Here is a 72,089-nt window from a genome sequence, read left to right on the forward strand (position 1 = left end):
AACACAGGTATATTTTCTCTTGTATAAACTTAGTTGTTTTTAAAATAGGAATATTCACTGAAAACGTTGAGAGAATATGCAAGGCAGAAATTTTACATGAACATCTAACTATTCCCTCCCCCCCCCCTTCCCCAGTTTTTTCTTTAATAGATAAAAGTGCAAAGTAACATCCATACAGGTCAAGGAAGTACAAAAATACATACAGCTTGTACAGCATAAAAGACATATTTTACAATATTGTGATATTTGTAAAATTTTGGACTTGCATGGACCTATCACAGTTCTAACATAAATTGCTATAAAAATCAAATAAAACATTGCTGTCAAAAGTTGAGATCCTGGAGATAAAATACATTTGAGTTGTAGAAACCTTTAAATTGACTCAAGTAAGGATGCAATATTGTCGTTTCCAAAAAATGATTTAGTCCTAAATTCAAGTTTTGTTTGCTATCAAGTATTAACTTGATTTTAACATCAATTTATCAAAATGTGCAAAATTTCCTGAATTGGTCCCCCCCCCCTGGAATATTCTTATACCTTCCAATGTGTGATCATTTATATGAAATTAAGCTATTTCCCGGGTCTTAAACTTCTCAAAAATTTTCTCCTACCTTTACTCCTGACTTAAGTTTTATGGAACTATCATTGATCATGTTTATTCTTCACTAATTCATTTATAAATTGAGTCTGATACCATATGATGGTAGTCGAGGGTGTTAAAACACTGTCTTTGCATAAATGTTTTTATTTTTTTTAATACGAATATGAATTTTCTATTTAAATTTATTTTATTTCATTAAAGGGATTGTCAGAAACTTCAAAGTCATTAATATTTGAATGAGTTTCTTCAACATTGTTGGCAACTATTAAAGGTCATGAAACTCACTGTATAAAAGCAATTTTGATCAAGATTCTATTTTCATTCAAAGGATTCCTTTAGGATTCCATTACAAAAAAAACAACAACATGTGACTATGATTATCAAAAGCTCTCATGCAGGAAAATTACAAGCAGTGTTAACCCATAACCATATTACAGCATCTTTTAGCTGTTTTTTTCACACAAGGACTTGTTGGATGACTTGTGGAGACCACTATTTTTTGAAATTCCCTGTTTTTCTCTTGGATGGAGTGTGGTCTCTATGTAACTGATCCCATATAATATCTTTCCACTTGCATACTAACATAATATATATCTGTTTAATCATTTTATCGAAGCGTTATGGCTTAAGTGATGTTATTGACTAAATTTTGACAAAACTAAAACACCCAAAAAATAAAATTGCTACTTACCAACTGACATCTTGAATTCAGGATAATTATGATCAAGCAATTGAGTGGTGGTTTATTTATAAGAAAAAGATGAAGCCATACTATGACTTAGCTTGTGGAATGTCATATGGCCTTCTTTTTAAGAAAACAACCCATGTGTAATCAAGGGGTACCCTTCAATTAACTAGACAATTACCAATACTGTTAAAACAACAACAAAATGTTGGTTGTTTTTAAAAAGCGAACTGAAATAACAAATACAGGATATGAAAGACAATTAACGAGCAATCACTGATCCTCATGACATTTTTAATACTGTATTATGGATTCGTTTGTTACCATTGCAATATTTACACACTCATAAAAAAATATAAATTGTTAACTGCTGCACTAAAACAACAATTAAATTCTTAATTAGGTTTATTTTGAATCTCATCAAACAATATAGGATAATATTTCGGAAGAACGAATGACATTTAACAAATGCATACATTAGTTCTTTTAATTAATATCTAAACTGGGAATATATACTGAATATATGTCTCTGTCTAAACTATTTATTTCTAAAGGGGAAAAATCAGAACACTTAAGTTAGATATGTTTCTAAATAATATGTTAACAGTACATTTTTTTCTTTTTTTACATTTAAAATTATTTTAAAAGACAATAGTGCACTCAGACTTAAAATATCACCTGGGTAATTTCTGATATGTGTACTTTTTGGGATTGTTTACTTATAAGTTCACTGCCAATACTGAGATACTGGAGACTGTTTTTTTTCCATTTAAATACTAAAATCAAAGCCAAAATTTACATGTATAGAATATAATTAAGTTGGATTCGGTGACACGATATAATCTTTAATTTCTACCTGGGACATATAATATAGTCCCAGTTTCTACATACAAGCTGGTATGACTACTCGTATACAAGACAAGTTATTAATACAGGTAAATGCGATATGACCCGGAAATATATAGACGGGCGGATCGTTTTTGATGTTTATTGCATAGTTACTGACTGTCAGCAAAATTTGATGATGAAAGGGTGTTTTGAATGTTATTCAAGACTAAAACAAATTTTAGCTGACTTAAGATTCTAATCCAAATTTATAATATCTGTATTTTTTGCTCGTACCACATGGCAATCTTTTTCTTCCGACCTCGGGCATGAATTTATTAACAAACCTGACAACCAATCAAAACGCTTGTTTCATATGCTTATTTTCGGACGCGAGTTTTGACTTAACGATAATTAATAATTCAACTTAAGTAAAAATTTTATTACTTAAGTAATAATTAAATACAATTAACGATGCGAAAGCACTTAAATTAATTTTAAGCAGCGTTAAATGCAATTTAAGTAACTTAACGGTAATAAAAATCAATTTTTGTTGTTCGGGCGCACTTAACGAGTTAAACTAAGTTTTTCTCTGCTTAATTCATTTTTCTCACATAAATAGAAAATAACTCTTCTTAACTACTTAATGCATTTAGTAGCGTTAATTCGAATTAAGTTACTTAAATTTAGTTTAAGTAGTGAAAAACTAAGTTTAAGTTACTTAAACTTAGTTTTTCTCTTTTTTGTGGTTCAGCTAGGCGTGCCATATAGAAAATAACTCTTCTTAACTACTTAATGCATTTAGTAGCGTTAATTCGAATTAAGTTACTTAAATTGAGTTTAAGTAGTGAAAAACTAAGTTTAAGTTACTTAAACTTAGTTTTTCTCTTTTTTGTGGTTCAGGCGTGCCATAAAAAGCCAGTCCTGTGACTTATCAGAATGCTGTTACGTAAAAATTGTTTGATCATTATTACTTCTGTTTATAATAACATCAATTGACAGTTTTATTATGTAATTAATTGTGTTTTTTTTCATATTACTACAAGGTTTATCTTAAATTTAACAGTATGACATGCAAAAGCAGATCTTGCGGACTCCCATGTATATACGCTACTCAGTATAGTAAACATTTTACAATGCTATTTTTACGTAACAATTTATTTTTACTAAGCACCGATTTGTCTTGTTTTTGTAACCTTGATATCATTATTTTTGCATGGCTTTTCTAGACAAATGTGAATTAATTTTCGTAGAATGTTGTACCGGTATGATGAAAATCGTACTGCAATACAATATGCAGGTTGCGATATATACCAAGATACCAGTATACTGTTGCAGCACTAGTAATTATATATAATGAAATGCACTTTAAGTTCCACTATACACATGCACATGTACACTATTATTAAGAGGACTTTAGTGAAGTTAAAATTTCATGAAAGTAGGTATTGTGTAGGCATAAGTTCAAATCCCACTAAAGGCATGTATGTTAAACAAAAAATAAAAACATCTTTTTTAGATAAATACCTTTTTAAAAACAAAGAATATGCATTGTCATGGGGAACTACTATTAATTTGCCCCTTTAAACATTTTGAATTTTCTGATATGATCATTCACTCAATTAATAAACTTTGATTTTGAGGAGCCTTAAATCTTCTTGTGCCAACTGATGTCTGCTGATTCTTTTCAAACCTTTTGAATCTGTATATATGAACATAGAACAATAGGACATTTATAAAGACGTATTTGTCACAGCTTAAATTGTTTTCAACAGACAGGGTCAAAGACGCTAAAGATAAATCAAAGACCAGAATGATAATAGACCAGTGTTGGTAGTGCTTTTGTTATTTAATTATGGCTATTACATTCAGTCAGATTAAAGAGATATGTTCCATTGTTTAAATATGCTTTGTAACTGAAGGATCTAAAAGCCCAAATTACAGCAATCATGTAAGAGGTCAACTTGTTATTATGTTGCAAAAAATATCACTGCTCAAGGGGAATTTTTTACAGTCAAACATTAGGCATTTTTTAAATATTAAGATTTTGAGATATTCTTTATAAATTTATAGGGTTGGAAGAAGGACATACTTTTTAAAACATTTATTAAATACTTAAGCAGTGTCTTTTCCGTTAAGAATCCAGTCCGGTATTTGGCCGCATTCTGAATGGAACAAGACCTTTGTTTGTGAAACACAATGCCCCCTACTGTGCTTTGAAGCCGCAAGGCAGCTATTTAAAAAAAAAGACCTTTGATCTTGAAAGATGCCTTTGACCTTTCACAACTCAAAATGTCTAGCTCCATGAGATACACATGCATGCCAAATTTCAAGTTGCTAACTTCAATATTGCAAAAGTTATGAACAACCTTAAAGTTTTGGGACAGACACACACATACAATGACAGACAGACAGACAGGCCAAAAACAATATACCCCCAATCATTTGATCCGGGTCATACAAAGTATACATTTTTCCCAAAAAGGGTACCTGAAAATTCCAAAATGACAGTTTCGAAAAAACATTTTTTGTATTTCAACATCTTGTTCATCTCCCATCCATCCATATAAGTCATTAGTACCTTAGTAAAATAATACTGAAAACACTTCTATCCCTAATTTGAAGCATTTTTTTTTTTTTATAGCTAAGCAATAAAAAAGATGTCATGTTCAAACAAAGAAATAACTTGACACAAATCAAAATCGATTTTGATTTTCGATCAAAAGTCACTAAACCATTCAACATACACCCCAGGGTCATGGTTTATTGAAGCATAGTTGACAGCCGCAAAACCATGTTCCATAATAAGCCGCAGGGTCATGATTTATTGAAACCTAGTAGACAGCCGCTAAACCATGTTATATACACGCCATAGTCTTGATTTATTAAAACATTGTAGACAGCCACTTAATCATGTTAAATACGCCCCAGGGCTAATGATTTGTTGATAAATATTAGACAGCTGCTAAACCATGTTACGTAAGCCCTAGGGTCATGATTTATTGAAACATGGAAGCCTCTAAATCATTATACATACGCCCCAGGGTCATGATTTATTGAAACATAGTAGACAGCCACTAAACCATGTTACATAATCTCTAGGGTCATGATTAAATAAAACATAGTAGACAGCCACTTAACCATGTTACATAAGCCTTAGGGTCATGATTTAATGATAAATAATAGACAGCTACAAAACCATGTTACAATACATTTAAACCTAGTGTAAAGTTAATATTCTAACTGCACAAATAGTTTTGGAATACCAACATTATTAAAGGCACCTCTCACAATGCAATAGTTTCCAGTGAAATAAACATAATTGTTTTGCATAACAACTGATGCCTTTCAATTTACATTTAATTATATTTGGTGAACTGAGGCTTTAAGAATCTACGCAATTAAATCATTTCATTTTGAAATGTTACTTTAAAAATGCACCGCTCCACGGATTGGCAAAAGGACATTTATATTTTCAATAGATCCCAAAAAAGAAACAAGAGATGTATTTGTCAGAAACACAATGCCCCCTATTGCATCGCTTTGAAGCCTTATATTTGATCTTTTACCTTGAAGGATGACCTTGTCCTTTGACCACTGAAAATGTGCAGCTGCATGAGATACACATGCATGTCAAATATCAAGTTGCTATCTTCAATATTGCAAAAGTTATCGCAAAACTTTAACCAAGGTTAACGTTTTGGGACAGACAGACAGACAGGCCAAAAACAATATACAGTCCAACCCCTACTTCCGGTCACCCCTCATCGCCGGGCGCCCCGTGTAGGCGGCTGGTGTGTGCCGCGACTGTCGATAAACACTATATAATGCACCCCTCTTAAGAGTTAAACCCGTTTCTCCTGCCAGCGGCCAGCTATTTTGCATCCCAAATGTTAAATTTCCCCCATATGAGTGGTCTCGCGCGAGTAAGTCAGTCATGTACATTGGCAAAATTACACCGACGCAGCGGCGATAAAATGGATACTTAATTCCAGTCTGCGGTTTAGGCTCTGTAGTACTGAAGCGTGTTGTGTGATAAACATTTTGACAGCCAGTTTGCAAATTGCAATTAATTAGCGGCGGATTATCAGGTTATCAGGTTAAAAGCAATATGCGACCGTTCGATCTTTTTGTTTCTGCATGTGCGAATATCACCTATTATCACTGGAAAAGAGATTATTAATTTATAATTTATTATTTGTAGTTGTTGAATCATACCTTTTCAAGCACACATTATGACAATTATCGACCAATTAAAAGTGTTAAAGAACAACGAAACTTTTAGCCGAAATCTGAACTGATCTACATGTTCTCTGTGCTACAAAGTTTTTATAAAAAATCAGTACACGCATGCTTTTCACGTGACATTGTACATTGGTTCATAATTTTCGCGCGCTTTTGTCGGGACAAAGGAAATATATGAGCACTTGTTTGATGCTAGAATTTGTAAACGTCTCGTTTACATAAAACAATCGGGAGTGTGTTTCGGATTACATATTATTACAGTATTCTTATTTGGGAATTAAACAAAGCATTAATATTTGTTTTTATATTTACAATTATTTTAATATATTAATTTTGATAATACCCTTTACGCGGCGAAAAAATGTTTTTATAATTTATGCATGAAAAGCACGATTGGCAGGAGGATTACACCCGGTTGCTAAAATCAGTCTCTTAAGTAACTGACCACGATTTTATCGTGGAGGAGATGACTGTCGGGACCAATTTGTGCGGTAGGTATTACAAAGCCATAAAACTGCAATTAACCAATTGAATTATCGATTGATAGTGACACGGGAGTTATTCACGCATAACTGATTCTCAACTGTTCCCATCTTAAGTGCATTGGGACCATTCAACGTGCATTGTGTAAACAATGAATCATGAGAATGATTCTTTTTCATTGACTTAAATGATTCTGATGATGATGATGATGATATTGATGATGATTAGAAAGATGAATAATATTTTTTTTAAATGAAAATTTTGTATTATAGCTGATTTTAGAAAGGAAGAAATACAATTATTTTAAGTCTATAAATTGTTTAGTATATGTACACATATTTACCATTTTGTTTATACAAAAAATGAACAGTTGGCCATGCACTCATCAACTCCAGACTCCCTATGATCCAATCCCCTCTTAAGAGGCCACCCCGCTTAAGCAGCCAATTTGGCCATTTCCCTTGAATGGCTGCTTAAGAGGGGTTGAACTAGTGTACCCCCAATCATTTGATCTGGGAGCATAATAAGTACAATACCCGGTATAGGGCTGTCACGATACGCCATGTGCGTACCGCGGTATATCGTGGTACGGCAACACTGTATCGCGGTACGTACCGCGATATTTTACAGAATATGTATCTGTGAAGAAAACAGCAGATAAAAAGTTTTACAAACTTTATTAAAATCAATAATCAGAAAACACTGGTATCATAGTATGACTAGAAACTGTAAAAGAAACTGTAATAAACTTGATAGAAGTAGTCATTGTTATTTTTATTCGCGTCTTTTTCTAAAATGTTGTTTACAATAGCTGTGACTACAATCTGTGTAAATCGAACGCTTCAAGGGCATGTTTAAAATGCGGAGTCAGCAGGCCCAGTATTGAAAATCCGTAGCGTTCTGACTCGTCCTCGACTTACTCATAATCTTAAGATAACATGATTCGGAAGTGCCATGCTTTGAACGATTGATATACTAAAAAAAGAAAATAAGAAATAGAGTAAACATCTTTTGGATAATTATGAACTTATTTGCAAAAGAAATCTGTCCCAAATTCCAAAAAAGGTACGGACCCATACATCGCCGTATTTTAAACGTGAAAGTTAAACATCTACCAGTGGAAGCGCTTGCTTGACCTGGAGATTAACGGATTATTTATTTAGCCCTTTTGAATCGCTTCTACATTTTACAAAACGATATCTATATCAAAATAATTATGTAATGTATTTATATCTGTGCTAATATAATAATATTTAAAAAAAACGGTGCGGCAACGCAGTACCGCGGTGCGATTTTTTTCACGACATGCACCGCGATATACCGATATACCGGTGAATCGTGATAGCCCTATTACCTGGTAATATTGAAAAGGATCAAACATGTTTGCATAAAACTCTAGTAACATTTTTTGATGCTAGTTTGGAAATGACATGTATCACATACTTTATATAAAACTACACAGAAGATGTATACGTGAGTAGTAGAGCTGTGAGCACATTGGGCAATGGTGATAATCATAGTTCAACCTATAAAGCTAAGACAAAATCTGGAATACAAAAGGTACAGGGTGTTCCCCTGAAGGAATAAGGTTTTAAAGCACACACTACTCCTTAGCCATTGTATCTTTGCGAAATTGTATTACATTTCCACACAATTCTTCACATTTTGATATTAACCAACATAAACTTTAACTCATGAAGTTATATCCAATTATCCTATATAATTACTACATCAAACAAAATGAAGTGTCATGATCCTAGGCAAAAGTGTTCTTGAGTTATCATCCGAAAATCATTTTACTATTTCGGGTCACCGTGACCTTGACCTTTGACCTTGTGACCTCAAAATCAATAGGGGTCATCTGCAAGTTATGATCAATCTACCTATGAAGTTTCATGATCCTAGGCGTATGCGTTCTCGAGTTATCATCCGAAAACCATTTTACTATTTCGGGTCACCGTGACCTTGACCTTCGACCTAGTGACCTCAAAATCAATAGGGGTCATCTGCGAGTTATGATCAATCTACCCATGAAGTTTCATGATCCTAGGCGTATGCGTTCTTGAGTTATCATTCAAAAACCATTTTACTATTTCGGGTCACCGTGACCTTGACCTTTGACCTAGTGACCTCAAAATCAATAGGGGTCATCTGCGAGTCATGATCAATGTACCTATGAAGTTTCATGATCCTAGGCCCAAGCGTTCTTGAGTTATCGTCTGACAACCACCTGGTGGACAGACCGACCGACAGACCGACTGACAGACCGACTGACAGACCGACCGACAGACCGACATGAGCAAAGCAATATACCACCTCTTCTTCGAAGGGGGGCATAATAAATTATTATTATTATTATTACCACAAATGACGCTAAAGGTGTTAACGAATTTCATCAACACAAACCAGTGGTTTTTCTTTCGTTCAAATTTGGTTCCAGTAGGGGGACCCATTCCAATTGAAAACAAGAGCACCGCTTTTAATTCAATTAATTTTTTGGGGGGATTCTAAGGTAGGATGGATGGCAGTCTTTCGAAAACAAAATAATTAAAAAAAAAAGTTGTGTTTTTTAACCATGTTTAAAAAAATATGTTTATTTTTTTGTGGGGTGAGAGGGGGGTATAGTGTGGTCATTTATTAGATGATCAGTCGTCGAAATTCGCACTAGTCCGACAGCAAAAAACTAGTTGTTTTTTTTTGGGCTTGTAGGAAATCCAATATTACAAGCCCGACGTGCTTGTACAATTCATTAAACAGAAAACGAGTTCCACTTTCATTTTCAATATTTGTAAACAAAGTTTTGAGCCCATTAAATCAACAGCCGCTTATGTTTTAACATGCTGGGCAATCAGCCGATAATTGGATTACTGCGCATAAAGCGCATGGTTTTGTGATTCCCGGATTACTATTATGTAAAATAAATGTTTTGCGTTGCGTTCGGGACACAAGAGAGTAATGGCCGAACAGTTGTCATTCAAGTACGTCGTTGAGGAATGCGAATCTGAGGTAACTGTGGTTGACGCATTTGTCAACTGGCTTTTTGTAGAATAACCTGGCACTTAATTGCTTATATATTTCAGGTGGTTCAGGTTTGCTCTCTCTTTCACATGGATATATGGGATAACTTTCTGCTAATTTTTTACCTAAACTTTATGAATATATTTATAATTGTGATTTGATTGAAATCCGTGTGTGAAATTAATTTCTTTTTATTTCAGGATCCGAAAGAGGCTGGCTCAGATGACGAGGAAGCTATCTTGGATGAGGATGAAATTAATAAGAGATTTGTATTGTATTCTAAAGATTGAATAAATGAATGCTTCTTTGGATGTTTTATGTTATGTTTATCTGCATTTTTAACAAAAATGTTTGGGCCAGTAAAATCTGACTCGGGCTTGTTCAAATTCCCATAGTTCTAGCCCGACTTGCTTGTAGATTTAAATCTCAATTTCAATGACTGGATGATCTTTAAAAAATAAAAATAAAATTGAAAAAAAAATACTTTTTTGGGGGGAGGGGGATTCTTGGTTGGGACGTGGTGGATGGTTTGGGTGGAGTCTATTGTGGTATGTCAGGTAAGTGTTGTTTTGTCAAAGTATCAATCAAATCTGATCATAAATAAAGAAGTTATGGCAATTTTAGCATAATTTAAAAATATGACATTGAGAGTAAAGGTCATTCAGAGGTTAAGATCAAATTCAACTTGCCAGGTACAGCCCCTGCGAAGATTTGTTCTAGAAATTGTAACGGTTCTGGAACTGTTCTAGAACATCAAGAACAGTTCTAGAATGTTCCATATTCGCGTTCTAGAACTTATGTTCTGGAATTGTTCCAGAACTGTTTTCTAGAATAATTCCAGACATTTGTGGAACAAGGCTTAGTTCTGAAACTGTTCCAATAATACACAAGAACATTTTTAGAACATTTCTAGAACAAAATAAGTTCAAGAAATTTCTAAAAATGTTCTAAACTGTAGTTCTAGAACACATTTAGAACTTTTTAAGAACCAGTAAGTTCTACAAACATTCTAATGGGGAATAAGAACACATAGAACAGGTCTAGAACCAAAGTCTACAATTGTCCTACAATTGTTCTACATATTTAAAATAAACTAGTTCAGACAATGATAATTTGACTTCTTTCAAATTATATTTCAAAACAATTTTCACATTGAAACTTTGCTTGCTGTGGTGTCTGCAAGATATTGCTGTCATATCATGAGATATATATATATATCATACACAAACAGAGGACTAATGTTAAGGAGGAGTGTTTGTTGATAGGTCTGGGATACTTTGTCTTATTTCTAATCCTAAAACATTATGTGGGTACTCACTAGAAACAATGTTACGAGGCACTCCTAATGAGTATCCAAACATAAGCTTTTATGGAGAACTGGAGAAAATTATCCCTGAAATACCAAAAAGTACTTCTCCTTTAAGTCCTTACAAAATCTTCTGCTACACACATACATATACATGTATATAACTGACTATAATTTGTCACCAAATTACACATTATTTAAAAAAAAAAATACTGTATCTGTTCGGAATTCTGCATACTTAGTGTCTTCTGAATTTGCATGTAATCTTGTGTCAATTAAAACACTAGGACTTCACAGAGTTCCTCAACATTCACCATCACAAGAATCTCAATGAACTAAACTGGAATTAGGTGACTAACTACAGGAGCTTCTGGTAACTGTAATAGGTGGATTTCATCCATCTTTTTCATAACATTATTCAGATATTTGTGTAGTTTATTTGTGTAGTCTGTCTCCAATAGTGCGTAGAATGTGGCACTGGAAGTGTTTCATCATCAAAATACAGTTTCTTCACACGCTTCAGTGGACCTGGAAAAAAGACATATGAATGTATATTTTGAAACAAATATAAACTCTTTAACTCATTTACAGGTTTATAATTACAGAAACTTAATTCACAAGCAAATGATTGTGGTTTACAAAAATCAACATGTTCAAACAAAATTAAATTCTGTACAGTATCAGGTTGTTTTGCTCCCAAGTAGTTTCCTTTCCCCTAGTTGTTTTGCCTCCCAAGTAGTTACCACGGCCATTCTACCTCATGTGTGAGCCACACTACCAAGTGTGAAACTACTTCTGGAAGGCAACATAATTTGGACAAAATAACACTTGTTTTTTTTGTTTTATGTAAACAAAGTGTTTTCTTCTGTAATGATGTTTTAGAAATATGCTTTTCTTAAAATTTCAGTAATTTACCTTATTCAGTGAGGCATTCCAGAATACATGGGTGTAAAGGTGACCAATGCCATTTTACTCTTGCATGTTATTAATGTTAATTTCACAAATTTTTAGATTATTTAATGTTTTGCCAAGTCTCGTCTTCTTGAAGTCATCGATAGATTAAAGTCTCATAATAAACTATTCCCGGGCCTCAAGAAGTTATTTTAGTGAGCATCACAGGTCTATAATCCCAGCCTGAAGTTGCGTGCAATGAGACTTTCAATGTAAACATTGAGCATTGTTAAATACTGAAATCACTTGCCTAACTTGCAGTGTAATCTTCAAAAAAATAAGCATTGGTGTTTATGTGGTTTAAAAAAATGATAACCAGTTATAAAACAGAAAAAAATGCGTCCATTTGCCTTATACTCGCCCTTCAGCAAATGGACCATTTATGAATTGTAATAACAGCTGTATTAAGAATAGTGTTCGAACCACAATACACGTTGACTTACTTAACCCGTGTTTCGATGTGTACAGTTAAGTCCGGTAATCTTGCGCGTCCGGTAATCTTGCGCACTTCGCATTTGCGAATCTCGCAGACGACGAATGGTTTTCTTTTAAGTGATGAAAGATGGAATTTCACATTTTAAAGAATTAACGGATTTAAAAGTTACGTATTCCATGCAAAATTAAATTCGATCATTACATTTATACACCGGTTGCGCCATCCCTATACATCGTAAACACTGGCCTTCTTACGAAAAATTCAAAATGAATCACAAATTCCCTGCAGTCTTTAGCGTTTTCATACTTTAAATAAAGAATTCATAAATCCAACGTGTAATTAAGCATTCCATTGCACAATATCCGATCAGTTATGGTATTTTTTGCCATGAAAATATATTGCATCAGACGACATAGTCATCATTTCCCGCCATTCTGTCAAACCAATTTGGTATGATCTCCGCATGCGTAATGGCCTAGTTTTGATATTTTCTGTACACTATGGAAGCATGATCGTGGTATCAAACCTGTTATGCATTTTTTTTCACGCATACCGGTACTTTTTTATTACATTGTTGTAATTGTCCACTATTATTAGTGATTATATATTTTTTGATTTGTAGTGAACAAAAACTGCACTAGAAATCCACATTTAATTTCAATGGTTTTGCAAACTGATTTTTTAAATATTTTTCTGGAATGTTTTTTTATCAATAATTGGACACCATATGTCTACAATTTTGCCTAAACGAGGTCATTATACAAAGTGCGCAAGATTACCGGACACTGTGATAGTTTGAAAATGAGGTGAGTCATGTTTGTTTTGAAATCAAATCGGACAATTCTTCACTGAATTAATCAGATATTTTTGTGTTAATAAGCACTTGAACTTATAATTTTCATAATAAATTTAGATATTATGTTGCCAATTTATAAAAGAACATGTTTTTAAACCAATTGACCCTTAACTGCGCAAGATTACCGGACAGCATCGTAAGAACTCTCTGTCTGGTTGATTATTCTTTATCACATATCAAGCACTGGTACTTACCATTTTCCGATACATGAAGATGGTTTTCCTTTCGATGTGTCATTTTACTTAACATGAAGATATGAATTTAGTAAGGAGGGATTAATTTTAAGTTGGAAAATTAAATTCCAAAGCTTATTTCAGCACCGCATCATACGGGTCTCTGAAAATCTACCCAGCCTAACCCCAAATGTAATGGATAATTTCATTGGCCAAAATTCACAAAATAGAGCTGACTGGTTTATTATTTTATTTACGTAGAATGTCAGCGGAGCAGCATTAACGAAAAACAGTCGGGTGCATATAAGCGCGCTTTTTTTAAATGGCAGACGTTCTTGTACTCCTATAAATATGAGGTCGATTTACAGATGAGGTTTCTCTTAAAGCAAGCAAAGCGACCGCCTAAGCATGCTTTCGAGGCAACTTAAGATAGGAAAAAAACTCAAGGTAGGTATTATTTTCAAGGCATGTTCACAGTTCAGTGACAGGCAGGCAGTCCAAAATTACAGGCTTTAATATTTATGAATGTGAGTTGGACACTTGAATGAGACTCAAGAAATTCAATTTTCCTCCATTGAATAAGTGTTATTTTAAGTATTTTTTTATCAGTTGGTCAACACTGCCTATAGATATATGATTTTTTCCCTGTTATAAATGAAACATGAACAAATTGTTCACAGTTATCCAATTTCACACTCACTCACTAGCCAGGGGTGAGTGAATTTTTTTGAAAAAAAAAATCTGATGAACAAACGTTCGATAACATTAGCTAATTGTTTGTATGGGTAACTACTCAGACTAGCCAGAATTTCCAAATGTGAAATTTGATGGACTAAAACAAAGTATTCATGATCGCATGACACAATGCTCAAGTTTGGTTTTCAACACATTTCATAAATGATTTTAGAGTTCAGTGATCAAACACCAACAGACCTCGTGATAAGTTGCCTGTAAAGAGGAGCATGATCCCATCAGATGCCTCCGAAGAGATTGACCTGACGAACAATGCTGCAAAGCAAAATCTCAGTAGTATGTTGGTTGTCTAATACTTTTTATTTTAATCCCTTAGAAATATATAAAATCCAGTATTTAATGCGTTCAAATCATAAAAACCTGCAACAGTGTCTTGAATATATTGCGTTCATATTTAAGTTGGTGCTGAATGTCAAATTGTGTTATCCATCACCAGTTTACTTACAAGGTTTGCTGTATTGAAGCATTCTCAATTTGAAAATACTAATGTTGTGATCAAATGTGTAATAATTTCTTTGAATACTTTGATAATAAGTACACTCAATATTGACTAAATAAAAAGACGTTATGTCTATATTTGTAATACTGTCCAGCTGGATCATTTAGACTTCTTGTTTAGTTTAAGATGTGACTACATTTGTTATCTAAATGATTTCAGAGCAAAGTGCTCAAACACCTACAGAGCCTCATGACAAGTTGCTTGTACACAGAAGAGCCTGATCCCATCAGATGCCTCCGAAGAGATTGAGAAGAACTGTTTACGGACATTTTCAGAACTGTTTTAGAACATTTGTTCCAGACTTATTTGAAGCAACCCTTCGAAACTGTTCTAAACATTTCTAGAATTGTTCTGGAACACACCGGCTAGAACTGTTCTGTAATCATACTGAAAATGTTCTAGAATTATTCTGGAACAGTTGTTGAACGTTAAATGAGAAAAAATTTCTAGAACAATTCTAGAACAGTTCTGGAAATTTATTCAAGAAAAATTCTGGAATAGTTCTAGAACGATAGTTCAAGAATTGTTCTAGAACAGTTGTTGAACGTTAAATGAGAAAAATTTCTAGAACAATTCTATAACAGTTCTGGAAATTTATTCAATAAAAATTCTGGAGTAGTTCTAGAACAATAGTTCAAGAATTGTTCTAGAACACACCTTCAGAACTGTTTCAGAACAAATTGTTCTAGAAATTATTCTCATTTAACGTTCAACAACTGTTCTAAATCGTTCTAGAGCATTTTAAGGATGATTCCAGAACACTTCTAGTCATTAGTTCCAGTACAGTTCTAGAAATGTTATAGAACAGTTCTAATAATCTTCGCAGGGGAGTACCCTCATGATAGTATGACAGTATTTGAAGTTTGAAACCAATAGCATTGATTCTGAAGAAGTAAAGTGGATGTAAACACAAAATTTAACCAAGTATTCAAAGTAACTAAGTCAAAAAAGGGCCATAATTCTGACAAATTGAAAATCCGAGTTATGCAACTTGTCCTGTAGAGTCCCCTTATGATAGTTAGCGAGTGTTCCAAGTCTGAAAGCAATAGCTATGATAGCTATAAAGTGGACCAAAACACAAAACGAAACAAAATTTTCAATTGTCTAAGTATAAAGGGGCCATAATTCTGTCAAAATGCCAGTCAGAGTAACATAACTTTGCCTTCACGGAGTCCCCTTATGATAGTTAGTAAGTGTTGCAAGTATGAAAGCAATAGCTTTGATACTTTAGGAATAAAGTTGACCTAAACACAAAAATTAATTAAATTTTCAATTTGCTAAGTATAAAAAGGGCACATAATTCTGTCAAAATGCACGCCAGAGTTATCTAACTTTGCCTGCCCAGTCCCCTCATGAAAGTAGGTAAGTGTACCAAGTTTGAATGCAATAGCATTGATACTGTATGAGAAAAGTGGACCTTAACACAAAACTTATTAATCACCAGACGCCGGCGCCGACGCTGACACCGACGCCAGGGTGATGACAATAGCTCTTTTTTTTAAATAGATGAGCTGAATTTTTTTTTTCCCAAATGAGATCTAAAAAATCCCAATTAAAGGTTTCCAAAAAATATGTTATTGTTTAATTAGTCTAAACATGTCATTATTCATCTCCAAATCCAGCTATATAAGTTGAACCTTAGTCAATATAATATTGAAATCACTTTTACTATCAATTATGAATATGAAGTATTTGTAAGTGTAAAATATAAATATCCCAATTTGAGTACAAAGACGCGATATTTCCCAATCCAAAGGGACCCGGCCCCTTTCCCAAAATTGTGAAATAAAACACTGCAAACATACGCCATTTTAAGAGTAAAAAGAACAGTGCATTATGGGACAGCTGTTTGATAGGGCAATGTTCAGATTTAATTGTAACAACCAATGGACGAGGGAGTTTAAATGAGATAGAATGCAATATAATACAACGCAATGTTTAAGTGCCTCATACTCAGTCATGCAAAAAACATGCTTCCTGGGGTTTTCTTAAAATCGCACGAAAATGAAAGTGGCTTGCTGTAAACAATTACCCTATGTTTGGATGGAACTAATCATATAGATTGCTTATTTAGTTTCTCTTTGTACGTGACGTTTTTAATTGCATTTTAGCAGACATTATTAAAATTCATAATTGTCTACAATAACAATGAAATGAAACATGTATCGTAAAACTTTTCAATGCTGTCAATGACTAAAAAGATCAATAGATCATACATAAAACACATGCTATTTTCACACCTGTATTGCAAAGAACAATTATCGGAGGTATCTAAAAAAATTTTTTTTTTTAATAAAACACATTTCGTTAAATAATGTAGTTTCCCTATGCAGCTCTATGTCTTGAACCCGAGTTAACATAATATTGACAACTTGACAACATTTAGTTATCAATTTTGAAGTAGTATGAAGACTTCACGATGTGAATTTTCCCAATTTCAGGGTTTTTCGCGCACAATTTTCCCAATTGGACTGGTACCGGTACTTTTCCCAATTGGGCCAAATAAATCGCTGAAGAAATACCAACTTTTAAATTTACATCACTCTTAGCACAGAATTGATAAATAACTAATGACCAGTAAAATTTAAGCATGAAAGTGTTATAAAATAATTAAGATTGTTCACTGTATAATCATGCTTATCAACAAAAATATAATGAAAAAACTTTCCACCTTTCCCTTATTATCAGAAAAGCCTGCTGAAAGAACTTGCCACCTTTCCCTTATTATCAGAAAAGCCTGCTGGAAGAACTTGCCACCTTTCTCCCAAAGGTTAAAAAAAACACTGATTTCAATCTCTGAGGCATTTTATGCAAACATGTTTAGTCAGTAATACAAGAAAAAAAGTTTATTTAGCTTGATTTCGATTTGCTTTATATTTTACAGCCAGCACCCGATTGTATAAACGCTGGTTAAAGTTACCGCTCAGTAACATTCAAACCTTGGTAAGTTTGCGGTTATAGTAACCTTCAAGGTAACTCGATTGTATAAACACGATATACCGCAAAGTAACCTAACCGCGCATAGTGGAATTTAACCACCGGTAACTTTAACCAAAACATTCCCACAATGCATTTTCTAATTACTTAATTTTCATGCGAAGTGTCACGCTTATAAACAGTGACATGTATTTTTTTTATCAAATTCATTTACAAATGAATTCATAATAAAATAAAGTGTAAATTTTAACTATGAGTTCATCAAAATGACCAGGGACAAATTGATAATGATGTTGGGATTTGCATCATTTAGCGGAATCCCTGGTGCTTCCAAACTGCAAGAAAGTGCTTGCAAAGACGTCTATTCTTCTAGTTGTTCTAGATGTAACATAAAATGTATACATGGTCGTCGTAACATGCTAGACTATTCTTCTAATTTGGCTTATGTTTACAATAAACTTACTTACTTTCTTGTACAATAAGGGAATTTACCATAGACAAATAAAACATTGTTTAAGTTTAAATATATCTTTGTATGCAGAAATCTGCAAAAGCGACCGAGTTCACCAATGGCTATTATTTGTGTCATGTTCTGTAAAAACTGGGCATAATGCATGTGCGTAAAGTGTTGTCCCAGATTAGCTTGTTAAGTTCGCACAGGCTAATCAGGGACGACACTTTCCACCAAAAATTGATTTTTGCTAAGAAGGGACTTCATTTTAACAAAAAATGTCATAAAAGCGGAAAGTGTCATCCCTGATTCAAAACAATTCAAGCATAATTATAAAGGCATAGAAATATCTAAAGTCTAAAGTAAACGTTGTGATTTTAGCGTAAATAGTGCCGGAGATATTAACACAGATCTATCAATATATAAAGATTGGAAACATCCATTCAGACCAATTTTTTCTATAGATCTTTGATATTAATTAGATAGATTTAAGGTCGATGTAGACAATTATATTGATATCTGCCTTTGTTTAAGCCTATATTATTTCTTATTAAATGTCGTACTTTCTATACTTTCAGGAGATATTCATTAAGAAACGTTGTAAGATTAAAGACTGAGGACGACTTCTTTTATTGAATAATACATATCTTTGTTTGTCTAAACAGTTACCATTTAGCTATTAATATTTCCCTTGTAAGTGTCATTTTAAATCTATAGCCGAAATGAAGTTTGTGATTCTAAAATTGTTCCGTAAATCTTTATTATATCGAAACTCTGTAAGATTTGAGGTAGAGATTTTTTTAAAATTAAAATTATGTATCTAGTTTAGTCTAAAACTAAAGTGGTTTTTAGCAATCTTTTATTTAAAAATCGCTCTCAAGCTTATACAAAAATATCAAGCCGGAAATGAATTATGTGATTTAAATGAACAAGTATCGGAGTTATTCGCTTGCCAAACTGTGTAAGATGTCAGGATATGTCATACTTTTTTTATTGAAAAGGACATATCAGCTTCTGTCTTCAACTTTCTTATATTATTATTTAAATAACGTTTTTCATGTAAAATCAAAGTTTATTGCCTGAAATATTATTAAATTTTCTTAATAACATCTTAATTCAAGATTGAAATGTTCAACATGAAAAATAATGAGCCTTAAATAAACTAAAATAGTTCCAATTGTGTTCTCTAGATTTCCAAAAGTATGTGTTTATTAAATTTTCGTAATACGGTCTCAATTAATGCTTAAAAAATATAAACACGAAAAAACAAGTGATTTATTTTTCTTTATATACGGATTATTAATGACATAAATCTCTTGGAAAAAAAACATCAGCGAAAAAGGCGGGAACGAATCCGCTTAATGGGAGGCACTGTTCCAAGTGCGGATTAAAAGGGTTTATGGGTTTGCCCGTGACACCACATGTCTGCACATGTGTAGATACCGTAATTAAGATAAGATATCACGCGTCACCTTTAAATAACATGTTAAATGACAATCAAGACCTTATTCATGCCAGGGACCTACACAAATAGGTCCATGTTCATGCTATGTTTTATTACTCTTAAAAGAATGCAGATGAACCTTATTTCTACTAATTACGTAATTTATATTTAAAACAAAACACACGAACTATTGTGTGGTTGTCAGATCGATAACAGAAACTCTTTAAATCCTCAAATATATTCAATATAAACGTTTCGCTCCCTTGTTTTGCGTAGGGACCTATACATAGGTCCATGTAAATTTCTTCAGTACCGTTTTGGAGGCGCGCAAGAGTATTCAGGGGCGGGTAATCCGGGAGGTATCGATTTCTGGGATTGTCTATTGCCTTATCAAAGACATTCCCACTTGTTAATCCCTTTGTCAATGCACCGCAGAGCACATAACAGGGCGGTAGACTTGCTAAGCATGTAAGAACACCCGACACTTCATCCAGATTTTTTCCGGATTTTCAGTTCAATTAGTATACAGCGCAATAACTGTTTATACAATGCCGTATCTAAAAGCACGGACTCTGCCACTTATCCGATCACAGCGAGAATACAGTAATAAGAATGTGTCCTAATTCAAACTACACTGTTATGCGCAATACAATTTCAACTGCTACCACAAGACATCGTCAGATACTACAGTGAAAACAATTTGTGCAGTGTAACCTTTTCTTTTGCTTTGCTCAAATCGACAATTCACAACTTCCGCCACAAACGATTTGTTATCAAGTTTATGTTTTGAGCATTTCTCAACAAAATACACGCAAATTGATGTCGATTGCAACAGGTATTGTGGTTGTAACAATGTATTAGGTTGAATTTGAACTCGATTTAATAGACATACGCGAGACATATTTTTTTTACATTAACAATGGGTTACAAAGAACTCCTAATCCTTGTTGCAAAACTTGATAAAAATCCGTCAATGGGTAAAGTAGATGTAGACTGAACATGTAAAATAGACTTTTCACAAGTTATGAGTCCAATGACTCCTGTTTTAAAATCATAGTGGCAGGTACATGTATGGTATGAAAGCACTTCAATGGATTTTAGATCTATTTCATATTGCCTCACACTACATTCACACAAAGAGATTTGCAGAGCAGTTATATCTTATTATTATATTACAATATACAGGTATTTACAGGTATTCACTGGGTAGGGTAATCTCATTGTAAGAGCTATTGAAGCATGGGTACTGAATAATCTTCAAGTCATAACTGGACCAGAGAACATTTTAAGGTATAATATTTTGATTATAATTATTCAAGTGTGTTATCAATTCAAAAGATCAAATAAGCAATGTCAGTGTACTGCCATTAGCAGGGATCATATTTTTTTCGGTTTTGTCGGTCCTAGACCGATTCGGGTCATGAAAGACCGATTGAAAATCCCAAAGAGTCGGTCCGATTCTGTTTGCTAAAATTCCCATGTCATGAAATCGATTACGCAGTGCACATGCTAGCATACCCTAATTACATTCTTATCTCGATTAGGTGTGATAAACCATTTACTGCAGTCTCTAAACCGGTCAGGACCAGTCTATTGCACCTCAGCCGACTAGTATCAGCGTGTGACCCCAAACAACGAAGATTCGTGCGGTTGTGTATCAGTCAAGCGTGAATAACCCAGTGTCAATATCAATCGATAAATTCACTGGCTTATACCTAGCACACTAATCTGTTCATAATGTGTGCTCGTCCACGATAAAATCGTGGACAGTTTTACTTCGGAGATTAAAACCTCGATGTTATCCTCGTGGAAATTGTGCATTTCATGCATGATACAGTCAGTAAACTTTCATATAAACAAAGAAGAAAATCGGATATTGTGCAATAATTGTGGGCGGACCTTATACACTGAAAGCACGCGCTGTAACTAAACAATACATGCCGATACATTTTCCACCAGCGTAATAATCCGGCAATAAATTAACTTCACATAAAATAGTACACAAGAAAAATAATATACATTGTATAAATCTTAAGTAAAAATTGTGATAGAATCGAAATAATTTGTGTCCTTTATTGTTTGTTGTTGAATAACCCACGACCGGAAGTTAAGATGCGTGGTTTTTAATCACTCGTGTTTCGCACTCGTGATTTAATCCCTACGCATCTTAACTATCGGCCGTGGTTTATTCGACAACAAACTATAATGTACACAAATTGTTTTTCAACTATTTGGTTTTATTATTGCCAGTAGCCAACCTACGCACAGACATTTGTTAGATTCAATGCATGTGTGTAAGCTATTATCGAGTCGACAATGATTTAAAACATCGGTATAGACTTACACAGATTATTAATGAAAAGTCAGATAAAACAGTTACCGAAACAACAATTAAATAGCTAATGATAAAACCAATTGAAAAAACTCCTATGTTCCGTTAAAAGAAATACTTAAGGCAATTTAACTTGTACGTTATTATACCCTTTTCATGAATGGCAAAATCAATGGTATATATTTTAACGTAATTTGTCATAATTTCGGATAAAAATTTTCGGACACTTTTTCCCCATTTAAATCCAGACCGATTGATGTTGCTGGAAAATATGATCCCTGGCCATTAGTATAGTAAAGAGAAATATGTTAATTATAGATCTGTTATTCAGCTTTTACAAATTTCTTTCACATTCCAATAGACTTCAGTTAAATGAATATACTCTATGGACATTTCTGTTCTGCAAAATTATTTTAAAGCTATTGAGTTGGCCACAAGTGATACATTATCTTATGCAACTAAATTTCTTAAGTTTATAATCATACTTTACATAATGATATATAAACCATTAACTTCACTGATTTATTGTTAAGTGTATTTTTCATGTTAAAAGTTATCAATTTAATCGTATGCGACCTCCTAACAATGGACACCAATCAAGGACATAAATTTGTTAAATTGATATCCCCGCAAAATCACAGTTTTTTTATGGGTGGATGCTAATTAATAGATAAACAGTATTATCCTTAAACACAATGATAAAGTGTAGGGTAATTGTTTGTATGCATCGTCGTCATTGATATATATAAACCCATGAAGTTTCATGTTGAAATCTTGTAGTTTGAGATAAAGCCCTGAAAAGTTACATCATACAAAAACAACAAAGGGCAACAACTCTTATTTGAGATAACATAAGGTTAATATGGTTCTCGCGCAAGACCATTTTCCTTATTGATTTTTACACACCCTTGAAGTTTCATGTTGAAATATTGTATCATATCTAAAATATAGCCCTGAAAAGTTACATAATACCAAAACAGCAAAAGTCAATAAATCTTATTTGAGAAAGTGTGGGGTTATGGTTCTTGTGCATAGCACTTCTCATTTATATCTAAACACACATGAAGTTTCATGTTAAAATATTGTACCATATCTGAGATATAGTCCTGCAAAGTTACATCATACAAAAAAAACAAGGGTTATAACTCTTGTTTAAAAAAAGAGTGTTATGGTTCTTGTACAAGGCATTTCTCCTTACTGATATATATACACCCATGGAGTTTCATGTTGGAATCTTGTATGGTATGTTAGATATAGCCCTGAACAAATTCATCATAAAAAGGGGCAATAACTCTTATTTGAGAAAGTGTAGGGCTATGGTTCTTGTGAATGGCACTTCACGTCACTGATATCTATACACACATTAAGTTTCATGTTGATATCTTATTTAGTTTCTGAGATTTAGCCCTGAAAAGTTAGTGACAGACGGACGGACTGACAGACTGAGGCACAATGCCAATGCTATATCCCTTCACCTTTTACTGGGAATAATACATGAGTATTGACAAACAAGGAGCTGATTATTTCAATACAGATACATACACTGTTTTGAGGTGGTAAAGTACAAAGGTTTAAACACATTTTAAAGTGCTACATGAAAATAAGAATTGTTAACCGCAGAATTTTTTTTTTCTAAAACAGCATACAGACATTCCTCTAGAGTTCTGGTTATTACAACAACAAAACAAGAGATGTATTTGTCTAAAACACAATGCCCCCTACTGCGCCACTTTGATTTAAAAAACTAGAGCTTAAGCCTTTGTAACAGACGTGACCAATACCCCCAAATGCCGCAGTGACACAGACTATTTCGCATGTTGTCTTCACAAAAAACAGCGGACACCATGCTCAATGTTTAAAACGCACTAAGTGACCCCGTGACCTAGTGTTTGACCCGGCATGGCCCATGTTCAAACTTGACCTACACATCATCTAGATACAAATTCCGACTAAGTGTGGTGAAGATCGGATGAAAACTACTTGAATAAGAGAGCGGGCACCATGCTCAATGTTTAAAACACACTAAGTGACCCCGTCACCCAGTTTTTGACCCGGCACGACCCGTATTTAAACTTGACCTAGACATCATCTAGATACAACACCGACCGACAAGTTCACTCCAATATATCCCCCAAAACTTTGTTTGTGGGGGTATACAAAATTATCATTTGGCAGATACAGATAATTATCTCCCTTAAAAGCTTATTACTTCCCTTGGATTTGTTTTTTTTACCTATGACCTTTTAGGATGACATTGACCTTCACCTTTCACGACTCAAAATGTGCAGCTCCATGAGATACACATGCATCCCTAATATCAAGTTGCTATCTGAAGCGACATATAAATTATGAGCATTTTTCAAAACCTAAACGCAAAAGAATGACGGACGGACGGACAGACGGAATGACGGAAGGAATGACGGACAGACAGACAGACAGACAGACAGACAGACGGACAGTGCGATCACTATATGCCCTCTTCGGGGGCATAAAAATTGTAATTTTCCCAAAATATTCATACTTTATTAGTACATGTTAACCAAAATTACGAGTGAGCTTTCTTATGATACCATAAATGGTGGAATTGCAGGCGATGGGCTGGTTTATGTAATTATGTGTTACTGATTTGTTATTCAGCTTGTTTGATTATTTGAGTTATAACATTTCATACAACAAATGTTTTTTGCTTGAGACTAAGTAAAGACGGGGCATTATTGCTAAATATTTCTTCTGAATAAAAGTCACTTTTAGTTGAATACTTTTTAATTTGTAAACACATAAATATAACATACTGTAAATGTTCTTTTACTGTTATAATAATTCCTTAAGTACGGTATAAAGAGTAAAACCTGTTAGTGTTGCTGTATTATTAGTATATACAAATCAAGACTACCAGATCCATGACATGTAAAGGAATTCATAAATAGGAACTAGTCAAAGCATTGATTATCAAAGCGCTGAAGGCACGGAAGTTGTTAGCTATTGCATAATCTTAGACACAACTCAGTTTTCAAAATCATGGTATTATGCTTTTTATATCGCAAGTTTGCCATGCACAAAACCAATTCAAATTTATAAAGAGTGTGTCTTAACACACAGGTCGAGATGTGTTTGCAAAATACCAACAATATGTCTCTTTTTTACGTTCTAAAAGCATTAAAATATGATGAAAATGGTATCATCAAAACCAGTTAACATAAAATAAAATTTGCAATCACCATCATATAAACTGAATACTGTTGAACTTTCAAATACCTACATGTATCACACTAAGAATATAATTTTATGATTGAATTTCCATTTACAAAACTTGTTTGGTCACCATATCCAATTCAAATATACATTGAATAAGAAAACAAAAAATAAATCTGCCAGCAGTAGTTTTTACTTACGAATTAGTTACTCATAAAGACAGCGCTATTTACCCTTAATTTGTTGCTGATGAATTACTTGTTACCCTAGTAGTTCACAGGTGTCAGCTGTTTTACCCAGCTTTCCGCCTTTAATGACCTCTACATAGTGCAAGCAGGCATGCATGAATACATTGGAATATTTTATAGGCTGATTAGGCTCCTCTTATTTGCCTGTTTACTGTATTTGTTTTTTTAATTCAATTTTATATTGAAATGCATTGCGCTAAAATATGTCATTTCCAACTCACAATGAGATTTAAAAAGACCCGCATCATGCAAAAAGGAGTCTTATGCAATATGCGCCCATCATAGTTATACACCACCCAGCCTGCGCATCTCTCAGTCTGGTCATGATATACACAATAACTTTTGTCCTACCTCTTTGATCTTGAAAACCAAAAAAACAAGGTAAGCAAAAACACGGTCAAAGTGAGTATTCAATTAAAAGAAATATAAATGCAAAGCGGCTTAACAGGTAAAAAAAACCTACTCCTTTAAGAAAAACATGAAAACAGTGTCATTTTTTCAGTCAGTTCCAATTAACAATTAACCTCTCTTAAATGTAGTCAGCTCCCATATACACATGCCCCTTATCCATTTAGTATTAATATTTCATAAAATCTCGTTGAAGTTTCTTTAAAAATAGATTTCAGTGGTGTTTTTCTTGCAGCTTAAAAGCAAATTGAGATTGGAGGCCAAAATAAGAACATGTAAAATATTTTGTTGCAATTTATCTGACCAAACAGAGCACAGATTTCATATGAAACTAACAACACTCAGTAGACAAAGCCATTTCTTTTCTTTTTTTAAGAATCAACTTTTATTCGCTATTTCCTAGCAATTACAAGCTTAAATTTAAATTTTATATGATATAAATTTATCGTACAGATTTTATACAAAGCATCACACCCACATTGAAAAGTTATGTAAATCCTTATTAACGCATGAATAAACACAATTGGGAAAAGTACGGTACCAGCCCAATTGGGAAAAATGTGCGCTAAAAACCCTTAAATTGTGAAAATTAAGGTTCAAACCATACAGCTGAATAGGGAAACTTACTTAATGTTGCATTTTATTTTAAAAGAATGATCATGGTATTGTTGGCAATCATGTTGTGGGCCATTAAGGAAATAAATTATCTTCTGTTTGTGTTTCAACTTTGACATGCCATCTTGTTTTTTTAACCATTCTGCATAACGTAACTTTTAAGATTGTCTAGTACCTGCTATGTTAGCGTCAATTTGTAAACAGCAAATTGCTAGAAGAGAAACTCACCAATTAAAAGCTAGTTGCCCAGCAGGACTAACAACTTTTGATACATGTCCAAGTCTAAATCTTATAGCCCCAACAATAATATCCAGTGATGATTAAGCCTGTCTCTGCTCAAAAGACATTACAAAATTATCTTGAAATGATGTGTTATTCCCCTTAGAAGATAAGCTTTATTTGGACAAATATTGATCAATATCACAATATCACAAGGACACATTTTTACCCGCTCAATTTTGTTAAGATTTGTTATTCATTTAAGTCCTAAGAAACAAACATGGAAGTGTTAAAACTTGAACTTAACTTTATAATCTGCATGTTTGTTTCTTAGGATTAACATGAATAAAAAAATGTTAACAAAATTGACAGGGTAAAAATCTGTCCTTGTTGTTACTTTATTTCGAGCATTAAATAAACATGTTTGTTTTGCAACAATAATTGGAACATATTGTAAGGTAATTAATTAGTGATATTATATATGTAAAAAAGTTGTTATTTAATGTGTTATCATCGTGATTTAATTTTTGTATGCAGAGACAATAGGCAATTTTCCTCTTGTGACGCCATGCTGTTAGTCTGGGAGACATACGGTGTAACAGGAGGCAAATGCTAGCTCTAGAGGCAAGGGGCGAGAGTCCCTTTTTGGCTTTATAGTTTGTTACATATAACATGGTTATAATTATATATATTATAATTATAATATTATATTGAAGTCCAATAATTAAAAATACGGCGGGCCATACTTTTATGGGCCTGTCCCGCGATCAATAATTCAAATGATTCCGATGTCTACGCTTGCCGAATCTGTCCAATACAAAATCTGATTCTCTATGTTTACTATAAATGATGTCCTATGGATCTAGAAGGTACTACACACATGTCTATCATGAATATGGCCTACAATATATTAACATGTTAAGATGCAATGGATGGGTCAACTTTGTGTTGTTGACCGCTGTTATGTCTGATATTTGAGATTCCGAGAATGGAGTTCAATTTCATTATGCAAAATTGTCTTACCATTGAAGTATGTTATATAACAATGATCTAGGTTCCATTTCATCATGCAAAACTGTCGTTACATTTGAAGTATATTATACAACAATGTTTTACATTTGAAATATACATGTACGTCGTAAAGGTTGACCTGTTTTAATCCATGTATTACGTTACATATGCTGTTTTACATACAGTACACTCCACGCGTTTTCCCCAATTTCCCTCCATACTCCGCGGTGATTGACCTGGAGGGAGATTAAAAAATCCCGCCAGACGCGGCGTTTGCATGATTTTGTACGCAGTGGTTAACGATCGGCAAAACTGATAAGCCGACGCGGCGGCCCTTGGCGTTGGCAACGCGGGGGAAACTCCGCGTTTTACGAGATAACAATCAATTTAATTTTTTTTGACTGCCTGATTTTCAAATAAAATTACATTTATTACAAGTACATACATGTACATGTAGCATATTATTTACAATTAAAAAAAAACAACCAAGATAGATCGATCCCGACGTGGTTGTAGAAGTAGTTGTTGTATAGAAAACTCCTTGATTTACGACAAACAAAACGTCGTCTTTAAATTAATACTTACCAATTAATATAAACACAGTTTGCAACATTGTTTTTATTTTGATAATTTAATCCAAAGTTTTTATGTTAGCAGGTGATTTTCTATACTGAACATGTAAACAAATGACCAAGGACCCTAAAAATCTCGCAAATCTGTGTGAATTGACAGTTTGACGTAATCAAAGAAAAGCCGCTTCCTGTCTGAAGGCATAACTTACTCAAGTAAACACGTTCAACGAATGCAAAAGGAATGGTTTTAATTGTCGGAACAAAGTCAATTCTCTGCTCGCTAATGCATTTATTTTCTCTTTGAAGTTAGGTTATTCCATTGATTGCTAAAAGAAGGTGGTAACTATTGAGTTGATAATTGCATTTAATATTCACAGTTGTATTCTTGTTGCGTCGACATTCAAAACAATATTTACCAGTAATTATGGACCAAATCGGCAGAGTGACATTCACACATGTTAATCCCTTTTGTCAAAACACCGCAGACAGCAGTCTACACAAAAGGTCAGTAGACAAGCTTTGCGTATTTTCATAACGTCAAACACTTAAAATCCAGTTCCGCCCAGATGTCTTAGTTTACAGTACAATTACTGTTAAAATAATTACTCTACTAAAATACCGTAACGATAAAGATTCGGCGTGTATGATTTGAAATTATTTTGGAGGAAATATCAACTTATTCACGATATAATTTTGTTAAAAAATACCAAAGAAACTTTTAACCGAAATCAACAAAATTCAATGTTCTCTGCGCTATAAAGTTTGTATAAAAAAAATCAACACACACACGCTTTGCAGGAGAATACCTTGTACATTGCAGCATAATTTTCGCGCGCTTTTGTCGGGAAATATACATGATGACTGTATATTGGAAGCATTTGTAAACGTCGTGTTAACTTTAAAAATCGTAGTGTGTTTCGGATTACTAATTATTATTCTCATTTGGAAATTTTACGGAACATTTATTATTGTCTTATATGTGTTATGATTTAAATATTAATTTGTCAAATGTCTTATATTCATTCATATTGTAGACGTACCTGTGAATTAAAAAACATAATTTTTATACATATTAATTTTCTATACAATTATCTTTTTTTATACATGTACTACAGTATTTAAACAATTTATTATAACAATGTTTTTATTTTTTGGCATGCCCAGTAGCACGCTGCTAACGCGGCGTTGCGCGGCGGCCACTGATAAGAACGGAAATTGTCTGCATTTACCGACTAGGCTAAAGTAATACACGCCGCGGGAATTAGCGAACGCGGCGTAACGCCGAGCGTTTTATCGAGTTCACCTTGCTCTCTCAACGCTGCGTGAACACACGCTAGCAGAAAAAAAAACGCGGAGGGAGCATGTTTTTTGGGGAAAACGCATGGAGTGTACTGTACTGTAACTGAAGTAAAACTCGCACATTGTGTATATTTCATGCGAAACTGTTCCATTCGTTAATGTTCTACTCAAGCATTTGATAACATCTGCCGGCGATATTTGTTCACATACATTTGACTTACGCTTATATGTTGTATACACATGTGTATATCGTTATGCATGTTTCTTTTGTTTGTTTCGTTTTTCTTTGTTTTACTTAATCTTTACACGTCTCACTATTCTTTGTGTTGTAAACAATGTCACTAGTTATGATTACTGCATATATGTTTGTATTTTGGGCCGGAGGCCTTTAAGTACAAATGAACCTATTGTCATTGTTATTACCATAACAAATGTCGGAAAATTAAACAGATATACTCTTTCATGTACTTTAAAACTAATATGTTATATGCAAAATATAAAACGGTTAATTATGGACATACACAATGTGATAAAAAATATTGACAATATTGTAAACATATTTTACTCACACTTACCACAGTCTTTTTAGATTATATGTACCATACCTTATATCGGGAAAATATTAAACATAAATACTCTTTTTTGTATATTTTTAAAATACTATTTTATATGCAAAGTATATCATGTTTTATATACAATACAAAAAAACAATGGAATTACAAACAACAATTATCTTTTAAAATATATATATACGGCGTTGATAATGGTACATGTAGGTGTTGAGGCAGATTAAAAGCTTTATACCAATGAGATCATTAATAGTGATAGTGTTTTCATACCATTTCTGGTACTTACCGCAAACGGACCTTGATACCTGGCGGCTTTGAATGGAATGCATTAAAGTGAGGTAACTATTCCACTGCTGAACGACGGCTTGATTAAAGCTTTATACATTTACATGCTTAACGGTCAAAATTGAAAACAAAAGTATTTTCGCCAAAGAGTATATCATAATAGGAAACAACAATACTTAGATGATCTAAAATACACGCTTGCTAAAAATGCGGTAGTAATAACTTTATATGAGAACACCGCCTTAAAGTACAACGCTCTGGCGCTCTTGTAGTGTGCTTGTATTATCAATAAAAATGTGAACTAAAAACATTATATCGTGAAATATTTTATTAGCCTCATTTCGTGATGTAGAACTCAAGCCAAGAATATTTACATATAGTGAGCTTCGTTGGTCGTTACAAGAACTAAGTGTGATGTCACCTAAAGTCGATCACAATATTAAAAATTTCACTGTTCAAGATTTAAAAATGAAAATGTCAGCAAGTAGTGTGTTGAAACATCGACGTGTTTTTTAGGTTGCATGCAAAGGACAATGTACGTAGGCCGCAATTCAGGTAAAATTAATTTGTTTATGAAGTTTTTTTCATTGCATTCCTTAAGGTAGCGCACCTCTAATGATTTCCCGCGATTTCTTCGAAGGTTGAATAGCCTACTATTAGGTGCCGTAGCCTAGTGGTTAAGGCGATAGACTAGAAATCTTTTGGGATATTCCCGCGCAGGTTCGAATCCTGTCGACGACGTATACTTTTTTGCGACGTGTTTATTTATTTTCTAACGTAATTTGATTTAATATGGCATAAGCTATATTTATGGTTAAATATGTTGCAATTTTTATGCACATTCTTCAATTATTAAAATTAAAACAACGTTATGGCGAAATTGGGTGATTTACTGTTGTAAATACAAACCATGCATGTTGCATTTTTATTTTTATTTCAAAAAGTAAACGGTAAATCTGTCTATTTCTCTGTATTTTTGCTGTATATAGTGTTTCTATAAAAACTAAGTTTAAAACATGACTAAAATGATACTATTTTGAATTTTATGACACTTTGTTTTTAACCGACCGAATTTTTACTTGGCTGAAATCACTTACATTTCATGGCGCTCTTCCATAGATAAAAATTTGTAAAAAATAAATGTCTGTAAAAGAATACTTATTTCATCTTGTTTAAACTTTAAACACCTTTACAGCATCTGTACACACCAACTGCATGCCCATATTTGGAAATTTGAATGAATTATGGAACTTTTATATACCCCAGGGGTGAAAATAAACTGGACAAAAGCCGAGCGTGGGGGTGGTTTTGAAAAAATCGGTATATTTTTTTAAAAAGCATGGAAAGCCTACCTACAAATTTGCATGTAGTTCAGTGAAATGATGCTGATTAAGAAAATAATTACTTAGATTATATTTGGATATGTGCCCATTAGAGGTGCGCTACCTTAATTTGTAACAAACAACGCCTGTTTATTGATGCGTACGAAATATGTGCGCAGATTTGCGATTCTCTTTATGAATGACTGCATATGGACTCCCAGAGCCGCCATAGCAAAAAGCATCAAATGTTGTGATCATTTTTCGTAAGATAGTGTTATTCTAAACAGTAGAAAATAGCTTGTTTAGATAATGCATACTGACATTAATATGATTTCCTTTCTATTGTGTAATTAATACATTTGTTGTTACTTGTTGTTCCATGATAAATGTTTGTGCGCTAGTTAAAAACCAGTATTGTTAATTTTGTATAAGGTAATAAAATGTTACTTCATTGATTCCACAGTTTTTCAAAAGATAACATCACTTTGTAATTTCATAAACGTAAATATTCTTGTAAGTTGATGACAGTGTTTTAGTATTACTTATTGTGTAACTATTATTTTATGTGCAAATAAATGATGTAAAGTGTTTTGTATCTCCACACAATACTACATACCTTTTTATATATGTACCGAATATATATATATACTAACATCATTTACATGCTTCTGCTAGCGGTTAAGCCAAGAAAGACAATGACTGACGAATAAATAAGCTCATATGATTATTGATAATCTATGATTTATTGTATGTGTTATTTGAATGTTTAAATTAAAAAATATGGATGATATAACATTATGTTTATTTGCATTCAAATTGTAACTATACAGCTACAAACTTAGTATATGCAGTTTTGACTGTGATTTATGAATTGCTACAAAATGTCCCCTCATCCAAGCGTTTGTGACGGATGAGGGTCATTATTAGAAGTAAAGCCGGAGGCTGAGCATGTATCAATAGCATGTCTGTCAGACGCTGCGCATACGGCCCGCAATTATAAAGATCCGGAAAATACACCATGCACTACGCTCCGCACAGTACACATCGAAGAACCCGGATAATCATTGTTTAAAAGTTATTTGTTGTCAGTAAAAGTCAACCTGGGAGGATGAAAAAGAAGAATAACACTTCCATATGACCCTTATACAACAACAGGGGTGGGTTGATACATGCTCAGCCTCCGGCTTTACTTCTAATAATGACCCTCATCCGTCACAAACGCTTGGATGAGGGGACATTATTTTCCGTAAAGCCTTTGGCTTTACATGTATCAATAGCATCTTTAAAGACTGACAACAAATCTAGCAGGACACAGATATAAAACCAATTCTTAAGTTCCTTTCCTGTCTAGATTGTATTATTTCAACATGTTAACAAAATAATACACAATAGGTATACAATATGATAATAGGCATTCCATACCCCAACCATATATGACAAAATACAAAGGTAATAGAAAAACATTTGTGACTGTTCATACAAATACCTGAAACGTCAACAAATGAAAACAATACGGTTAAATAAACCTTCACTTTGTATATGTATACATGTATATTTTAACATATAACATATGAAAAAACACTAAGTTTAATGATACAATTAAACCTGCGAAAAAACTGCCTGAACAAATGGTACATCAGACCTTTCAACAATGTCTCTATAATAAAACTTGTAGAAATTGGAATCAGTATTCCACCCTGCCGTTTTAAGGATATTATTAATAGAACAATTTCCTTTAACTGCAGCAGAAACTGCTGCTGATCTGAATGAATGTGGCTTAAAAATAGCCACATCAATACCTGACATAACTAAAACATCCTTCAACCATCGTGCAATAGTACTTGTAGACACTTCTTTATAAGAAACATAAGACACAAACAACTGAGATGAAAGTCTAAGATGCTTAGTTCTTTTCATATAATGAATTAAGGTATGAAACACACATAAACTTTCTTCCTGAAAGTGCTGCAATTTTAAATAAAAACTTTGTTTTTTACCCACTGGCGTAGTTTTCAACAAATTTTTGAAATAAAACACCGCTTCACAAGTAGTATAATCAATTTTAACACAATCAATATTCAAGGACACAATAGTTTGTGCACGAGGGGCAGCAGCCAAAGCCACCAAACCAACTAACTTTAGCGTTAATGTTTTCAAAGATAACTGTTTCAAAGGCATAAGCGACTTTAATAGTTGCAAAACACAAGACACGTCCCATGTAAATTTGTACCTTGGAACCACAGGTTTCATAATAGCTACACCTCTCATAAACCTACTAATTAATGTTGGAGATTCACACCATTTATTGCCTAAAATATTTAAAGTCTGCAAAAGCATTGCTTTATGTGTGTTCAGCACTGAATAAGACTTATTGTTTTTTAACAGGTAAAATAAATAAGCTATTACCTGCGTCTCAGAGGTTTTAATGGGATTTTTACCTCGTTCTTGATTCCAAATACACCACTTACGCCATGACAAACTATACTGTTTTTCTGTTCCTGATTTCCATGAGTTAAGGATAACTGAGACTGCTCCTGAAGGAACTCCTTGCACAAGCAAATGTCGGCTGATAGCTGCACTGCGACCAAGTCCATACTTTTGGATAGTGGATGTGATGTTCCATCCTCTGGGTCGGTCAACAAATCCTTGTGACGAGGTAATCTAACAGGAATTGATATCAATAAATCAATAACATTTGGGAACCAAAATTGAGATCTCCATAATGGAATAATCAATATAGCTCGTTTAACATTATCTTGTACTAGTTTGTTCAGTACCTTACCAATTAAGGCAAATGGCGGAAACAAATATGGTTCAAAATCTGACCATGAAATTGAAAAAGCATCATTGAAATAAGCTTGAGGTTCAGGAACCCAAGAAACAAACTTATTACATTTACAATTAAGGCTTGATGCAAAGAGATCAATATCAGGTATAAAATACTCTGAACAAATTCTTTCAAAAATCTCTTGTTTCAACATCCATTCTGATGATTTATTAAAATATCGAGAATAAAAATCAGCAACATTATTCTCTGATCCTTTCACATAGGCAGCTGAAAGATAATTATTATTTTTTAAACACCACTGCCAAATTTCTGCTGCTAAACCATCCATTTTTTGAGAAGTCATTCCTCCCATATCATTAACATAGGTCACTGCAGATACATTATCAGAAAAAACTCTTATATGACAATCATTGGTTTTATTATATAATGACTGTAACCCAAGAAAAATCGCTTTAAGCTCCAAAAAATTAATATGATATTCGGAATCTTTTTTCGTCCATTCAGCATTAACAAATCTACCAGATTCGTTGTCAACACAACTCCAACCTAATAAAGATGCATCAGTTTGACAAATGAAACTGACTTTCTTAGGTCTAATCCTTTTACCATTTTTACAATTAACATTCCCAATCCACCAATGCAAGTCTTGAATAACTCTCCCATTTAACATTATTTCATTATCAAAACTGTTATTATTTCCAAGTCCTTCTAATTTTAAACGTTCAAGTTGTCTATAATGCAAAGGAGCCTCTAGAACTGCATAAAAAGCATTAACTAAAAGACCTATAAACGATGCCAGGTCTCTAACTATTACTCTTCTACTAGACAAAAGTCTTCGAGCTTTAAGAATAATTTTTTCTATTTTCTCCTCTGTAAGGAATATCATAAACTGAACGGAATCTATTATAAAACCTAAGAACACAATCCTTTGTGTTGGCACTAGAACTGACTTAGTGGGATTTACCACATAACCAAGAGACTGTAATGTGGAACAAATTGTTTCAGCATTCTGTAAACATATATGTCTGTCTAAACTCATATTAATAGAATCATCAATATAGTAAGCACATCTAATACTTTGGGACCTAAACCATGCATAAACTGGTTTTAACAACTTTGTAAATACTCTGGGTGCTGCACTATACCCAAACAGCAGGCAAACAAATGCATATAAAACTCCTTTCCATGTAAATTTCAAATATTTTTGATAATCTGGATGAATAGGAACCGAAAAATAAGCATCTTGTAAATCCACAGAACAAAAGAAATCATTTTCTTGAATTAATTTAAGCACTATCTTAAAATGCTCTTGTTTGAAATGTTCATAATGAACAAAATTATTTAACCTTTTGAGGTTTATAATTGGTCTAAATTTTCTATTAGGTTTTTTGACCACAAATATATTTGAAATAAACTGGTCTGGCTCCCACTCAGAACGGACAATAGCTCCTTTTTTCAATAAATCATCCACCTCTTGATCAATAATCTGAATTTCTGATTCATTAAAAGAGATTTGATTTGGAATAACTGTTTGAAAAGGTTTTGACTCAAATTCCAGGACATAGCCTTTTATATTATTCAAAATCCATTGATCACTGGTAAAAAATTCCCAGGACTTATAATAGTGTTTGAGTCTACCTACCGCTCCTAATTGCCCTCGTTTGGGGCTGATACAGTTGCTGAGGGTTTAAAACCTCTACCGCCTCTAGGTCCTCCTCTCATGGGTCCTCTAAATCCTCGAGGATTGAAGGCAGGTGCCTGTCCATATGGCATGTATCTTACATTGCCACGACCTCTATTGAAATTACGTGGAAACCTTCCACGGAATCCTCCCCTCGGAAAGAAATTGGGCTGAAAACCTTGCTGCGGTCTCATCTTTCCAAGATTAAGACTGGTCTCGCAATTCTTCACTTCCTTGGCAATGTCGTCCCCAAACAGTTGGGTTGTCACAGGCATGTTTATGCTACACAAATTTTTGTATTTCTGGTCTAGATTAGGTTTAAGAAGATATCGCCTACGGACACTCAAATTGAACTGGGCTTGACCCAATAATGTCAGAGAGTCAGAGATTAACTCTTTAGCCTCTTCATTGGTCATCAATGACTGCTTAAGCACTTGGACCAATTTCAGAATTGGGACAATGCCTGATGAAAGTAGTGATTGTATGTCTTGGAAAAGACGATCATAAGTACGTGTTCTTTTGTCTAAAATTTTCCATATCTCATTGTTAACAGTGGGAGGATTTAATTTCTCACAATTTTCAGGAACATGATACTTCTCTGAAACAGATTCAATGTCACACTGTGATGTACAAGCCACACTAATTAAGTCAGCCAAAGATTGTGTAATAGCTGGTCCTTTAACTTTTGTTTTAATCTTGGGCAATTTCCAGTCTGATCGATCTTCAACCTGATCAGAATCGTCAAAAAGACTATTTTTCAACTTAGATGTCATGTTATTGCTAGAGTCTTGGGCATATTTTCGTGCACCTATAGAATCATTTGCATCTGAATCTGTAAATTCATTTTCATTTTCAACCTCTATTCTCAAATTTGGGGCATTCTGGGGGTCAAAACCCTCAAAGTCATCATACACTTCCTCTACTGGCATATCAAAAATGCCCAGCTTTTTTCTCAGTACATCAATATCATTGGCAGACAAATTATCTAAATCAAATAAGCCTACACTTGTTGACTTAGGGGTTGTTTTCTTTGTGGCTTTTTGCTTTCCCTTTGTCTGTTTTGAGTCATTTTTAGAATTATTATTTACGTCAGTTCGTGTCGAACTTTTATGTACTCGCTTAACAACCGATTTAAGCTTTCGTTGTTGGCACTGTTTTGGTTCGGCGCTATCTGCCTCGAACCCCGAAAACTCACCTTCGCTTTCCGAAGATGAGAACAGAACATTTGCAGTGTACTCGAGAACTTCGTTCTCGGACTGGCTCATTTTAATTTTAACCAGAGTTACAATTAACAAATAAATAACAGCAAAGAACTGTAAAAACGGAAACTTTCTGTAATAATAAAATCAACAAATACCTGGACTACGTCCTAGGTGGAGCCAATATAATTTAAAAAATATCGGGCCATGTGAAACTCACCGATAAAATCGTGCTCTCGCTTCAAGCGCCGAAAAGACAATGATTATCCGGGTTCTTCGATGTGTACTGTGCGGAGCGTAGTGCATGGTGTATTTTCCGGATCTTTATAATTGCGGGCCGTATGCGCAGCGTCTGACAGACATGCTATTGATACATGTAAAGCCAAAGGCTTTACGGAAAATAATGGCTAGTTTTTTTAATGGCGACAAAATTTAAACTTTTCGACAATATTTTGCAAAAGAAAATTAGGGCCCTGCAAGATACCTGTATTAATGCACTATTTTAATTGCAAAACAAGTATGCTGTCTTTCTGTTCCACATACTTATACATTGATAATAAAAAACTTTCTGTCAATCAAAATTGATTTGACACATCACATTATTTGGATTATGTTAAATCAGTGTATGCTTAAATCAACTGCTTTAGCAAGCTTAAGTTTAATTGAGACATTTTTTTAAACAAACTGTTTCCTGGGTAGGACCAGTACTTATAAGTGTCTTTAGGGTGATCTAAAGAACGCTCCCACTTAAGGGATCAATACAGAGACCTCCCAGTGACTTAGCAGACACCATATCCACTTTACCGCAGCCATCGAACCAGCTTTAAATTCCTGCGGCTAAACAACACACAAAATTATAAGATGGTAGATCTCAGACTCAAAGCTAGGAACATGTTACTCGTTTGAAGATTGAATTACAGCCAATCTTGTATTTAGAGACCACTAAAGGGAGTAACCAAAAGTGGTCTCTTAATAAAATGGTCTTAAAATTAAAAAAAAGACCATTTGGGATGAATGCGGACCTTTGATTTTAAATCAAGATATAGGATTATCTCCTTTTGACACAGCGATTTCAGCTTTTGTAATAAAATGAATCTAAATATAAATAAAATGAATAAAACAACTTGTTACTTAAAATAAGTTGTATTTGTTCTCTCTAATTCTAAATACAAAGTAAATGGTTTGCACGGAGAATGGGTTTTTCCGATTCCGAACTCATTCGCGATTAAATTTACGTGCACCTTTACTGTTCGACACTTCCAATACCCGAATTTTCTCATTTAACATTAATACTTTCCGTTTTTAAATTTTAATTTCTGCATGTAAGCTTATATATATCTGACTCGAATATGGGTCATAGGGAAATAAATAAAACACCTTGATTGAAAACTCAATAAACACGCCTGATTGGAAAATTTGCTAACACACGCTAATTAGCATAATCACAGTTACATTTTTTAATGACCAGATTTCGCTACATGTTACCGATTAATAGTTTATTTTTTACACCTCTTGAGAACACTGTGAAAATGTCTGTCGCGTAGGCGCATTGTTTCTGCAATAAAATCGGCGATAAAATTTGCCACTTAACGTCCCAGAAAGTAAACTCTTTATAACATTAACCTGTAGATGTGCAATGCCTCACTGTATTATTCGACACCAAAAATTGAAATGCAGTCAGCATTTACACCGGTCAGGACCGGTCATCGAGACAAAGGAAAATGGCTGGTGTGAAATCAAAACAAAAAGATAAGCAATTGGCACTGATTTGTCCTTAATTCAAGACTTGAGCATCAAAAAACACTAAAATCAGCGGGCACTGGTCGCGGTAGACAAAAGTCGCTTAATACAATATGAAAATATAGTTAAAACGCTCGGGCGGGATTTAAAGTGGTCGCATAAGACAAAAGTCGCTTAATTCAAGTGGTCGCAAGCACAAGATTGACTGTATTTGGATGCACTACTTTATTATTGAAACAACTATAATATTTTGAACACAATAATGTCCATATATTTATTTGATATACATGGTTATCAAAAAAGCTTTTGCCCGTAAATTAGGTGGCACCTATTATCATATTAATACGGGCAAAAGCCCGCGAAGCGGGCGTTGACTGTTCATACATATGGGAATTTAGACATAAAATTACATAGGAATACCACATATGGATACGTCTCAAAAAAATTTGCCACGCGACATATATTTTCGCGATGCTATTTATGACCTTGAACAAATCAAAAACACTTTGACATATGCTAAATCACATGTAAATACATACCTCAGGAAAAGTTATATCAATGACATCATAATTGTGTAGCGAATCGCACTAAATATTCTCGCATTATTTGTTTTTCTTCGCAACCGTTCCAGAATTTAGTCATTACTAAATCATCTCCCCTGAATGCTCTTCTTCAGTGGGTATAAGCCGAAGACTGGTTCACTACATATAGTTACAGTCTTTACCAAACACAATTTAAGTGAACATAACCCGTCTTAAATATATTGCCGAATCTTAGATTTCTGTCGAATTTATTTGCTTTGATCTTTTCGATATCTTATTGTTATTATTATCCTGACAAATCACAAACGCTTGTTAAAAAATTATTTGTTTCAAACATCATAGTTGGCATCTCTTTTCTTCCAGTATTCTCGCGGTATTTCAATAACGACACCCTACTGTTTATTTGTCAGAATATGTGACGCATTTTCCATTCGCTCTCAGAAAGCATTCTATACATAGATGGTGACGTCACTTCGTTTTTGTCAGTAAGACCGGTGTGTATACAATGTCTCAGAAAGAAGTTTTACGTGTGATCATGAGCAATATTCTGGTAAGTTGTCGTTGTTATCCACCAGAAACACATTTATTCACACAATTTAAAGATATTCCGATCTAACTTTTTAGTTGTTTAGCTTTAATTTTTAACGTATTTACACCTCGTCTGCTCGCACTTTACCAATATCCCGAAAGGTTACATATCACTATAATTAGTTTAAGCCTAAAACCACAAAATCCAATACCGTTGGATTTTCGTACCACAATCTTATGTAAAAAATCTTCCAGATTCGAAATCAACAAAAAACAAGACATTTATAAATTGTCTGCATTATTGATCAAATTTTAAGATATTTGTTGGTTTTCGTTTTTAGAAGCTGTTCTGCCAAGGCAAGAACTGGGCATCACACAAGCCATTCTATCCATCAAAACTGACAGTTTTGGTTTACAGAAATCAACAAAGGAGGGATTCCTGAACTATCTAAATTTCCAAGCGATACACACAGTTATTATCTGTGGTGATCTTTATTGGTTCATTTGGTTTACTTGGATGGGACATGTGTGAACTTTTATAGAACTTTGAAAAGTCTATATATGTCTATCTATAAACAAAATTCAGCTATGGCATAATAAGATCAGACAAACAATGTCAAAGGGTTGTTAAATTAACAATTTGAAGGCAATTATGCTGAAAAAATATGAAATTCCCATCCATATTTAGTCCGTATATCGACAAGTGACTGCCAATAAATGTCAAACTAGTAATACAAAACTTACCACAAGTATGTAAAAGCACTAAGTACCTGTTGTGATCTTTTTTAGTATGATAGTGTAATTCTAAACAATAGTGTAATTCTAAACAGTAGCAAATAGCTTGTTAAGTAAATGCATAATGCATTTAATATGATTTCTATTCTATTGTGTAATTAATAAATTGGTTGTTACTTGTTAATCCATGATAAATGTTTTATGGCTAGTACAAAACCAGCATTGTTAATTTTGTAAAAGGTAATAAAATAACATCACTTTGTAAATTCATATACGTAAATATTCTTGAAATGTAGGATGATGACAGTGTTTTAGTATTACATGTACTTATTTTGTAACTATTATTTTATGTGCAAATAAATGATGTGAAGTGTTTTGTATCTCCACACAATACCACATACCTTTTTATGTAGTATGTACTGTGTTATGTGATATTTGAATGTTTAAATAAAAAAATATGGATGATATAACATGATGCATCCTAATATTTGCATTCAAATTGTAACTATAGAGCTAAGTGTATGCAGTTTAGACTGTGATTTAAGAATTGCTACAAAATGGCTAGCTTTTTAGTGGCGACAAAATTTAAACTATTCAACAATAGTTTGTGAAAGAAAATTAGAAACCTGCAAGATACCTCCTGTATTTATTAAATATTTTAATTGCAAAACAAGTATGTTGTTATGCTGTTACAAAACTTTCAAATTTGTCAATCAAAATTGATTTGACACATCACATGATTTTTTTTATGTTAAATCAGTGTACTGAATGCTAAATGAAACTGCTTTAGCTAGCTGTTAAGTTGATTTGAGACATTTGCTGAAACAAACTGTTTCCTGGGTAGGACCAGGTCTATATGACATACCATGACATCAAAAGTCTACAAGACCTACTAGGTAGAACGAGAAATGTACTTTGATGTACAATTTTCACCGACCCTTGAAGGTTAGCCAATCAGAAGACATCTTACATCTGTTGCTTTTAGAGATATTTGACATTGAACATTATTATTATTATTATTATTTATATCAAATTATGCGACTATCGACCGCTTACTCATAGATATTGTGTTTATTTATTAAACATTATTATTATTATAATTTATACCAAATTAAGCGACTATCGACCGCTTACTCATAGATATTGTGCGTATTTATTGACCTGGTGTGGCGGAATTAACCTCTGACTTATGAAAATTATGGTTATCACAAAATATGACCAACCGCGGAGGTTATTATACATTATTTATCCCGTTATCGTTTGGTAACTGTTTGGTTACTGTTGGGAATTTCCTACACAGTAATGCGCTGGACGGTCGTGATACTCCGCCCCGCATGATCAATAAATACTCACAATATGCTGAATAATTTTAATTTTAAAAAAGGTAACAATTGAATCTTCTTCAAATTTGTATATAATCTATTTCAATGCATTAAATACTTGAAACTTTTATGTGGTTTTTTTTTGCCATTCTGATATTTTTATTCATTTTGTCCTCAATTAAAAAATAGATTTTAAACATTTATTATGAATAAATCTGAAGGAAAAGCGGCTCAAGAGACAAGTGTTTTGATTGGCTGTTCAGAAAATTTGTAAAACGAAGTACAAACATGTATGTCGAAGTACGAATTGTACTTCGATGTACAAATATATACATGTTGTACTTCGAAGTGTATTTTATATTTGGATGTCGACATACAATTATTGTACTTCGACGTACATTTCTCTTTTTACCTTGTAGGTCTTCTTGACTTTCAACCCAAATGGCACGCCATAGTATGTCTTCAGGGTTATCTAAAGAAGCTCCCACTTAAGGGATCAATACAGAGACCTCCTAGTGACTAAACCAGTTAGCAGACACCCCATTCACTATACCACACCCACCGAACCAGCTTTAAATTCCTGCGACTAGAAAACAAAAAATATATAAGATGCTAGATCTTTAAGCAAGGAACATGTAACACGTTTTAAGATTGATTTTTGTTTTGTTTTGGATGCATTTCTTAATTATTGCAACAATTATAATACGGGCAAAAGCCCGCGAAGCGGGCGTTGACCGTTCATACATATGGGAATTTAGACATTAAATTACATACGAATACCACATATGGATACGTCTCAAAAAAATTTGCCACGCGACATATATTTTCGCGATGCTATTTATGAACTTAAACAAATCAAAAACACTTTGACATATGCTAAATCACATGTAAATACATACCTCAGGAAAAGTTATATCAATGACATCATAATTGTGTAGCGAATCGCACTAAATATTCAGGATTATTTGTTTTTCTTCGCAAACGTTCCTGAATTAAGTCATTACTCAATGATCTCCCCTGAATGCTCTTCTTCAGTGGGTATAAGCCGAAGACTGGTTCACTACATATAGTTACAGTCTTTACCAAACACAATTTAGGTGAACATAACCCGTCTTTAATATATTGCCGAATCTCAGATTTCTGTCCAATTTATTTGCTTTGGTCTTTTCGATATCTTATTGTTATTATTATCCTGACAAATCACAAACGCTTGTAAAAAAATATTTGTTTTAAACATTATAGTTGGCATCTCTATTCTTCCAGTATTCTCGTGTATTTCAATAACGACACCCTACTGTTTATTTGTCAGAATTTGTGACGCATTTTCCATTTGCTCTCAGAAAGAGGTTTTACGTGTGATCATGAGCAATATTCTGGTAAGTTGTCGTTGTTATCCACCAGAAACACATTAATTCACAATATTTAAAGATATTCCAATCTTACTTTTTAGTCTTTTAGCTTTAATTTTTAACGTATTTACACCTCGTCTGCTCGCACTTACCGATATCCCGAAAGGTTACATATCGCTATAATTAGTTTAGGCCTAAAACCACAAAATCCGATACCGTTGAATTTTCGTACCACAATCTTACGTAAAAAAATCTTCCAGATTCGAAATCAACAAAAAACAAGACATTTATAAATTGTCTGCATTATTGATCAAATTTTAAGATATTTGTTGGTTTTCCGTTTTTAGAAGCTGTTCTGCCAAGGGAAGAGCTGGACATCATACAAGTCATTCTATCCAGCAAAACTGACAGTTTTGGTTTACAGAAATCAACAAAGGAGGGATTCCTGAACTATCAAAATTTCCAAGCTATACACACAGTTATTATTTATGGTGATCTTTATTGGTTCTGTTTGTTTACTTGGATGGAACATGTGTGAACTTTTATAGAACTTTGAAAAGTCTATATATGTCTATCTATAAACAAAAATCAGCTATAGTATAATAAGATCAGATGTGCAAACAATGTCAAAGGGTTGTTAAATTAACAATTTGAAGGCAATTATGCTGAAAAAATATGAAAGTTCCCATGCAAATTTTGTCTGTATATCGACAAATGTCTGCTGATAATTGTCAAACTAGTAATACAAAAACTTAACCACAAGTATGTAAAAGCACTAAGTACCAGTGATCATTTTTAGTAAGATACACTAAACAGTAGCAAATAGCTTGTTTAGTAAATGCATAATGCAATTAATATGATTTTCTTTCTATTGTGTAATTAATAAATTGGTTGTTACTTATTAATCCATGATAAATGTTTTATGGCTAGTACAAAACCAGCAATGTTATTTTGTAAAAGGTAATACAATAACACCACTTTGTAATTTCATATACGTAAATATTCTTGAAATGTAGGTTGATGACAGTGTTTTAGTTTTACTTATTTTTTAACTATTATTTTATGTGCAAATAAATGATGTGAAGTGTTTTGTATCTCCACACAATACCACATACCTTTTTATATATGTACTGTGTTATGTGTTATTTGAATGTTTAAATAAAAAAATATGGATGATATAACATGATGCATTCTAATATTTGCATTCAAATTGTAACTATAGAGCTAAGTGTATGCAGTTTAGACTGTGATTTTAGAATTGCTACAAAATGGCTAGTTTTTTAGTGGCGACAAAATTTAAACTATTCAACAATAGTTTGCGAAAGAAATTTAGAAACCTGCGCAAGATACCTGTATTTATTAAATATTTTAATTGCAAAACAAGTATGTTGTTATGCTGTTACACATAATTATACATTGATAATAAAAAAGAAGACAATTAGTGGTGTAAACGTTTCCCAACAGTAGGAATCATTCTTCTGATGAAGTCAGTGATATACAGACGAAAGCTCCAGGTATGGCTTTCAATACATAGTGTGTGTTATTTGACAGTCTAAAACTTGTTGGATTAAAAAAAAATCCTGTCAAATTTGTCAATCAAAATTGATTTGACACATCACATGAATTTGATTATGTTAAATCAGTGTACTGTATGCTAAATGCAACTGCTTTAGCAAGCTGTCAAGTTGAATTGAGACATTTGATGAAACAAACTGTTTCCTGGATAGGACCAGTACTTAGTTTCTGTATGACGTACCATGACGTCGAAAGTCTACAAGACCTACTAGGTAGAAGGAGTAATGTACTTCGACGTACAATTTTCACCGACCCTTGAGTGTTAGCCAAACAGAAGACACCATACGTCTGTTGCTTTTAGAGATATTTGATATTGAACATTATTATTATTATTATTATTATGCGACTATCGACCGCTAACTCCTAGATATTGTGCGTATTTATTAAACATTATTATTATTATAATTTATACCAAATACGCACAATATGAGTTAGCGGTCGATAGTCGCATAATTTGGTATAAATTACCCACTTAAGGGATCAATACAGAGACCTCCCAGTGACTAAGCCAGTTAGCAGACACTCCATCCACTATACAACAGACACCAAACCAGCTATAAATTCCTATGGCTAGAAAACAAAAAAAATATCAGATGCTAGATCTGTAAGCTTGGAACATGTAACTTGTTTTGAGATTGATTTTTTTGGATGCATTACTTAATTATTGCAACAATTATAATATTTTGAACACAATCATGTCCATATATTTATTAAAAATACATGGTTATCAAAAAAAAAAAAAAAACCTTTTGCCCGTAAATTAGGTAGCACCTATAATCATATTATTTTGAACACAATCATGTCCATATTATATTTATTAAAAATACATGGTTATCAAAAAAACTTAAAAAGCTTTTGCCCGTAAATTAGGTAGCACCTATAATCATATTAAAGCTGATAGTTGAATTATTGCAACTAAATGGGTCTCTATGGCAGCATTGGCAGGGTTTTTTTTTACTAAGAAAGTGACGCCGATATTCGGCGTCTTCCCCTACCAGAATTTTTCCCCTAAAAATACCTTTTCCCCTCCAAAAATATATTTTTTCACCAAAATATAATATTTTACTCTCAAAGAAATGTTCTTTTTCTTTTGGGAAGTCGACACTTATCCAATTTGTACCATGTACAACGATCTTGCTCTCTCTCTCCCGACGAACGCTCAAATCTGGGAATCCCAGTGATTCTATATATAGCTCTTAAATTACGTCATGGAAACCGGGCAACTAATCGTATTAATCATGTGACTATTTTACTGGATTCCGGTCTTGCGCTAGAAACGGTGTTTCGTCAATTAATTACCGGAAACCAGTCGAATTTGCATCCAGGTTATGTGAAAGCCAAGATATAAACGTTAAAACAGAAAAAAAGTCTCACAATTGGCGTTCATACACGAACAAAATAAAACGTTCGGACTCGGAAAATATTAATTGCGTTGACGCATTTTTTAAGAATGAATCATCAAAAACCGTTGAAACCCAGCAGGATTCGGAGGTACATGTAATCAACATCGATTAATACTGTGGGATTATTGTGAAAGTGAAAGTGGACAATCGGCAGCTGCCGCACCTTTCCCTTCCAATACTGTAGCAGATCTAGATCGTCAAACCATTCATCATGAAATTGAAATCATAATATTGACATCGTTCCCCGGCCACAGTTGAAAACATTTCCCATTACTAGATCTACACCTGCAACTTTATTTAGGACGTTGACTTAAATATCATACTTGTTCATGTGTTTAAGAACAAAAAGGTCAGAGACATGCCTCTTTTTCTAAAAAAACCCCTGAAGTCTGTGAGTTATAGACATTGAAATGAACAGTTTTGATTTTTTCCCCAAATATGTCTCTTTCGCGCTCGATTTTCCCCTTTTACCCAGCGTCCAGCGTCTTCCCCTTTTTCTAAAAAAAAACCCTGATTGGCTTTAGATTTAGTGTAAAATAACCTCAAACATAAATTAAACGTAAACGAAGCCGTCAGTGAATTGAACGCGTATTTGTGTACCGAATCAACCCACTAGTAGTTTTATCAATTAGAAAGTAAGAGAATGTTACCTTTTCATCTGGAAACTGTTTATTTGATTGTTAGATTGGTAGACGATTTCCCGCAAAAGGTTATATATTAACCTTCTTTTGAAGAACGTTGCTTACATCTTTAACAAGTAAAATAATATTTAAGTCGAGACGGCAAGTTGAGTCGGTCTCAACTGAAATGAGATTTAAAGGGATCTTTTCACAGATTTTGGCATGTATTAAAGTTCATCATTAAATGCTTTATATTGATCAATATAAACATTGGATCTAAAAAGCTGCAATAAAAAACAAGAATAAATTTTAAAAAAGAAAAAGAAAAAAGTAACCCTCAACAGGGCTCGAACCACCTGACACCAGGAGTAAAAGTCTAAGGCTTAGACCACTCAATCATCCGTGCTCATAAAATGAATGATTTATTTTATGCTTCATATAGCAATCCTCGTAGTGTCATACAATATAACGACAACAGCAGAACTATCCAAATTAGTAAATCGTTTCGCGTTGCAACGCTTTATTATTTTCAGGTTTGTAAATCGTCAAAAGATGCAAATATTGGATTTTTAGAGCCTGTTAAATGTTCAGTATTACCGTTTCCTCACAAATATCATAACTACAACGAACATTTGCTTATCTGAAACCATTTTTTTTTGTATTTATCACATTACCAAAACGTGAAAAGGCATCTTTAATATTATAATACATGTATAGGTATGTTTAATTAAATGGTGACTGCAAAATTGCGAACCGTCTGTTCTTTTTTCTGGGTAGGTTTTATTACGCCACATTTGTCGTGTATTTACATCGTTGAAACTCACGTTCGGTGATACCTGCTATTCATCTTGAAATCGGTGTATGTTGAATTTTGCCTCGCTCTGGAAAAACTGGTCTTGATTCAAGTGCGTAAAGCGACGTCCCAGATTAGCCTGTGCAGTCGGTCTGTGATTAGCCTGTGCGGGATTATCTAGAACGAAACTTTACGCACATGCATCAAACCCCGTTTACCCACAGCACGGCGCAATTCTAATTCTAATAGTTGGGGACGTGCGGAATACGCAACATACCGATTACATGCAACGGCATTATGTAAGCACTCTAAAGAATGTATGCTTCAAATACACAACTATACCAAAACGTTATTTATTGTCCGATTTCCCATGCGGTTTGTTGGCATTTTGTTCGGTTAACATTTTCTTGTTCAAAGTTTATGTTTAGCGTGTTTACGAGCTGATGCTTTATGTAAACCGATTCTTAATACACACAAAAATAAAACATACAAAACTGGGACAACTGGACACAATGCACGTGCTTCCAGTATCGTCCTGTGTTAGTACCAGCAGGCTTCCGTTTAATGGAATTTTTTATTTAAATGAAGTCTCTTTTGAGCAAAAATCCAATTTAGGAGGAAATTCGGAACGAGGCTCAAATATACCCCAAATGACTCTGTCTTATAAATACATAACTGCTAATATGAGATGCAATTTAATATTTAGCCCACAACAAAACGTCACTTATGATGAGTACTTTCCTCAAAATAACGTACACGTGAGATATTCGTATTGAATTCCTGAAATAACATCATCATTTAGGTTGATTTGAAATGATTAAATCTTTTCAAAAATGTAACGTGCATGTTTTGTGTAAATGTAATTTAAATGAGTTGTTAGAATAATAAGTACTATTATTTTACATTGCTTAATATAACATTGTTATAATTTGAATTTATTTGTGTGTAGACAATCGTCTACGTCTACGTGTACGCATTCGCCATCGTATGTATGAGAATAAATTGGTAGAAAGACGATAATTATTTTTGCGCGTGAACAAGCACTCACGATAAAGTTATATATATTAGGGCGAATTTTGATTTAAATTGAGTTCATACAATAAAAACAAAATGTTCAAAAGAGATGTTGAGTAAAAATATGTTTTTAATCACACTGAATAGAAATGTTTGAGTATCAAGACGCAACAAACATGTTTTTAAATCCAATGAGCACGTGTTCTGTGTTGATAATAACATGAATGTTCTTAGGATGTAAGGTTTTATTGTTATTTCAAAAGATATTTATTTCAAGTTGAAACAGTGTATGCAGACCTTTCGAATATACCGATGGGTCGAGAATGTAGATTTATTTTTGTGAATTAGAAAACAAGTTTTTAATTTACTTATTAAGTAAGTTTTTATTTTTATTGACATAGGCATTTATTTTTTAAATAATTTAGTAGACAATATTAAAATTCCGTCAATTATAAAAAATGATTTATGCAGTATGCCATCATCAAACATATAGAAAGTACACAAAACTGTTTTGCCTGTACATAGGGACCTTCTTACAGACGGATAATTTAATTGATAGATTTGCATTGAAGCGTAGTGTAATTGTTAGCTTGTAGTTGTTTTTTATCCATGAAGAGTTTTACCATTTAATTGTTTTATTACTAAAAAATTATTTTTCAGTTTGTCAAAGTTATTGTCAAATCTGTATTACATCATTCAAATAGTTAAATAACAAGTTAAAGAACTTTAAACACACAATAAACAACTAACACTTTTGTTCTGAAACTCAAAAGCAACTTGTAACACTAAAATACATTTAAGATTAAACAAAAAATAAATAAAAATGCATTATTACATGCGATGATTTTATTAGATTGTATAGAGGTTTGAAGTCAACAGTATTTGCCTGATATCTCCTATGCGTGTAATGAAATTAAACTGCATTCTTCGAAAACGGGGATTAATGCATTTGCGTAAGGGGGTCGCCGAAAATAAGCTTGTGTTTTCTGCGCAGGTTAATCAGGGACGACACGTTTTGTTTCTACGTAGTTTTCGTTTAAAGGAAGTCTCTCCTAAACGAAAATTCAGTCATGATGTTATGTGTCGTGTCTGATGAGACAGTGCGGACTACACAGGCTGATCTTGCATGAGACATTTCGCACATGCATTAAGAATAGTTGTTACACAAAGAGGTTAAATTATTGATTCCATTTAAGATCACGTGTCTGCGAAAAAATACTCCGGAGAAAGCGTGAAATCTTTCCTGAAGTCACTGACAAGGTATAGTATATTCATTGTCCTCGTGTCTTTAATTATCAACATTTATTAACAGTAAAGCTGCCTTGGTAAGTTATTCAAGATAAAATGTGCGATTTTGTCCTAGAAATTTAATAAGCTATAACACGAAACAAAAATATATGCATACAGGTCGCAGTGGCGAAGTGAATAATGTGTCCGCGACCGGGAGGTCAAGGGTTCTAGTGACTAATGTGTCCGCGACCGGGAGGTCAAGGGTTCTAGTGAATAATGTGTCCGCGACCGGGAGGTCAAGGGTTCTAGACCTACTGTGGGATCGTTCTTTAGATTTCCCCAATAAACACCAAATATTGGTTCTAGTCCCTGGAAGCGGAGTTGAGAGCGTTTCAATTAAGCCTTATGCATTTTATGCAATCGAGCTAAAATGAATATTTTTTAACTAATACATACATACACATATTCAAACACATTTTTCCATTTCATTCAAAAACACAAGAATCAGCAAAGGAACCTGGAATTTTTTTTCTCCAATTCGCTGCGAGACGGAGGTTCCCTTTAGGCCGACGGTATGACTAGAGCCTTCTCCGGCGCCATTTCCGGCGGCGGCAGTGGATCGGATACGATTACTCTCAATGCAGCGAATCGAATAATTGAGAACATTATGGCCAGTGGCGACACCAATAAACGTCTCGTGGAAACCCTCGAGAAGTTGATCAACCTCCGAGACGTCGTGAAAAATAGACAACAGCGCAATGGAAGTCGGGCGAATGAGGAACTGAATTCAGAACGAGTCGGCATGAAAAATGAACGGTCACAAGCAAAAGGCCAAAAATCGGAACCGGCTGTTGCAGAGCGCGACTTCCATAACAAAAACTGCTTCAAGCTTGGGCAGATCTGCGGCTTCTAACGAGACTCCTGCTCCGCGCGCGATACAAAATACTGCTCAAACGCACCGCTGTGCTGCATCGGGCTTTCCGGCGGCGGAAATTTCCTCCTAAGTGACAGTTACGGGAACTGCGTGCCGATCTTCGACTCCTACACGTACGAAGAGGATGCAGATGATGTACAAAGATTGGCAGCGTTAAGCTGCCGTTGCACCGGACATGACACAATTTATAGGTGTAGGCGCCTGCTAGCGCGGGCTGTTGTATTTTTATCATAAGCTCGTTTAACAACATTGTTCTTCGCGTGCGTTAGTTTGTTCGGGAATATTTCAAGAAGAATACTGTATATGATTTGTGATCACTTACTATTTAATGTAGAATGTTCATTATGATTTTGTTGTTTGAACTATTATTAAATGAGTGCCTTAGTATTTATCTTACTACACATACGCAGGATGCATAGGTTCAGTACAATCGTCATTATTCTGTGACATCGTGATAACTCGTGTGACATCGTGATTACTCGTGTGACACCGTGATTACTTATGCGACATCGTGATTACTCGCGTGAAATCGTGATTTCTCGTTCTACATCGTGATTACTCTAGTGACATCGTGATTATACTGTGTCATGAATTTTCATTTATTTCGTGGGTTAACCGATTCTCAAATTGAAGAACACAACGAACAATTAGTTCTTGTTAGGTTTTATTGTTTGTTTTGAATGGGTGGGGGGTCACAGTTCAATGAATTTACGAGTCCACAAATTTGTATATCAATGATTCTATAGTATTAGCTCGTTGGTGAAATGTACGAGTGTTCTGAGGATATTCCTAAAGTCGTGCTAAATTGAATTGAAGTTTACAAATGCTGTCCTTCTGAGGTAAAAACGTACACATCAGAGCCTCGCTCTGGGAAAACGGTGCTTAATGCACGCTCGACAAGTATCGTCCTAGATTAGCCTGTGAAAATTGCACTAATCAGGGTGGATACTGTCCGCTTTTTTGATATCGTTTGGTTAAAGGAAGTCTCTTCTTAGCGAAAATCCAGTTAAGGCGAAATTGTAGCCCCTAATAAGACTGGGAGAACTGTGCAGGCTAATTTTCGGACGACACTGTTCACACATGCATTAAACCCCGTTTTCCCAAAGCGACGCTCATTTGATCAGTTTCAGTTTGTGAAAATCTCGTTTAAATATATCCGTAAAGATTTGATTTTTTATTTAATTTGCTTTAACGCTCTGCACGATTTAGAAACATCTCATTTAACAAAAGTGTAGAAAAAACAAACAGCCCATTAAAATGTGTATATTTAAATTCCCCTTTCAAAGCACATTTCATATACAAAAGTACTTTTTACGTCACTTACAGTCATTTTAATGTGTATTTTATATGAAGTCATGTTTATTATTCCCATGTGTCGTATGTCATATTAAACTTCAATGTTTACACTTTTAAGTGATGTACGCTGATTGTCCATCTAGTTAATAAAATACTGTAGCGAAAAAAAGAAGTTTAATCCCGATATCTAAATGAAATCCCGACTATTATTGATGATGCTGATATCTAAATGATATCACAACTATTATTGATGATGCTGATATCTAAATGAAATACCGACTATTATTGATGATGCTGATATCTAAATGATATCACGACTATTATTGATGATGCTGATATCTAAATGAAATCACGACTATTATTGATGATGCTGATATCTAAATGAAATCACGACTATTATTGATGATGCTGATTCTGTAAAAGTAAGCCTCGCTCTGGGAACACGGGGTTTAATGCATATTCGTAAAGTGTTCTGTGAACACGGGGTTTAATACATGTTCGTAAAGTGGTCTGGGAACACAGGATTTAATGCATATTCGTAAAGTGTACTGGGAACACAGGATTTAATGCATGTTTGTAAAGTGGTCTGGTAACACGGGGTTTACTGCATGTTCGTTAAGTGTTCTGGGAACACAGGATTTAATGCATGTTCGTTAAGTGGTCTGGGAACACGGAGTTTAATACATGTTCGTAAAGTGTTCTGGAGACAGGATATAATGCATATTCGTAAAGTGTTCTGGGAACACGGGGTTTAATACATGTTGGTTAAGTGTTCTGGGAACACAGGATTTAATGCATGTTCGTAAAGTGGTCTGGTAACACGGGGTTTACTGAATGTTCGTAGAGTGGTCTGGGAACACGGAGTGTAATGCATGTTCGTAAAGTGTTCTGGGAACACAGGATTTAATGCATATTCGTAAAGTGTTCTGGAAACACGGGGTTTAATGCATATTCGTAAAGTGTTCTGGGAACACGGGGTTTAATACTTGTTCGTAAAGTGTTCTGAACACAGGATTTAATGCATGTTCGTAAAGTGGTCTGGTAACACGGGGTTTACTGCATGTTTGTAGAGTGGTCTGGGAACACGGGGTTTAATGCAAGTTCGTAAAGTGTTCTGTGAACACGGGGTATTATGCATGTTCGTAAAGTGTTATGGCAACATGGAGTTTAACGCATGTTCGTTAAGTGTTCGGAAAACTCGGGGTTTACTGCATGTTCGTAAAGTGGTCTGGGAACACGGGATTTAAGGCATGCTCGTTAAGTGTTCTTGGAACACGGGGTTTTCTGCAAGTTCGTAAAGTGTTCTGGTAACACGGGGTTTGATGCATGTTCGTATAGTGTTCTGGAAACAAGGGGGTTTGATGCATGTTCGTATAGTGGTCTGGGAACACGGGGTATAATGTATGTTCGTAAAGTGTCGTCAGAAGCAACACTTTCCGTTTTTAATGTTCTTTTCGTCCGAAGGAAGTCTTTTTTAACGAAGACCATGTATTAGGGGAAAGTGTCATCCCGGATAAGCGGATCTGAATATAATAGACTAATTTAATACAAGTATAAAGTATATTTTATCCAAGCTTGGTTTCATTTGTTGAATATGAAGCAAGAACATGAAGCATACTTGTACCAAGTAAATATTCTTTCCTTCATTATACTAATACATGGTACATTCATTCGAATTTTTAAACATGCTGGTAAATAGGAAAAGGGTCCAGGATTACGTATGTTAAAATGTAATTTTTCAGTGTATGTTGCATCAGTTGACACGTTTTAAACCACATCTGTAAAGTAAAACAATCAACAAACATCCTCAGCTAATGGAAAAATTGTCATTATAGTCCGCGTATCTAAATCACTTTGCTTTTTATTCGTTAAATGACGGCTAATAAACTAGTTAGGCGATAATCTTGAGATCACCGGTGACGTCGGCTATCCAGCCGTAATAAGCTTGCACGGAAGCAGTGACGCAAGGGACAACATCGTGCAGGCAGTTTCCGAAACGCGGAACGGATTATTTCTGTAGCTCCCATTTTCCAGTCCCCAGCTGACACAACCGCGGACCGCCAGAATCACCCCGTATAGGTCAGACAGTTTGGTTTACCATGTATTCATTTAAACAACAAAGATAGTAACAACAATAATATTTATTCCGCAAAAATAACAAACCCATAGCCTACAACCGAGCTACTATGTCGAAATCACAATCTTATTGTGCAATGTTTGGTGACATTTGCGTTCAGATTCTGATAATTATTAAATAGCCTGTTTTCATTGGTCCGCATGCATACAATTAGTTTTTCATGATCTTATTTTTGATAAACTTAAAATGTGGTCCATTCTGATCTGATTCTTTACGAGAGTGTGTCATCACACCAGGATGTCGTTACACTGTAGAACGGTTTTATATTCATGTTATAGAAATTGTAAGTTGGAAATGAGCAGTCTCACTAATAATGACGAATATCCCCCCCCACACACACACCTAACAACCGCATTTAAAACGCGCCAGGATATCGAACGTTGTTATAACCATGTTAAACAAATTGTAATGTACGAGATCGGCAGTCTCAATCATGAATCAAATACTTTCCCAAATTTTCACTTGCGAAGCTTACACGAAAAAGCTTCGCATTATGCGTCAAATAAACACTAGCCCCTTTTTACATTTGAAGCTATTTCTGGCCGCAGTTTCACTTACAGACCTTACACGGAAAAGCCTTAAGGGATTGATAAACCACTAGCCCCAGTTCTCAGTCGTACTTTCGAAGCACGTGGACGCTCCCGGTCCCTCACTGGCGATGCAGATGACTTCACTGCGGAAGTTGTAGTAGCCGTTCTCTTGAAGCCACGTGGTTCGGCAGATTTTGGTTAGCACGAGATGCACGCGTTTCAGTTGAAGTTGCCACGCAGGCGCCATGGACGAAAACGGGTCTGAAAAATATTTGTGTTATTTTAATATCTCGCACAATTTTAACACGGTTTCGAGGAAATTGGAAAATAATTTTAGAATGAAGTTATAGAATAAAGTTTTACAAGATAGAATGGTAAACACCGCCGGCGCGCCTCTTATGTCACATGCGAACAGTTTCTTAACACTCCTAAATGTACATTAATGTAGATTGATGGAGTTGCCCTAATAAAAATGAGCCTCGCTCTGGGAAAACAGGGATAAATGAAAAGTGTCGTCCCAGATTAGCCTGGGCAGTCCGCATATTAATCCATCTAGACTGGATTTTCGTTGAGAAGATAATTATTTAAAAATAAATTCCATTAAAGTGGAAAGTGTCTGCCCTGATTAGCCTGTGCGGACAGTGTACGCAAATACATTAATCCTCGTGTTCACAGGGCGAGGCTCACATACATTCATCATAATCATACAAGTAAGTGTTACTTTAATGGAACTGTAAATAGGGCAAGTGTACTTGACCTGTCGCCCCTTTATATATACATCATTTATGGTTTCAGCTGTTAAGTTTGAAGGTCTTAAATTAGTTAATTCCAAATGGCATAGTACATGTATTGTGAATCACCCAAACGTGAACAGTTATCAAGCCGTTTCGCAGAAGAAAATAACGCGCATATTTCAAACAAGTGTATCCGTTTCAAACTGAGAACGTTATGATGATGGTGGTGATGATGTTGATGATGATGATGATGATGATGATGATGATGATGATGATGATGATGATGATGATGATGATGATGATGATGATGATGATGATGATGACGATGACGATGATTATTATAATCATGGTATTCATAGTGCTGCTGATGATTATAATGATAATAAGCATCATAAAGAGTTCTATTTTGGCGATAATAACGCTGTTGTTCAAAACGTGTGGTTTTTCCTCAACGATAATTACGTTACGCCATCCTTAAAAAAAACATTTTACGATCTCACCATCAAGGATGTCTTCGGTCGCTCCGTCCCAGTAACGTTACATTCGGCATCAACGTAAGCATCATAAACGGTCGACATTGACGTCACATGCGCAACGCCGCTAACCGGAAGTAGCGGCGATGAAAAGGCACACCGGGCGATTGTAGTTGGAGAGGAAGGCCGGATATTCCAGTCGCAGTATCGCGATGTCGTTCGCCGGGTAGGGTTCGCCTATGTATCCAGTCTCTTTAAACAATATAGATATGCGTGATAGTAGTAACGCGTGTACGGACGTAGTTTTATGAAAAGGCATTTACATAATGACTCTTATAAATGAAAGTTAAATAATAGCCATTTAGTTAAGCGCTTAGTTATAAAGCCCTTTTAGCTGTATTTATAAGACAGCTTTTTTGGTGATGTAGCGCTACAATACTTTATCGTATGTTTTGGTGACCCGAATCGTCTGCATCCAGTCATCGGAAGTGAACAAAGAGTCGACGCTGAGGACTACCGCGTATTCTTTATCCGAAGGCAGCTTTTTTATTATACAATAAATAAGCGACTTACATTGCAAAATGAATCATTCACATTGTGTTTATATATTATACGTATTTTTTAATTACTTAACAACTCAATTTGTGCAGGCGTTTAATGATTAATTAATCAGGAAAATCTTCAACAAAAGCACACATTATTTTAAACTTTAGTCGACGCTTTTGATGTTTTTTATTTATTTAAAGGACATGAATATAATTAATACATTAATTTGATATAAATGAATCATTGCACAGTTAATGTATGATTGTCGTTTTCAATTTACTTGACTGTCATGAAATGTGAAGCGGATGCGTTATATCACGTTATAATCAAAATGGCGACGTCCATGCAGAGACATGTTTTTTCCGCCGTTTATACCCTTTATTTCGTTTGTTTAATTTTTTAAAATGACGCTCACTTTCCAGCCATATCAGTAAAGATGTGTGTGTTTTGCATATCTACACTTCATGGGCATAGCATATTTTAAGTTCCAATTTAATCTACTGAGACATGTCCAGACCGAACTTACAACATTTCATGCGGAATAAAACTAATTGATATATAATCAGGTTGATTTTTGTTTACGCGTTTGCGTTTTGTGATAATTCTGGGCAAAGTATGGGGTGAATTCCTCAATCGTTTTAAACCACAAATGTATGTAGTGATTTTTCAAACGCAGTCACATCCGCTGTATTCATTCGTTTATGTTTAATGTATTGTATGCATTTCCTCTACTTGTAAATAAGCAACCCGTTTGTAATAACGGGGCTTAATGCACTTGTGTAAAGTGATGTCCATATTAGCCGCCCACACAGTAGGACGGAACTTACCACTGAGTCTTGATTTTGGTTTAGAAGAGACTTCCTTTATATCGAACAATTCCATATTAAAGGAGAGTGTCGTCCCTGATTAGCCTGTAATCCCCTTTTTGCAATAGTGAGGATCATATGAATATGTCATTTGCATTAAATAAATGAATATCGCACAACTATATACTCATTATGATACTGGAGTTTCATTTCTCATATATATCTAATGGATGTTGCATTATATTGAGAACCTACGTCTCATAGATTTAAAGCCATACAACATATTTTATTACTTTATTACTTTGATATATTCCATTTCAGGTTTCAAAATTAATAAGCAATCCGGCATTCTGCATTCACAAGATATATGACCGATACAGGGAATCTAGATGAACAAATATGACTATCAAGAAACTTTGAATAATAACATATAGTATGCAAGATTATATAATGCAGGTGTGCGTTATGGCATGCAATTCTACAGCAGCTAGACGATTTACATTCTCTCATCTACCAGAAATGTTGCACTGAGTTTTAAGCTTTAGAACATTTGTGAACGGCTCATTAATATTACTTAAAGCAACATTAACACATTGAATCGCAAAGTAACAATTATGATTTGACATTCGGATTAACATTACCGTTTGAGTTTATGAGATTGACACATGGGAAAATGCTTATATTTAAAATCATCAGATTTAAATTATTACAAACACTGACGAATAACAAATTCAGTTTCAAGTCATGTACATAACTCTTCAAAGCGTTAAAATAACGGACACAAAACATTTTAAAGGAGCTTTGACTTTTTAGAAATGAATCAAACAAGCATTCTCATTACGTTAAACGATTGTTAACAAATCGTAAATATGTAATATATTATGAAACATTGTAAAGTATCAAATTCATTTTCTAGCGTTCTAGTAATAATGTTTTCCATCTTAAGCATATATACATTTCCGAAAAAAAATGCCTCAAAGAAAAGTTCTGATATATGCTTGCGCTATCAATAAATGTCATGGATATTAATAAACAAGATAAACGTTTTAGTAATATCACAACTAGTTCGTTACCTGTTAATTTTGATAAGACATTTGTCATTGACAGATAATTGAATAATCCGGCGCTTCACTATTCTTTTCGGAACACCACAAGAAGCGGGAATGTATCGGCCGGCTAAGATTCGCATTCCGAGTGATAGACAAACAGTTTCCTTTCGTCGCAAAAACGCAGCAGAGAAGCCGACTACATTATTTAAAACCAAAGCGATGAAGGCACTGAATTTGTTCGCTGTTGTATAATCTTAGACGCAACTCAGTTTTCAAAATTGTGTTATAGCTTTTTATATCGCAAGTTTGAAATGAACACAACCCATTCACATTTATAAAGAGTGTGTCTTAAAGCACAGGTCGAGATGTGTTTTTTTTCTAATCATTAATAAAAAGGTAATTTAAGCATCATTTTGGGAAAACAGGACTTAATGCATTTACATTAATTTCCATTCCAGTACCAGAGACTGTCTTTAAACGAAAAACACCATAAAATCATAAAGAATCGTCTTTGATTAGCTTGTGCGCATTGCACAGGCTAATCAGTGTGCACAGGCTAATATTATTATTTTGACATGCATTATGTCCCGTTTTCCCTGAACGCAGCTAATATGTACAGATTTCAATGATAAACACTAGACTGGCCAATGTCGTCTTACAAGCTGTTAAACACTATTGATTAAATACACACTGCAGTAGTAGAGCAGACGCTTCTAGCATTCGTCGTCTGCAGGTAGTTAAGACATGCAGAGGTTATCGTTCATAGCTTAGCAAACAACAGACTGACTTGCAGTTATCGTTCCTAGCGTAGTTAAAATCAAACTGGCTGGCAAAACTGCCTCTCCACATTAGTGTGAGCTAACGCTCATAACTAACAACAAGCAGCCGCGCTCTTGGAAAATGGGGCTTAATGTATGTGCATACATTGTCGTCCAATATTAGCATGTGCAATCCGCACACGCTTATCAGAGAAGACACTTTCCGCTTTTATTGTAATTTTCGTTTAAATGAAGTCTCTTCTTAGCGATAATACAGTTTAGACGGAAAGTGTCGTCCCTTATTAGCCACGCTTAAATGGGATGGCATTTTATGAACATTCATGAATCACAGTTTTCACAGAGCTCAATAAAAAACAATGCAGCAACAGCATAACTCGTGCGCTATTGCCACAAAACAGCGGGGTTAATTATGACATAAAATACGCTATAAATGATATGATTTTTACGTGACGTATAAATACTTTTGACAATGCATAATCTAATCAGAGATGTAATCGGTTTTAAAGTTAAAGACTGAAACATTAGCCTAGAGTGCGACGGAGGTGTTGACTATCAGGACGTAGCGGTATTCGTCAGGGTCTAAACGGACCAGAGACTTCAGCAATATTCCCGGGGATCCGATTTCTATTGTCCAAATGGATTTCACAGGGATTCATTTGTCATTTCCAACTGATTGTATTTGTGCAAAATTTAGCTGCTGACCACTACGTTGTGATCGTTTTTTATTTGCAGAGTCGCTTCCCGTATCAATGGCGGTGTAGACGTTTAGGATCAGATTTAGCCTCGTTCTGGGAAAACTGGATTGTATACATGTACGTTAAGTGTCGTACCAGATTAGCGTTAGCAGCCCGCACAAAGGGTAAACAGAAGGTTGTTGACATGTACGTTAAGTGTCGTCCCAGATTAGCGTTAGCAGCCCGCAATGGGTAAACAGAAGGCTGTATACATGTACGTTAAGTGTCGTCCCAGATTAGCGTTAGCAGTCCGCAAAGGATAAAAAGAAAGTTGTATACATGTACGTAAAGTGTCGTACCAGATTAGTGTTAGCAGTCCGCATTGGGTAAACAGAAGGTGTTACACATGTACGTAAAGTGTCGTACCAGATTAGCGTTAGCAGTTCGCATAGGTCTAACAAAAGGTTTTATACATGTACGTAAAGAGCCCGCAAAGGGTAAACAGAAGATTGTATACATGTACGTAAAGTGTCGTCCCAGATTAGCTTAAGCAGTCCGCATAGGGTAAACAGAAGGTTTTACACATGTACTTAAAGTGTCATATCAGATAAGCGTAAGCAGTTCGCATATGATAAACATAAGGTTTTATACGCGTACGTAAAGTGTCGTCCCAGATTAGCGTTAACAGTTCGCATATGGTAAACAGAAGGGTTTACACGTGTACGTTAAGTGTCGTCCCAGATTAGCGTAAGCATATGGTAAACAGAAGGTTTTATACATGTACGTAAAGTGTGGTCCCAGATTAGCGTAAGCAGTTCGCTTATGGTAAACATAAGGTTTTATGCGTGACGTAAAGTGTCGTTCCAGATTAGCGTAAGCAGTCCGCATAGGGTAAACAGAAACGACACTTTCCGCCTAAGTTGGAATCTTCTTTAAAGGAGACTTTCCTCAAACTAAATATTTCATAAAAGTGGAAAGTGTCGTCCCTAATTATTAGGCTGTTCGGACATGCCTTAGCCCCGTTTCACCGAACGCGGCACAAGTGAATACAAATATGTGATACGTGCAAGCAGTCAATTGTACACGTTGAATCATTTCAACGATTTGTGTTCTACTCCAAAGTAATGGTAACATTGCTGCAAGTATAAAGAAAAACAACTATAATCAATTCAGGGCCACTTCGCGTTCAATTTACCGTTGGTTTTCTATCTACAAATAACTCGTATCGCTTTATCTCAACATCATACAAACTTCGATTGTGTTTTCATGCAAACTGTTTAACAGTTTATCAGTTTATTTAAGTCTAATCCACAATACATTATAACAACTATAACAATAAATGATGCATAGCATGGATGAATGTAATGTAAATGATCTATGTGCATCAACCAAATAAATGCTCTTCCAAGTCGTGGGGGAACTATTGGGACGGCACTAATACACAGCCTGGCTCCTACAAACATATACGTGTTCGTATAAATTGTAGGTAAATTTAAGGCAAATTTAACTAGTTCTATCAAAACATCTTTGGGACTAATAATCTTTGGGAATATCGAATACCTATCTCACTAAGAATATGATTTCATGAGGAAAATTCCCTGCACACAACTTTTAATTTTTGACACAATATACACATTCAAAACATACAATAAGATAATTGATGAAAATAAATATGCGAGCAATACTTTTTACTCACGAATTAGGTAGTCATAAAGACAGCCCTTTTTGCCCGTACTTTGTTGTTTATGCATTACTCGTACCCTAGCAGTTCACACGGTGTCAACAACTCTGACCTTAACATAGGTATAGAGCACGAATGCGCTTTTTCGGCACAGCTGTTTACCCAGCTTTTCACATTAAATGACTTTTACATAACGCCAGCAGACACGCATATATATTTTCGAATATTTCATAAGCTGATTCGAGATAAAACCCCTGAACTTTTGCTACATTACTATGTCTGTGCTCAGCGCAAAGGATGTATCCCTGTTCAGTGTAAGGAATTCCGGACTTCTGTATGTTCAAACGACACAAATTGTGGCCCAGTTACGCGTTAACATCTATCTCCAAGAATTTCAGTGTCAGTACTCGTTCACTAAATCGTCCGGTGAATATATAATTGACTATCGATAAACACAGTTTTGCTTTCAAGATGAGAAAGCATACATTACCGAAATAGTAAAGTGTCACGATAAGAGAAAAATCGTTTAATTATCCAACCACAATATTTGCCGTACTTGGTCAGCACGTGTGGAAATTGTTCCTGAACGCCTGGATAGGCCGCCATTATTTATTAAGTTTGCTATTTTGAATTCAATTTTGTATCGAAAAGCATTGTGCTTAAATGTGCCATTTACAATTCGCAATGAGATTTTTAATGACCCTCGTGATGCAAAAATGGATCTTTATTTCGTATGCGCCAATCCTATATATAGCCCATTGAGTGAATTTATAGCCAATAGCATCGCCTCTGACCAGACTGCGAAAAACGCACATGTTGGGTTTAACCCTTTGCATGCTGGGAAATTTGTCGTCTGCTAAAATGACGTCTGCTGAATTTCTAAAATTAGCCTTTTCTTTGATTTTTTTCCAAAGAATACTATCAGAATAGCAAACAGTTTGGATCCAGATGAGACGCCACGTTCTGTGGCGTCTCATCTCGATCCAAACTGTTTGCAAAGGCCTTCAAAATTCGGTTCCCGCACTGAAAGAGTTAAGATACCCTGAACGAAACGCATAAGACCCATTTTTGCATGACGCGGCTATTCAAGTGTGGTTTAAATGTGTCAAAGAAAACTGCGTTTAAATCAAATATTAACATACGATTTATATTTTGATAGTGAAGAAATATACTCATAATAAGGCATGTGAGGACACATGATGTGCGCTCCCGTAGTATAATTTTATCTACTGACACTAATGTGTGGTTTGACAATGATATCACACATTTCATGCGACAATTATGCGTCTTTCAAGTGAAAAAAAAAGTATGGTAATATACAAATGCATGCATTTTAGTGTTCTTTAGTGTAATTTTGTTATAATATTTTGGTTGCTTGTTAGATAAGAAGTAGTGCAACAACAACAGTAATATTGTTCACGTGACTACGCATTTAAGAGTACGTTTGTAGTCGTGCTCAGAAGGTCTCCATGTCATCGATCACGCCTCACTAACTTTTTCTAGCAAATTATTTTAAAACAGATGCGACTACGTCTCTCATGTTCGCTCTAGCCTGTTACGAAACATTTATGCCGGTTTGTACTTTGTAGCCATATACTTACAGTTACTGGTCACGCGATTTTCCAATATTTTGCTATCAAATGGTCAGCATTCTTTTCACAAAACATTGTTTTCGATTGTTTAGAGATTAAGAAATTCTTATGGTGTATAATGTACATCTCTTTTTGACCAACGTAAATACAGTGATTCGTATTGTTTAACCATTTAACGACCTTGGACTAAAATATAATTTAACTTATTAAAACAACATAATAAATACATGTTTGATATAAGTTTGTATTCTGTTGAATACATATGTGTGCCATTTCATCACTTCAGCAATTATACTTTACATTTCAACAGAATGACAGACAAGACCGAATCACTATAATCCCCTGACTTGGAAGATATGACATGTAAATATGTTTGATACGAAAAATAAAATTTCATATAAATGTGTACTAGATGTTAGCTTTAAGAACGAAAACAAATTTTCAGAACGAACACATGTTTCTCCCATTCATTTAGCCTGATGTCAGATAGTGGTCAACATTTGTCTTAAATAATCCCAAAGTGCCACATTGAATCAAGTACAAACTAAAAATCACATACTTTATCAAACGTTCTGCCTGACAAACTTAACCTACTCTCGATAGGAGTGGGCTTCGTCTACTGAAAATACCAATCATGGCGTGAAATGTACATGTGCACAGATTAACGTGTACGTTTTTAAGTTTGTCATTCCCATGAATTAGTGACTTGTTCCCATGATTAAGAACGTCATTCTTACTTTCTCATTCCCACGGGTAAGCTTTTTCATTCTCATTACAAAGTTATCTCGTTCCCACTACATTATTAGTTGTGGGAACAACATTACAAGTCTTTGGAGCGACATACATATTATCTGCATGAAGAACAATCCCAAGTGAAGATCTGTCAGAATCGTTATTAAAGTTCTTAAAGGTATCCGAGTCTAACCAAAGTATGTCGGGGACAAACGAAAAATCGGAGAGACAGACCTAATCACAATATGCCATCGTCAAAAGGGACATTTATATAGAAGTGAGGAAACAATTAACATACATTTTTTATTTGCTATAACAACATTTTTCACAGTACAACAATATTCCTGCTCTAAGCATGGCTATATACATTAAATGGAGTGAAACAACAAGAGATGGATCAGCAAATCACATACATTAACATGATTATATCCCTAAACATACCAAAACTACAATGATACTATATAATTTGACATGTGCTGTTTTTAAAAAACAACAACAATTAATGTTCACCAAACTACAGAAATGATTCAATTCAAAAACACAAACATTATAACCGTGCATAGGCAAATATTAATCCCTGATTACTAGTAAGTCCTGATCATTAGTGATACACAATCAATGGTTAAAAGACCTGGTGGTACGTTGCATAAAGTTTTTCTTATTCAACAAGTTTTGCTTTTGCAAAATGTTAATTTGGGATAATCGAACAAATTAAGACATGATTTTGAACCTTAAATCTACTTTTACCAATATAGTTTAATGCTTATAATAGATTGTTTATATATTATAGAAACAATTTTATTATAGCTAAATGTACATAAAAAAAAATAAATATATTTTTGTTGGAAATAAAAAAGAGAAAGCAAAAATTTGAAATATTACACAATTTTGTCCAATAAAAAGCTGTGTATAATTGTTCAACAACAAAGCAGACATGTTTAATGCAAAGCAAGCTGAGTATAAACAACCACGTGTGTATGGAATCCAATCATAAGACATCAGATTTGTTGGAAGTTTTACGGAACCTGGCCGCAGTGAATGCGCGTCAACGACATTTAATGTGGAGCGGTCAACATGAAAACAGCTTTTACAAAACTTGTAAACAAGAACCTAAAAGCAATCATTTAACACTGGAAATAGTCACAATCAATTAACAGCTATAATTCAAAATAAGACACCTTAACAAGCAACAACAAGTCAATAAATAAAAATTAATATATTAACACATATGGCCTCAGTGTGAAAAAAAACAATGTGATATTGTATAAGAACATGCACTTATAATAGTCAGAATACCAAACTTTTAGCACTGTATGGCCAATTTTGGCAATTAAAATATTATGAACTTAAATTGATGCCATACTGGTGAATTTGGTATAACACATAGAAATAAACAATTATGCAAACCATATTTCTTTAGTGATTATTGAATGAATATAGTATATAGTTTATAGTGTGGAATAGTTAAAAAAAAAAGATTCAATGTTCTTGTTACGTTGAGAGATACAATTATGCTCTAACAAGGGAGACGACTTTTATTTAGTATATCACAGTTGCTCTCCCTTGAATCGTTTTTCACTGTTTTCCACATTTCCAGATTATAGTTGCTTAATTATATTAACTGAAAAGCTTGACATAAAACAAGGTGTTTCTAATGCTTAAAGTATATTATTATGTTAATGATCTGATATTCTGCATTTCTTAATTTACTATACAGGTACAGGTTAATGTGCTCATTTATCCAAAGCAATTATTTTTCTCTATTGCCTGATATGTAAATGATGTTTAATATGAAACAATTTTGTACAAATGAATTCAAACAGTGAATGTATCTGTTTGAAATGGCAACATTTTATGAATAATGTACAAACAAAAACATTAGCTTTGCAGTTGATCTTTTTACAAATGACAAAATAAACTTATATACAGTGACACATAAATCTGTGTTACATTATTCACTTATTACAATTTAGAAAAGCTGGTCGCAAATGTGTACATACAAATATTTAAAGCATAATGAACTTTAATGCTAGCATGCAAATGTCAACACAAATGATGAGCCGGTCAGTATATGATACAACAAGAACAATCTACAACCATATCTAGGATCATTATTCATGAAAATACTCACTTTGAAACAAAATTACTTGTGTTGGAATTACTATCATATTTTCAACAATGAAAATATACTTTTTTAATAATTAAACAAACTCCATTCCAATTAAGATGCACTTCTAAATTCCACTTTATTTAAATAGTTTTTCAATTAATGTGTGCATTTATTATCGCAATATTATGCATGTACATTCAAACAATTTATAACGCGCTTAACTATTGTTAATATTAAACAAAGTCTCTGTTGTCAATAAATAAATTGATAATTAACAGAAGGTTAATATAGTTTGAATAAATCAAATTATTATTTGATATTTTACTATAACATCACTACATGAAATTCTTGATAAAATACTGCCTCAAAAGAAGAAACTCATAATACATGTACACAGACAGAATGACAGACATATCAAAATAGAAGCATCACAATTATGAACCGTTCTGATCAATTATTTTACCTAGCACATATTGCTATTTTATAGGTAAAAACTAAAAATAAGCATGTCTTGTTTATTCAATAAATACATTAAATTTTGTCCAAGGTATCAGCATTATTTAACAACTTTGTGAAGGCTTAAATCAATGTTATAAAAAAAAACACTTGAAAAATCATTTTGTCTGTCTGTTTAAGATAATCAGGATAAAGCTATATAAAGTCAGTTTCTGAATCTAGACAAAATAGTAGTACTTGCATTATTTTGCTCTTGAAATAAAACTTTACATTACTGCTATTACTAAGTTTCCCCTAATCATATTGGTCTATTCACCAATATATAACAAAATACTTAATCATCAAGATACTGTCAGTATCATTATACCTATACAATATGAAATGTAGATTTTTCTTCTCATACAATCAGACTGTACACACGAGACAAAGCTGCTGGTCATAGGACATGGCTGGTAAAAACACTTGGCGTGTCGCATGACTTGGGTGGCCACAGAACTAAGCTGATCCTAAAACTTGGCTGATCACAGGACTTGGCTGGTCTTATTGTTCTTTGTCATTCCCTTATTTTTGTCTTAACAGTGACAGGCGTTTTCCTGCCTTCCCAATATTTCAAGATGAGGAATTCCATCGTAAATGCTCAGGACTGCGAGTCTTTCAAGAAGCCAACGCAGGCACTTATTGACTATCATGCTTAAATTGTATGTATAAATGATCTTCAAAGGCACGCATGGCATCAATCCAATGACAAGTGCTATACCAGGCTATCTTTTTGATTGGCAGGTTTAATTACATTGATTGTGATCTGAAATAAAGGAAGGTATGTTAATGTTAATTTCAGTTCATTATTCTGATTGTGTTACTTAGGAAAGCAATGAAAAAGAACAAAACTGACATATGGTGCTAAAGCTTCTTTGATTCGAATTTATAGATAGGTGGTCTGAGATATATTTCTTAATTATTAAATATTTACGGCAAAATAATATGAACATGTAATGAATTTTTTTTTTTTTCTCCAATTCCACTAATGCAAAAGGAAGCTGATATACAATACGCAACAGTTCACGTCCACATGCTGATTAACATGTTTGGAGAGTTGCATAACAAAATAAGAAATATGCCAGTGTTCCCTTAAACTGTCTCTGAAAGTAGGTATTTACAAAAAGCCTACACATGGCTCACAAACTCACAAAGGTTCTATGTGCAGAATGTTCACAGGCAGCAGGTCAGGTAACATGGAGAGGAGAGAATCTCAATACATCGACAGCTGCTGGCTTGAAAGCTGTGTCTGTAACTGCATCCAGAAGAAACTTAACGCCTTGATATTCGGGTTGTCTGGAAAAAGTGGATTGTGTGTCAAACTTGACAGATAATTGGGCAAATATGTCAAGCATTTTTTGCATTACAGAAATTGTCTTTGTCAACCATAAGCTTCGCCAACATAAACAGATTTGAACAGAACCAATTTTGTGGCACTAAAGTTTCAGAGATGGAAAGCTTCTGAAAATAATATAGACATGCAATGCAATCATTTTATATCAACAGAGAATATATGTTGAGTTAATTTCAGTATATTATTAAACTTTATTTTACAGGTAATTATAGAGAAACAAATATGTTCACCAGGTGCATAGCAATGGGGGAAAGGGACTTAATCTCTTAATCCCTGAGTGTAATAAATATCCTAATATTTCATCCCTTTGCATTGGCAATACTTAAAAATACATGAAAATTGCTCAGATATCATGTCTTTGCGTAATACTGTATTAATGTGGGACCTTAGTCAAGTGGTGGGATGCTGGTCTAGGAATCAAACGGTCCCAAGGTAGAATTCTGCTCAGACCACAGAACTGTGCATATCAAACCATTAATCCCATTCTTGTTCTATTGGATACCTGTGTGGGAAATAAGCAAATCTGCTGTGGTTGCATACTGTGCAGAATGTAAACGGACGACTTATATTCCAGTGATCTGGTGCCACAGTGTACGTTGTGCAATGGTTAGGGGAATTACCTATTAAGATGTAGTGGCTGAGTTGGAGTTGTTAGAATATTTCTCTGTGAACAGAAAACCATCTCTTTGCGCATCACTGACATATGACCCTGTAAACCAAATAATTAATGCATTCTGAAATAGCATCAGTTATATTGGAGGTCAATCAATGTTGTTTGATTAAATAATATAAGAAATAAATTATGTTTGAAGGCTCTTGATACAAATGAGGTATACAATAAACCCTTCACAAACACACGCACAGCCTACTATATACTGTACACTTGATACAATCATGTTTCATTCATATCTAACCAATCTGCATTAAGTAACGTGTAACTCCAAAAGGGCTGGACGGACATAAGGAAGAATGGAAGGACGGAGAGAATTCTACAATTCTATACGACCTCCCCCCTGCACCCTTTCAAGGCAGTACAAAATGGCAACTATCATGAATATTTACAATTTCGTAATGAATTAAGTTTAAGATAGCAGCAAGGATAGAGTATTACCAATGTATAACAAGCACACACTATTGAAATAAAATGTTGAGTAGTAACACACTGCACATTATACACGGTAAATTACAGGACCAATGCACCTTGTAGAAGAGGTAATATCAGCCAACTTGGCAGGACAGTTTGGAGCCCCAGCTTTAGACTGGCTGCACCTTTCCGGGCCCAGCTTACCAGATGGCCTGTTGTTCAGCTGTGTACCGATCTATGACTGCATGGGATCCTGTAGGAACCGGCTGTTATAAAAAATTCAGGAACTTAAATAAATATTGAAGGGAATAATTGTATAATGTGCTGAAGTCATTTAAATAATTGTTTTGCTAAAATTAAATAAAATTTAACAAGTCTATTACAGAGGATTTTGTATGCAAGGATAAACGCTTGGTTCAAGGGCTGAATTTCGACCGAAATGTAGACAAAACTATGCCTAGACCTTCTATGATTAAACCTGATGGTAGATCAATTGCTATTTGCTATTTATTTATCTATCTATTAAGTTGATTAATTTTAAAAACACATACTAACCATTTGATGCTAGAAGATTTTCTTCAATCAGGCACATAAAATACTGATGTTAAGTGAACTATATGAGCCTCATTCTGGGAAAATAGGGCTTAATGTATGTGCAGTCTGCACAGGCTAATCTGGGATGACACTTTAATAGGTCTTAATGCATGTGCAGTCTGCACAGGCTTATCTGAGATGACACTTTAATATGACTTAATGTATGTGCAGTCTGCACAGGCTAATATGGGATGACACTTTAATATGACTTAATGTATGTGCAGTCTGCACAGGCTAATCTTGGATGACAATTTAATAGGACTTAATATATGTGCAGTCTGCACAGGCTAATATGGGATGACAATTTAATATGACTTAATGTAGGTGCAGTCTGCACAGGCTAATCTTGGATGACAATTTAAGCACATACATGAAGCCCCATATCCCAAAACACCACTAAGATACTACTTATTGTTCTTGTTGCTGCTGCTGTTGCTGCGACTGGGCCTTAGACAGAGATGGAGCGAGTCCCGACGCCGAATTCGCCACCCCAAACACGAGAATTGCCGACAACTGTTGTTGAATGGCGTCAATCGCATACTGCTCTCCAGGCCTAAGGTTCACATTATTCGAGAACAACATATCGAGTAGTCACATTAATGGACATGTCACGCAACGCCTGCTCTACCTGTTGGATCAGATAGTTTCAGTTCGAGCGACTTGTCCGGCATAATTTGTCGACGCCCATCATCCAATTGTTGCTAAGCGACATCGATGCTAAGACGGAAGTCAAACTCACCAAGGCTCTGCTGTTGGAAGTGTTGATGTAGCCAACATGGGAGGAGATATTGATAGGAGGCTTGGTAGTCTGACGCAAGACGTCTTCATGCTGAATTTCTTAAGCGAGTTGTAGTATTTGTGCAAGAAGGGGGTTGTCATCGATTTCACTTCAATGACGTTTGTCATGTTTGCTAGTTAAGTTCACTGAAAAGGAAATGGAAAGTAAACTAAAACCGGATTGTTTAGAGACACATGAATAAGCCTTGCAACACCTTACTTTACAGACCTGTTTTTTAAATGCCTAACATTGTGCCTATAATTCATATTGAGAATATTGCCAATAATTTTTCACCAATTAGAACTCAAAATAACATAGTTTCAATGTTTTATGCGCACCAACTCGAAATTGGAATTTTTGGGTTTGTAGCAAGGTGTAACATTTATTTTTTGTAAATCAAAAACAGGCATTACTTCAGCAATTTAGAATGTGAGACGGTACACCTTTAATTGTGTGACTATAGAACTTTAAATGTGAGACTACATCATTTTAAATGTGATACTAAGCAACTTAAAATGTGAGACAACACAACTTTAAATGTTACAATCTACATATTTAACTGTGAGTCTGCACACCTTTAAATGTCACAGTTTATGACTTATACCTGAGACTTCACAACTTTAAATGTGAGACAATACAACTGTATGGCATTTAATAAGAAACAATAGATGTGAGTTCAAAATAGTAATTAAACGTAGTGAAATAAGCAAACTAGAGCTTTGTCACAGATGTAACGAATACCTCCCATGCTGCATTGACACATAATATTTTGCATGCCGTCTTTACAAAAAACAGCAGACACCATGTTCAATTTTTAAAACGCACTAAGTGACCCCTTGACCTAGTTTTTGACCCAGAAAGGCCCATGTTCTAACTTGGCCTTAATATCATCTCCATAAAACTTCTGACCAAGTTTGGTGAAGATTGGATGTAAACTACTTGAATTAGAGAGCGGACACCATGCTGAATGTTAAATAATGCACAAAGTGACCCGGTGACCTAGTTTTAGGCCCTGAATGGCCCATGTTCAAACTTGTCCTAGAGATCATTTAGATAAAACTTGTGACCAAGTTTGGTGAGGATTGGAGAAAAAAACTACTTGAATTAGAGAGCGGACAACATGGTGAGGTTTAAAACGCACTAAGATACCCCGTGACCTAGTTTTTGACCCGGCATGACCCATATTCAAATTTGGCCTAGACATCATCTAGATACAACTTCTGACCAAGTTTGGTGAAGATTGGATTAAAACTACTTGAATTAGAGAGCAGACAACATTGTGATGTTTAAAACGCACTACATGTAAGTGACCCCGTGACCTTGTTTTTGACCCGGCATGACCCATATTCAAACTTGACCGAAACATTATCAAGATACAAAATCTGACCAATTTTGGTGAAGATTGGATAAAAACTACTTGAATTAGAGAGCGGACAACATGGTGAGGTTTAAAACACACT

At 34.3% G+C, this 72,089-nt stretch overlaps 3 long non-coding RNA genes across 3 annotated transcripts; all 3 read right to left on the minus strand.

Annotated features, from left to right (window-relative positions):
* Window positions 1-10,969: 10,969 nt before the first annotated feature.
* LOC127876882 (uncharacterized) lies at window positions 10,970-13,753 on the minus strand. The gene is made up of 2 exons (XR_008048130.1): window positions 13,601-13,753; window positions 10,970-11,691 (listed from the first exon to the last, which is right to left on the minus strand). It is a non-coding gene; the product is annotated as an uncharacterized LOC127876882 (long non-coding RNA).
* Window positions 13,754-33,755: 20,002 nt separating this feature from the next.
* LOC127876935 (uncharacterized) lies at window positions 33,756-37,738 on the minus strand. Its single transcript, XR_008048160.1, has 2 exons — window positions 37,624-37,738; window positions 33,756-34,396 (listed from the first exon to the last, which is right to left on the minus strand). It is a non-coding gene; the product is annotated as an uncharacterized LOC127876935 (long non-coding RNA).
* Window positions 37,739-64,506: 26,768 nt separating this feature from the next.
* On the minus strand, window positions 64,507-70,253 carry LOC127876874 (uncharacterized). Its single transcript, XR_008048122.1, has 4 exons — window positions 69,374-70,253; window positions 68,794-68,882; window positions 67,971-68,115; window positions 64,507-67,585 (listed from the first exon to the last, which is right to left on the minus strand). It is a non-coding gene; the product is annotated as an uncharacterized LOC127876874 (long non-coding RNA).
* Window positions 70,254-72,089: the final 1,836 nt, after the last annotated feature.

Source organism: Dreissena polymorpha, chromosome 1, assembly GCF_020536995.1.
Source record: "Dreissena polymorpha isolate Duluth1 chromosome 1, UMN_Dpol_1.0, whole genome shotgun sequence".
Lineage (NCBI taxonomy): Eukaryota > Metazoa > Mollusca > Bivalvia > Myida > Dreissenidae > Dreissena > Dreissena polymorpha.